The sequence below is a fragment of the Camelus bactrianus genome, chromosome 11, assembly GCF_048773025.1.
Source record: "Camelus bactrianus isolate YW-2024 breed Bactrian camel chromosome 11, ASM4877302v1, whole genome shotgun sequence".
Classification (NCBI taxonomy): Eukaryota; Metazoa; Chordata; class Mammalia; order Artiodactyla; family Camelidae; genus Camelus; species Camelus bactrianus.
Window position 1 is genome coordinate 6,153,887 of NC_133549.1, and position 72,089 is coordinate 6,225,975.

At 45.2% G+C, this 72,089-nt stretch overlaps 1 pseudogene; it reads left to right on the forward strand.

Annotated features, from left to right (window-relative positions):
- Positions 1-24,284: 24,284 nt before the first annotated feature.
- Positions 24,285-38,918, forward strand: LOC123611917 (NUT family member 2G-like; annotated as a pseudogene).
- Positions 38,919-72,089: the final 33,171 nt, after the last annotated feature.

Here is a 72,089-nt window from a genome sequence, read left to right on the forward strand (position 1 = left end):
CATGCCTCATTTGTATTAAAACTGAAGTTAAGTTTCTCTTCACCTTCACCCATTTCTCTGCACTCACCTCCTGCCTCTGGAACAACCAATCTGTTCTCTATATCTATGAGCTTGGATCTCTTTCTTAATTCCACATATAAGTGAAATCCTCCAGTATTTGCCTTTCTCTGAGTTATTTCATTGAGCATAATGCTCTTGAGGTCCTTCCATATTGTCACATGGCAAGATTTCATTCTTTTATTTGGCTGAATAATCCATTGTACACCTGTATCACCATTTCTTTATCCACTCATCTGTCATTGAACACGGGTAGTTTTGACATCTTAGGTGTTGTAAATAATGCTGCAGTGAGCATATGGGTGCATATATCTTTTCAAGTATTTTCCTTATATGCATGACCATGACATTGAGCAGTACACCAGCAATTGACCCAACGTTAACTGACTGTACTTCAATTTTTTAAAAAAACTTAAGTGTTTTCCTTTTCTTTGGATACATACCAGAAGTGGGTAGCAGTGTTGTATGGTAGTACTGTTTTGAATTTGTTGAGAAAACTCCATTCTGTATCCATAGTGACTGCACCCATTTACATTCCCAACAATAATGCACAAGGGTTCCCTACTCTCAATATTCTCTCCAATATTTGTAATGTCTTAGGCTTTTTTTTTCCCTTGATAATAGCCATTGTATTCAGTGTGAGGTGATATCTCATTGTGGTTTTCATTAGCACCTCCTTGATGATTAGTGACACTGAGCTTCTGTTCTTGTACCTATTGGCCACCTGTATATCTTTCTTAAAAATTATTTATTTAGATCTTCTATGCATTTTATAATCATAGAACTTGTTTATTTTTTGTTTCCTATTGATTTATATGATTTCTCACATGTTTTGGATATTATCCACATGTCAGTTATGATTTTCAAATACTTTCTCCCATTCAGAGGGAACTTTTTTATTTATTGATGGTTTCCTTTGTTGTGCAGCTTTTGAGGTTCATGTGATCTGACTTGTTTATTTTTGCTTTTGTTTCCTTTGCTCTGGAGGCAGATCAAAAAAAAAAAAAAAATCACCAAAGCTGACATGAAGAAGCTGACTGCCTTTTTTATTTCTAGAAGTTTTATATTTTCAGATCTTACATTTAAGGCTTTAATCCATTTTAAGTTAATTTTTGTGGATGGTGTGAGATGGTGACTCAGTTTCCTTCTTTTGCTTCTGGCTGTCCAGCATTCCCATCAGCATTTACTGAAGAGATTATCCTTTCCCCATTGTATATTCTTAGCCATTTGTTGTAAATTGACTGAAGTAACTGATGATACATGCATAGGTTTATTCCTGAGCTCTGTATTTGGTTCCATTCACTTGTGGGTTTTTGTCTATGCCAATGCCATCCTGTTTTGATCACTATAGCTTTTTAATAATAGTTTGACATGAGGGAATGTGATGCCTCCAGCTTTGTTCTTCCTTCTCAAGGTTGCTTTTGCTATTGGGTGTCTCTTGTGTTTCCATACAATTTTTAGGATTGTCCTATTTCTGTGAAGAATGCCATTGGATTATATTAAAGATTGCAGTACGTCTGGAGACTTTGGGTATATGGACATTTTAACAATATTAACTTTTTCAATCCATGTGGATGGAATATCTTTTCATTTATTCCTGTTGTCTTCAATTTCTCTCATTGAAGTCTTACACGGTATTATGGATATTATTCATCTGAACTTGAGTGTGCATCAATTGAGGTGAAACAAATGACTAGTTGGATATTCTAATTCAATTATTCCCTGTGCCTTTGAGAATCACATTTGCCAGTGAGGAAGAAAGGAGAAACAGATGTTCCAGAAGAGGTTAAGTAAAAATCTCACAGTTCTCAATTTGAATTGGATGCATCTGTATAAACAACAGAGAATTTTCTCAAATATGTAATATCTAGCACTTCCTAGGGAAAAGACCTAGAAACAATGATCAAGCCAGAAGCAGGGGGGATACCAGTGTCAAATATTTAGTATTCAATATTATTTCCCACTAAAAGAAACTAAGGTTTCTTGGAGAAATTACTGATTCTAGTCCTGGGCAGGAAGCATACAAGATAAGCTTGAAACATTTTGCCAAACCAGATGTCAAGGAAGCTTTCAGACTACAAGGATCACATCAAAAGGACTTAAGATCTAACCTGAAGGGGTTCTAACTGGTGACAAGATCAGACAGGTTGAACAGCAGCAAATACAATAACTGCAGTGCATTGTAATCTGTCAAATAGGTTTTAATCCTTGACTTCACTTTGGTTTTTAAAATACATCATCTTTGCAAGATGACAGGGTAGCAATTCATTGTTTTGATAATGGATAAGTGAATGAAAACAAAGAAGCATCTAACCTGCCTTTCCTCTATGAACTGGTTCAATGGGTGACCCAACAGTAGATGAAGGGAAGTGTCTCTTTACAAAATTAAACCAGCTGATAAGTGAAGAAGAAATGATGTAATTAAAATATCATCCTTCTTCACCCCCAAATGGATTAACCAATCTAAGCATTGAACGTCATTGCTGCTAACACCTCAAAATAGACAGACAACTTGACTTTTTGTCATTTGATGCAACAGCACATCAATACCTAGGGTCTCATCAAACATCTTGAACGTTAGTCTGATCAAGCCTCTGAATACCCACCTAAAGACCCAGCTCAGGAGTCACTTCTTCCAGAATGCCTCCCATGGTTGCTCCCAAACTAGATTAGGCACCCCATCTGTGCGCCCAGGGCCCCTGGGCTGGCTACACTCTCCTGTAGCACAGATCATACTCTTAGCCCACTTGTCTGTCCCTGCCACACCCAGCAGGAAGGATGGGCAGCCTCCCAGAGCTCTCCCCGAGAGTGGCCTTGGCCCAGCTGGAAACCATCTCATCAGCCCTGCCCAGCCTCATGGCCCTAAGGAGGGTCCCATTTCTTTCTCCCCCACTGCCTGCTTTCTCCAGATGAAATTAACTTTAAAGTAATTAAGCCCAGCAAAACATAACTGACTGAGTAAGAACTGTTGGTGCCTGGCAGAGCTGTGAAGCACCACTTCTGCCTAAGCCTGTGTTTGGAGGGCAGTGGGGTAGGGGCCTGATCCCAGGTCCACACTCTTGGGGCCTAACCACCCTGTGGCAGAGATAAACCTCTCTGAGCATCCAGCCACCTACTGAGACTGTCAGGAGACTTCTTAATGAGATTAGGCAGAGCCTGAGAGAGCTCTGTCTCATGTGTGGAGGATTTCTATTCAATTATTCAGAGCAGGACAGAACCTGCCCAGGAGGATGTGGAACCCCTTGTCAATAAGGCAGCTCACTCCTGCCCTAATTCTGCCATGGTCAGTCCAGCCCCCCAGGGTCCATGGTAGCCTGGGGCAGAGTCCCCACCAGACGGATGATCAGAGCTGGCCTGGGGTATGGGGCAAAGCCAGGTCTCTTGCTGCCAACCTGGGATTTCTCACCCTCCTTTGGAACCTAGGTGAGCTCTCAGGGGTGACCACAAATGAGCCATCCCTAAGGAAGCAGAGAGCCCTGCCCACAACAGGGTGTGGTGATAGGAAAGACTTTCCCAAGTGGAAAACACTGAGTCTGGAGCCAAGGTTATGGGTTGTGGCTACATAAAAAGTGGGGGCACGGTGTGTAAGGCCAAGACCCACCACCCACCCCCCTCCTGGGAATAAGATGGTGACATCACACACATTGAGGGGAAGGACACAGACACCCCAGGACCTGGAGGAGGCCACAGAGCAGTGTGCTCCACCTCCTGGCCATCAGGTCCTCCTCCCTTCAGGACTTAAGGGTGTGAAGAGAGGTCCCGGTCACATCACATCCACAGGGACCCTCAGGACACCTGGGGGGAGGGGCTCAGACCCAGCATCCTCTCCCTTCTTTACCCCTCCCAGCCCCTGCCCCACCAGGCTGGTCCCCACCCTTCCCTCACTGCCCAGCTCAGCTCAATCTTTCCTATGAGCCTGAAACACTCATATCTTATACTCAAAGCCTCATGACCTTTGGGCCAGTGCAAGTGTCTCTCCCCCCAAAAGCCTTCCCGCACTGCCCAGCCACCATCTGGTCTTCTACCTGCCCCCATGAGCACAGAACAGAGCTCAAAGCCTGCCTCTTTCCCTCCTAATGCTGCCTGCCCCCAGAGAGCTTTCAAGTCCTCGAAGTCTGAGGTCTGGAATCCACTGTGCAGAAAGGTTTCATCACCAGTGTGGCCGCACAGCCTCCAGTCCAATCCCGACCCCCAGAGCACCCGGTGGGCAGAGAAGCCCCATGCAGCACGGCTGCTCTCACCTCCAGGGGGCAGCAAAGAGGAGGCGGAGGGCAAGCTCATGTTGGGTGGACCCAGCCTCCTTTCTCTTCTTCAGATGACACCGCCCACATCCATTCTGCCCCTTGCACTCTCAGCTCAGGGACTGGCATCCCACTCCCCTGGCACCAGGACTGGTCTGGGAGTAGACTGTCTCCATGCCGGGCCCATGAGCAGCAATCCTGGGACACTTGGGAGGCTCTTGTTAAACAGTCTCCCTCTTCCCGTGGGGCAGGCCCAGGGGGCTGGGCTGATTAGACATGAGCCTGCAACAGCCTGGGGGCTCTGAATGGGTAAGGCTGGCTGGGAGGGAGGCCCACCCCCAGGTAGGCAGGGACAGGGTGAGGAAAAGGAGGCAATGTCCCAAGGATACCATTTGGGCCCCTGGATCCAGCCACGCCTGAAGTTACACAGCCTGAGGCCTTTTCCATTATATGGCCTGATAAATATCCCTATTTGCTTAGGCCGGTACAGGTGTTCCTGACACCCACATGACTAACATAACTAACATGGAGAGTGACTTCAGGCCCTCGGCAGGATTCCCTGATGTGAGGCTGGGGGGTGGTATTCTCAGGTGGTCCAACTTAGCAGTCCCACAAGCACACATGGGGACAACAGCTTCCTCTCAGACATGTGAGGCAGAAACTCTCCACATCACTCAGGGCACCATAGCCCTGCCTCCTTGTCACAGAAGTGGGGTCCTGACAGGAAGGGGCTCTCTTAAGCAGATGATCCTTGGACCCTCCCACCACCAGGGTCTCAGCCCATCTGCAGGTGTTATGCCTGGGAGCTCACTAGGGCACACAGGCAACACTCCTGTGTGTTTGCAGGCCCACACGTGTACATGCCACAGGTACAGTCACACAGCCACTCAAACACTTGCTCTGGCCCTGCATTGCTGGGAGTCCTGAGATGCATAAAAAATGGTACCTGTGCTCCCAGACCCCACAGGTGATCCCTAAGACATGTGGGGAGATGGGCAGGATGGCATGGTCGCAAAGAGAATGTCCGAGCCCCCTCAGGGAACAGAGCAGCCAGGGAGGGCTTCCTAAAGAATGCCCCAGAGGCAAGGCTGGAGCAGAGCTGACACACAGTCCCTGTCCGGCTGCACCCCGCCATCTAGAAGCTCCCCTGGAGCACTCACCAGCACTGCTCAGTGGGTGCTGATACTCATCAGAGACCCATTCTGTCCTCCTCTTAACCAAGTTCCAAGAGCTAAGCAGCCTGACACAGCTGGAGTCCCAAGCTGTGGTCCCCAGGATGCTCCTGATGAGGACTCCATCATCAACAACACAGAACTTCAAAGCCCCTTCAGCCCTGGCTCACCAGGAGGGTTCTAATTCCTGCTTCCTCAGAGGCCAACGTGACACAGTTGGCGGCTACATCCTTGTAAATAGGCACCACTCACCACCTGCTGCAGGGGTACGGGGGTAAGCGGGTCTGCAGCTTGAGCACCTCCAGTTGCTCCTCTCTCTCCCTCCCCCTTCCCCTTCCTAAGTCATCATCCCCATTTCACACATGTGGAGACTGAGGCCAGAATTGGCGGGCTCCTGAGCCCACCAGAGCATTCCCAGGTGGAAGATAAGAATGGAAACCCAGATGCAAATGAACGTCTTTACAAAACAGAAAGAGACTCACAAACACAGAAAACAAACTTATGATTACTGGGGGAAAGCAGAGGGAAGTGATAAATTGGGTGTGGGATGAACAGATACAAACTACTACATACAGAACAGATAAACAAGGTCCTGCTGCAGAGCACAGGGAGCTGTACTCACTAACTTGTAGTAACCTATGATGAAAAAGAATATCTACGTGCATAACTGAATCACAATGCTGCAAAAAATAAACCAATGCAACATTGTAAATCAACTATAGTTTAATTAAAAAAAAAAAAAACAGATCTGAAAGAACCCAGATCCTGGCTTATACCCAATACCCAGACAGCTATCAGGCCACACAGACCCCAAGGCCAGTACCTGGAGCCCAGTGTGAGATTCTACTTCCCCTGGGTAACCTCCCTTCCTTCATCACCTACTCCCAGCCCCACAGGCACAGCTCAGAGGGGATGGACAGACCAGTGGCCCTGAGCCCCTGATAGAACAGCTTAGGAGGGGAAACACCTTCCAGAAATGAGTCCCCCAAAACTATTCCCTGCTCCAGACAGTGAGCATGGCAAAACCCCTCAGTGTGACTGTAGCCTTTGTGCTGGACCTCAGCATCCCCCGTGGAAGTGGCCCCTGCCCGGGAGAGGCTGTGCCATCAACTCCTATCATTTCTTGCCAGGAGAGGCCTTCAAATCCAGAAGCTGACCAGGAGGGAAAGGCCAGCAAGAGGTGGCAGGACACGGCAGCTATAAATGCAACAAGCCCCACATGCCGTGGGACCCTGAGTGGTTCTGAGCATGACCCCGAGCTTGAGGGGGTCTCAGAGAACAGAGGTCCCATGTGTCCATCTGCCCTGTTATCCATCCAGGGGCTTTTACTGAGCACCCATGACCGATGCACCAGGCTCCGCTCTAGGAACTGAGCAGTGAATGAGACAGACTAGTCCCCACCCTCACAGACCTGATGCTCCTCACAAATAAACTAATAACATAATTGCAGGTGGGGAAGCTAGCAAAGGAAAAGAAGGCTTTGTCAGGGAATGAGAGGGGCCCTTCTTGGAGCCAAGAGGAGCCTCTCTGAGGAGGTGAGATCTGAGGAAGAGCTGAGCCTGAGGAGGAGCCTGTCATGTGAAGAGCCTTCCAGATAGGTGTGGATAGCATGCGCTAAGGCGCCGTGGTGGGAGCCTGCTTCACCTATTGGAGAAACAGGAATAAAGTCAAGATCGCTGAAGCTGAGATGTCAAGAGGAGTGGCGGCAGTGAAACAGGGGAGCTCAGCCCTTGTGGGGGTACTTGGGGGCTTTCAGGCCATGATAAGGGGGTCTAGATTTTATTCTCAGTACTGAAAAAAACCATTGAAGGGTTTCAACAGGAGAGGGAGGTGATTGGACTGATTTTTCAGGTAATTCTGGCTGCTGCATGGACAGAGTCCTGGAAGGGAGAGCAGAGGCAGGGAACATTAAGTGAACACAAGGATCCAGGCTGAGGCTGGGGACATGGCGGTGGAGGTGGTGAGAACTGGACAAAGGCCTGAGATAGGGTGAGGGTCATGTGCATAGTGGGAAGGCAGGCAAGGAACAAGGAGAATGCTGGCTTGCTATCAATCCTTCACGTTTCCCACATCCAATTACTGACCCTAACCAGGCCCGACCCTGCTTAGCTTCCAAGGTGCCTTCACATTTCTGAAGCAATCCCTGCTTCACTCTGCTCTCTGTATAATCCCCCATGCTCCCCAGGGCTATCTGAGATGATGCTCACACAGCCCTGGGCACAGGGGTCCATAGACACTGGGTATTGAGAGATGCCTCTGCTTTTTAACAGGCCATCACCAGGAGCCTGTACTAGACCACAGCTGCCAAGCACACCACATTCCTCCCCTTGGTGAGGTTCCTGGGCTGGCTCCCAGGGCCATTCAGATGACTCCCCACAGACTTCTACACTGAAGGAAGGAGGAACGGAAAGTCTGGGGTCCAGGCCCTAGAAGACCCCATGTGCTGTGACTCTGTAAAGTCCATATATAAAGAGTGTACAGAAACAGAATACAAGATGGAGTCTGGGGCAGAAATGCAGCCATTAGTGGTACATCAGTGATTCCCACCAGATAAGATCCCGTGTCCCATGCACACTGGCCAGTGACCCCATGTGGAGCCACGGAGTAAGCTAGGGAGCTCGAGCAGCAGGATTGGGCCAGGTCTGGCCTACTGAGCATTTTGGAGGTGGGTAAGAGTGACACAGACACCCTGTGGGCTGGCTCAGGGCTGGGTAGGAGAGGAAACCCTCTGGAAGGCATGAGTGAGTCTGACAAGCTCTGAGCAGGCTGGACTTTAAAGGAGCAGTTGTAAAGTCACACACTAGAGTCAGTCACCTGCACAGGCTCCAGGAGGGGTTCTGTGACACATCACCCTTTCTTGGGCAAAAGCCCTGCACTTGAGGACCAGAGACTCAACCAGAGCCATAGCGGGAGGAGAGGCTGAGGGTCAACAATCACCAAGGCTTCATTAATATCAGCAGAGCATCCAGAACCAGCAGTGACCATGCTTCTCCCCCTGCACCAGTCAGACATCATGAGGACAGTGACTGTGGCTCCTGTTTCCTGAGCACCACTTTAGTGCCAGGCACCAGCTTAGTTCTCCACTGTCATTACCTCATTTGGCTCTGGAGACAACCTGTTAAGGGAGGGACCACTGTCCCCATCTTATAGGCAGGAAAGCTGAGGTCAGCAAATTAAGTCCCCTATCAAGAGACATTAGGGATGCTGTGTGTTAAGAGGGGCAAGGATAAAATGAACAAATCCAAAAGAACCAAGTGAGAAATATTCAGGCTGCAGGATGTGAAGCCTGAAAAAGTCTGAGGGCACAGTGGCTGTCTTTAAACATTTAAAGGGCTGTGGGGTGGAAAGAGCCTCAGGTTAGTGTATCCCAGCGTAAGGGCCCTCGGAGCTGCAGGGATCTCATCCCACACATATGGGCCCTGAGGCCCTGGGGGCCAACTCCAGTAAAAGCCTGGGAGGGAGGGAGAGGTGAGTGCGGGCAGGGGCCCTGGGACCACCGAGGACTGAGGAGGAGCAGCAACTGATGTCTGCAGCCATGACAGGGAAGGCAGCAAGGACCCTGGGGCCAAGCCAGGTCAGGGCCCCTCAGCACCTGGCACTGGCCTCCCAAGTTGGGCACCACTGTGACAAGCTCCAGGAGCCCAGACCAGTGCCGAGTTCAGGTCTCAGAGCTTTAGGCCCCAGTCCAGGAGCAGAGCTAAGGCAAGAGCTAATGCCTCTGCCTTTGCACCAAGCAGGAGGTCTGCATGGGGAGGAGAGAGCACCGAGACCGCCTCCCAGGCCAGGCCCAGGCTGAGCCTGCAGGGGCTCAGGCCACGTCAGGGCCGGCACAGGGACAGACTGAGCCAAGAGCTCTAGCCAAGGGCCCAAGGAGGATGGTGTCTAGCCAGTGGGGTCCATGTCTCTGCCCTGAACTGGGGGTTGGTAGACCTAGGCAGGGCCCAGAGACCAAGGGGTGTCATGTACTCTTGTCCAGGGAACAGGAGAACAGAGCGAACGGTAGCCAGGACACAGAGAGAACCAAGGCTAAGGGTACAATGTGCCACCGCCCAAATCCTTAACTACAGCACGGGGCTCAGTATGCCTCTGCTGGGCTCCCCAAGGATGGCTGCTTGCCAACAGCCTTCTTCCTGCTATACACACATCACCTGTCTAGATCCACCACCACAACGCTGAGGTAACCCCACATCACAGACACTGAAACTGAGGCTTGGACAGGGCGAGTGGCCTTTTAAGATCACACAGCAGATCAGTCACAGCTGGGATTTGAAACTGGCTCTGCCTGACCCCTTCCCACCAAATAGAGAAAGTTATGGGCTCTACAGCCAGCTGCTCAGGGGCTGGCCAGGTTGGCTGGGTTCTGGCCCTGATGCGCACTCAGAACAGTAAGGCTGCAGTAAGACTGCGGTTCCGTGCAGTGGCAGCCACGGGTTCACAGAGCCTGGCCCACACCGGTGGCTGCAGGCAGCCTCTCTGTGAGTCAGGTCATCAATATCAACCTGCTTCCCTGTGGCCTGGCCCGGCCCAACTCCATTCCTTCCGTGGTCCAACAGCGCCCACCTCCGGCCCAGGCAGGGAAGGCAAGAGAGCTTGGCTTCTCCAAAACCAGAGAAGGGCAGCCAAGAAAAGCAGGCCAGGGCACAGAGGGGCCATGAAATCCTGCGCCTCCAGGCTTGTGCTCCTGAGAGGGGAGACCACGGGCTTGGGTGCCAGAGGCTCCTCTGTAGGCAGTGAAGAGGACACCACCCCACCCAGGTCAGGGGAGGGGCACCACCCCAGACACATGCCTCACAGACACACCCACCCACAAACACTCACAACAATGAGGGACCTGAGCCACAAACACCTGTGCCACCAGGACTGGGTGCACACACTGGCCCATGGAGATGGAAATGAGCCTCACACGCCTGTGACATGGCCCACAAGGAGCCCAGCCCACCTGCTCACAAGCTCTCCACTCTTGCCCTGCAGGGCAGAGCACAACCTGTGCCATGGCTTTGGTGGGCCAGGGAAAGCCTGCACCTTGCGTAGCATGGTGACTGCCCAGGCACACAGGGGGCCCTGCGCAGCCCAGCTGGTAACAACCCCGCTGGTCTCCAGTGCTGTGCACAGGGGCCAGACACTCACCTTCCTGCAGGGCCTGAAAAGGGTTGTTGACCTTGATGACCTTGAAGGAGCAGGTTATCTTCTAGCTCTGCCGGATGTCATCGCTGAGGCTCAGGTCTGGTGCGGCCAGCTAGAAATGCCCTGTCGTCCTTGGCCACATTCTCCTGGAAGATGGCACCTGGAGGAGAGGAGAGGTCATGACCAGGCCTAGAGAGGGGGTCTCCTTCCCCATCCCAACCCCTCCCTTGGCCCTCAGGTAATGGTGCTGGCAGGACTGCAGGTTGCCAGGTGGTGGGAGTTCTGGGCTGGAGTTTCAGCTGGATAGGAGAGTTTAAGGCTCTCCTTGGTCCACCAGCACAGAAATACACCAGCCCCCATAGGCCAACACACTTGACATGAGTTACACATGCACATGGCACATGCTGCCACCAGGTCACACAAGTCTCTCACAACCAAGCTACTTCAATTATGAGCCATGACCCACATAATGGACTGAGCCAAGCTGGCATGACCTCAGGCAGCACATAAAGGCCCTGACATGGTCACAGGAGTGTCATCCCAGAAGCCAGAAAATTTCCCCACAGACCAATGGCCCCGGCCCCAATCCCAAAAATGGATCGATGACTTCCTTCTGCCCTGCTGGCCTAGAGCAGAGCAAGCAGGTCCGCGGTGGCTTTCCTGTGCCAGGGGGCTTTGTTATGCAGGGGCTTTTGGTGACTGATGACAGGCAGCTCAGTGCCAGTCTGGCTGCCTGGGCTCTGCCTCCTGTTCTCCATCCTTCCCCACTTTTTCTTCTTCCGATTACACTGGGGGTCTCTGGAAGAGGGTATTGGAGAAAGTTCCTAGACTCCTTGCCTCCTGACACAGGAAGGCTGAGCCCAGAAGGGGCCATTCTTAAACCATGAACAGCTCCTCCAGGGTGGCCTCCAGCTGGACCTTTGCATCCTTGCCTTGCCCAACTCTGTGCACTTACACCTGAGATCAGTCAGACTCGCCAGAGCCGGGCTCTGTAGCCTGGACAGCTCTGGAGTCCTCCCTCCTCTCCAGGATCTGGGGGTCATCACAGTCCCAGGGTTGGCCCCAATGATTCCCCCCGAGTTGGGGGCTGGGCAGGAGGATGGAGGTCCCCTTCCATGCTATACCCAGAGCTGCAACGCTGACCTCAAGACCCAAGCCCCACGGACACCACCACCCACCACTGGGAAGCAGGCTTGGCCCGGGTCTCTGCCTGGGGATTGCAGCGCACCAAGCCCAGGCCTAGTCCCTCACCAACCCTCACACCCCTGCCTGGCCTGGCCCATCATTCCTCAGTTCTCACCCCTCCCAACTCCCAGTTTCTCTCAGCTCCCTGGTCTTTCCCAACTCCCAAAAAGCAACCCCTGTCAGTCCCCCAAACCTGCCCAACTTTCTGGGATTTCCCCATGCTGCTATCAACTCCTACACACTCCCCATCCACAGGCCCCCTCCTCCTCTCCTCTGTCTCATCTTTTCTCTCCTGGTTTTCCCTCCATTGGTCGCATCCTGCTCATCTTGCACACACACACTCCCCCAATACACTACTGCCCAGGCTTCTCCCCTGGCTCTCTCCCCCCAGACCATCTGCCAGCACCCAAACTTGGGCCTTGAGAAATTCTGGGGCTGTCCAGGATTGGGTTTCCATCGCCACAATCAGATACACACTCACACCCACATCCACACTGGGAGATACAGACACACACCAGGGAAACAGGCAAACACTGTGTCTACTCTAACTAGCTGAGAGACAATCATGTACACACCAACACAAGCTACAATGGCCCCACACACCCCAATGCTCTCTTACAGTGACATCAACGTGGTGCCAGGCCCATACACAGCCACACATGCTGACAACACCCACCCACCCACAGTTCAGGTTGGGCCTCTTTGATCCTGCCCTGCCAACTTGGTGAGACCAGGGCCCTGTCTGACCCAACTCCCACTGCTCTGAGATGAGAATAAAGGCTAGTGCTACCCCACCTGAGGCCCAGCCAGGGTCTAGATGTGCCTCTAGCCCAGGGTTCCCCAAAGCCAAGTCCCTAAGTGTCCACAGAGGCCACAAGGCCCCACAGGGGTACTGGAAACTCAGGAAGCAGCGGGAGCCCTCGGGAGCAAGGGGCTGCCCATGCACTCCCCCATGGGGTGGCACAGCCTGGCATTTCTTGGTAGCAGCACCCACCAAGCCCCTCAGCTCAGGGAACAGCCAAGTCTGGACACTGCATGGCTGGGGTCCCCCTGCTCAGCCTCGGTCCCGCAGCCCACTGCACCTACCGATGTGGATGTTGGAGTCAGCCTACACCGACATGCATTGGCATACCCAGCAGAGAAGTCACAGTGTCAGTGCTTCCATGTCCCCTGGTATGCGGTTCATCTGTGGGCAGAGCAAGGCTGAGGGCAGCATGAAGCTAGGAGGCACCAGTCTGGGTGCAGTCCTGGTGAGCTGAGCACGGTGCATCTTCCCAGGCCTGCCTGCCCCAGCCCAGCCCAGCCCAGCCCATCGCGGTCAGGCCGCTGCTCCGAATCTGATGGTGGCTGTGGTGACGCGACAGCTCAAGCCCAGGCTGGCGCAGCGGTGGAGTTGGTGGTGCTTCCCGTGGCTCATGAGGCTTCAGAGGCAGCAGAGGCAGTGGCAGTGACAGCCAGGACCACACAGTGGCCTGTGGCTCACAGTGTGTCTGGGCCCCCATGAGGAGTGAACTGCAGAAGAAGACCCCCCTTCCCTGCCCCCCTCCACCCTCCTCTTGTCCAGGTGACCGCACAGTCTCAGCCTTGCCCTGCGCTGCTCTTCACTTGCAGCTCAGAGAGGGTGCAGGATGCTCCTTGCTCCCAGCCAGAGGGACTTTCAGAGGCCAGGATGGTGGGGGGAACCACCAGGGCTGCAGTGTGCAGATGTGAAGGAAAAGCCGAGCTGGGCTGAACTCGTAAATCTAAGTTTAACAAGTGTCTGATTACTGATCTGAGTTCTGCTGGGTTCACTCATAAATCTAAGTTAATAAGTTTTGGTATGCTGATTCCCTGCTCATGTATTTTTTGATAGCCAGCTAAATTTTCAGAGAGACATATCTGGCCTTGGAATGTCAGTTTGCTGCCTCCCTGCCTCTGCTTTTGTGATAATGATGCTCCTAAAGCTGTTCCATGCCTACTGGTGGAATACCCCAACCTTATAATTAACCCTATAAAACCTTATGCATACGTTCTGGAGGTGCTCAGAGCTTCGGAGCAGAAGCCCTTCCAAGCCCGCCGGTTTAATAAATCTGAGTACTCCAACTCTCCCACTGGTGTTTGTTTCTTGGCTGGCCTATCGTTTCCATACACACAGACTTGGTAGCCCGGGGCCTCGTGCCCCTTGTTCGCCAATGATGTGAAGATGAAGAAGGGTAGGACTTGCACTGCTCTCTGGGGTTCCTGGAACCCCCTGGTGCCTGCCAACCTCAGCCACTAACTGCCTCACTCCACGACCCTCGCTCTGGGCAGAAAGACCCTCATGGAGCCAGGACAAGGATAGCCAGGAGAAAGATGGGGAAGGATGCTGAGCCAGGCCCCGGGATGCAAGGGGACACACCATGGCCAAATATCTGGAGCAGAGCTGTGGCCATGGGCTGGACCCTAGATGGCCCCAGGGACCTTGGTGGATGCCCATCCACTGCCCTACAACTTGGGGCTCAGCAGCAAGTCAGGCAGGATGCTCGGACTCTGAAGCCCAATTCATGGCCAGAAGCTGGCACATCCCTCACCTCAGTGCCTGGAGGTGAGGAGCTTTGCAAGGGGCTGGCCTGCTCAAAATCTGACTATGCAGGGAGCCTTTTACACGTGAGCCGGGGTTGAGAGTTCCTTTCTCTTAGCTAGTGGAGAGCGGGGTTCTCCACACTGCTAGGTGAATGTTTCTGGCCAGCTACCACCACCAGATGTAGAGTTAAGCTATTTAGGCCCCAGCCTGGGAGGAAGTGGCAAGCCTGAAGGGTAGTCACCACTTCCCACCTTCCGACCCCCTACCAAGTTTCAGACACACTGGGCTCCACATGGCACACTCAAGATTTTGGGGAAACAGCTGAGACTTCCCAGACCAAGATTCCATGGAAGTTTGATCTGGGAGCACCTGATAGAGCCTCCTACTGGAGTCCACTCCTGGGAGCCCAGGAGCACCCCTTAGCCCTGTTGTTGGCCTAGCCCCAAGGCCTCTACCTTGATCAGGATCAGGTGCTGGGCATGAGAGATTCAGAGATGCTTTCCTGGAACTCCTCACTCAGAGGAGAGACAGACAGTTAAACAGATTATTAAAAGATGTGGCAAGGACCCCGAGTGCCATGTATGCACAGGCACATCCTGGGCTGTGATCTAGCCTGGGAGGAAGAGCCAGAGGATGGCTGCCTGGATGAGGCGACAGCTCTAAAGGCTGAGTGAGGACTACCAAGGGAGAAGGAAGGGAGGCTTTCAGGCATTGAATGCTGGTTAGCCAGCCAAAGCAAGAAGAAAAATAATTTAGTGTGAGTGACAGACTGTGTGTGTGTGTGTGTCCCCAGTGAGGCAGCCACTGCAGTGGCTGATGGGATTTAGTTGGGCAGGGGCAGCCTAGGGGAGAGAAGCTGGTTTGAAGAAACAGTAGGGAGCCACATGGACTGGCAAGGTGACTTCCGGGATGAGGGGCCAATGAGCAGAAACAGAAAATTGACCATGTATGCAGAAGGCCGAGCTGTCCAGTTGAGTGTGGTGCTCACACAAAGGCACTTCCTCAAGGAATCCATCTTGGCCTTGAATTGTAAAACATGCCCCACTCAGGCTCTACAAACTCTCCATGTCTCCCTTCTCATTCCCTGGAAATTCTACTGTGCACTGGCTGAACAGCTGTAGACAGAAGAAAAACAAATAAAGGATGGATTTTATTATATAACAGTTTGGTTCCTATGGGGACTGTCTCCACCTCGGAAGCATGGTAGTATACTCACCCTCTAGGGGCTCAAACTTGAGATCAAGAGCCACAGGGTCAGGGATTCTGCAAACACACTTGTTTGGACCCCTGCAGTATGGCAGTAAAGTAGGCATGTGATAATTCTAACCCAGTCAGAAGTTTTTCTTGATATTATACTAGGCAGAGGTAGCATGATTGCAATGAGACCAATCTCAAGACCCCCTTCCAAATACTAAGATGTCAACTGACAAGCACACAGTTTTGAGGAGGCTTCTGTCAGTTTGTAGTCTGGATGATGAGATCCCTCTACTTTGAAACCTGAGGGCTATGACTCAGGCTGGCTTTCCCCTGGAAGTTCTTGGCCAGAGTATCTTCGTCCTCTCCACCTCCCACAGTGTGGGGTCCTTCCCCATCCCAAGATGCTCAGCTCCTAATGCTCATCCTCCTGCACTCCCAAGGCAAGCCAGTTTTCCCTGCTAGACTGGAATGGCCTGGGGAGCCCTTCACTAACCAGGAGGGGCACTCTGCACAGGTCCCATTTCTCCTTGAGCTGGGAGGCTGGCCCAGAGATGACTGGGGCACTATGCCCCCTACCTCTATGCAAGATTCTGTGAATCCTGTCTGCCACCTGAAGTTGGGATTACCAGTTTCTAAGGACATTGGCTATTACTGGGGCTTTATCAGGCTCATCAAATCCTTAATTACTTATTGATCCTGGCCAGCCCAGTCCCTTTAAGACCTAATAACCTCTGAGACTGCAAAAGCTGTCTCCCCCAAACCAGACTCCTGGGGCAGCAACTCTCCTTGATGAACAAGTTCACCCCAACTCTAATAACCTGGCTGGAGAAAGATTAGCAATCTCTGAGTCATATGATGTAAATCCATTTCACAGAGGGGAAAACTGAGGCCAAGAGGAGTAACTTGCTGAAGGCACCTGGTGAGTTGCTGGTAGACCCAGGACTCAATCCTCTTGGTTTGCTCCTCACTACACAAAGATGTATTCACAGAAATTAAAAGTGGGTCAAAAAATCCTTCATTTGAACATTGTTTAGCCAACACAAGTGATCACTTTTTCTAAAAAGATCTTCAGCTATACCAATTCTAGCTATATTTATTCAATATTTACCGTAGGTAGGCACTGGGCTCAGAACCTACATCTTACTAGAAGATGGTATTCCCACTTCCCACTTGGGAAAGGAGGTGCAAAGCGATACCCTGAGCCCATCAGGAGTCTTAATGGGAACACTACTGCAAGCCTGTAGTTTGCCACCAAACCTGCAGATGAAATGTCAAGAAAAAGAAAACATGGTGGCTGCTAGGAAACCACAATCATCGTCACTTAAAGTACTGTCATCCCATAAAGCAGACCTCTCCTTTCTCTGCCATCTCGTTTCTCATCCCAGCCAATAACTGGACTTAGGGAGCACCAGCTGGAATCCTGATCTTCCCAGGAGCCTGTGGCCCTGGCATATTCCCTGTGGGGCTGTCTGCTGCACGTAGAACCACCACTGCCCAATCCCTGAAGAGGTAGCCCCTCCCCAATCATGCTCCTTTAAGTAAGCCCCCAAACCAGACAAGATACTGTACCATGAAATACTGCCTTCCTCCCCCCCTCCCCAGCATAGAGCCCTGACCCAGGATTTCTAAGCTAGTTCAGCCCAGACCTGCGTGAAGGTGACCACTTGCAAGAGAGAGCAAGACCCAGCTTGGGGGATTCTCTGCAGGCTTTGGCACAGAAGACCAGTGCCCCTGAGAACACAAGGAGGAAGCCAACCACCGTACTGGGATCAACCTCCCCCAGGGAGGGGTCAGCATCTTAGAAAGAGCCAAGCTCTATGCCCTGTATCTTCAGTTCCAAGCTGAGCTCTACCCAGTGGCTCCAAAGAACCCGCATCTGCCAGAATCTGAGCTCAGAAAATCCCACTGCTATTTTCCTCTCTCAACCCACTGGGTTTTTCTTTAAAAGAAAAAAAGACAAACCAACAACAACAACAAAAGCATGTATTTATTCCTTATTTCATGCTTTCCCTCAGTCACTGCCTTTGGTCTTCTGTTGTACATTAACTGTCCATCTCTACTCGACTTCCTTACCCCTTCCTCCCAACCTCTTTCATCTCATTTTTACTTTTCTTAGCATATGTTTATTTGATTTCATCTTCTTTGTATTACTGTACTTTTTACTTTATTTTTACTCTGGTTAGCCTCATGGGTTTTTACTTTTCAATTTTCCAGGCCAGCAATCTTCTGCAGCCATCATTTCTCATTCCATTATTTGAGGCTTCTATTCATTTAGCTTTGATTTTCTCCACCTTGGGGGCTGGGCAAGTGAAACTAACTGAAGGTGCCCTCCAGGCACCTGCCTTGCTGCAGCCTCCAAGGCAGGACCCACTGGTAGGCCCCAACCCCCTGGCCACACCCCGCCTCCCCAGGTACTCTTTCTACTTCATTGACAATGTAACAGAGGACAACAAATCTGACTCTATGTTGGATCTGTTCCTTTAGTTTTAACCACTGTGCTCTGCTATCTAGGCTCAGTCAACAATGTTGCCTTTAGCCTGAAATAGACATGAGAGCCTATCTTGGGGCTCTGACCTTTAAGGATTTTAGCCCTTCTGCACTTATGTGGAAACAGCAAGTTGAAAAATAGAGAGAAACTTTGTTTTTGTTGGAAATTTACAGGGACACCATGATCTGGCACACGTGGATGGCTGCAAGAACAAAGAATGCCTGCAGCAAGAAGTTTGCAACAACCAACCATACCCCTCGTTTGTAGTGTGTGTGTGTGTGTGTGTGTGTGTAAAAGGAACTTGTACTCTGACTAGAGTAGGATGGTTCTCCAAGACATTGTTCGGCCATCCTCTCAATCGGCTGGCTTTCAAATAAAGTCGCTATTCCTTGCCCCAACATCTCATCTTCCAATTTATTGGCCTGTCGTGTGGCTAGCAGAGTGAGTTTGGACTTGGCAATACCAGTGGCACAGTGCAGGGACCCATGTCTGGCAGCCCAGGTGAAGAGGCTTCCATTTGTTGGAGCCACGACCCACAGGCCAGCAAGGAGGAAGGAAATCCCATAGTGTATCCTCCTTAGACAGCAGCACCTCCTGTCTGTCTGCAGGGCAGGGGCCTCTCTATCCCCATTCTATGGTTAGGAAACTGGAGCCCATTTAGAGTATGCAGTGTGCTTAAAACCAGGATAATCTGAAATGTTACCTGCGTGAGAAGTTGCCTCCTCTGCAAAAAAAAATCTAGAACCTCAGAGATCTGGCCCCTGAACCCAGGCTTCCCTGACATGGTAGATGGTAGGACCAAATGCTTGTGGCTGTCATGCTGACATCTAGGGCTCCCACTGGCCACAAGGAGTCCAGCAAGGTCCATCCTTTCCATAGGCTCCTCCTCAAAAGGGCAGAAAAGGCAGGCCTGAGTTTGCAGAGAGCCATTATCAAATACCAAAGGCGAGCAAAAAGAAGGAGGGTTCGGTTACCAGGAAGAACCTGAGCTGTCATCTCAGTCCCAGGCCTCCTGGGGCAGCCTGTGTCCCAACTTCCTCCTAGAGCAGTGGTCCTCCAGGTATGTGTGTGCCCCCAGCCTGGATCCAGGGTGTTCCTCAGAGGAGGTCCTGGCTTCCAGGGATCTAGCCCCACCCCACTTCCCTCAGGCTTGAACTTGTGTGCTCCAAGTCCGCTGTCTTCAAGGGAAGGGCTCTGCAGCTGAGAGTCTAAAGTTTGAAAACCTCTGCCCTGATGAATCAATCTCTCCGGAGTCCAAAGGCTGCCCCAGGCCCTTCCCTGGCTGCAGACAGGGATCCCTGCTTCCCCACTACAAGGCCTGAGGAGGCTTCTCCTTTCCCTGGCTCCTGGGCCCTGCGACTCTGGCCATTTTGCACTTGCAGGAGCTCCCAATCCCCCCAGGAAAGACAAGAAGCAGGGAACCAAACCCCAGGCTATCTTCCTCCAGAGAAAAACTCGGGTCTTTACACCCTGATCAGTCACTGCCAAGGCTCTACACCCAGGATGTGGAGCAGCACAGAGGCCTCCTGTCCTTCCCACCACTGCCCAGAGGCCTTCCCGCCCCTGCCATCTGCTGCAGTAGGTCCCTGCAGTGGGCTCCACACGGGCTGAGATGAGCCCATGAGCTGAGTCAAGGAAGAAAGTGCACATCCCAAACTGAGAAAACAGAAAAAGGTAAAGTGTGGAGGTAGAAGCACACATAGAAACACAGAGGGGAGGGCAGCAAGATGTGAAGGAGGAGTTGGTGGAGGGGCCAGGATGGAATTTGCCAGAAGGGTCCTGGTGGGAGAATGCTGAGGCCAGTTCACTACTTTTCAGACATGTCTCTACAAAGCAGGGGCCTAGGGTGGCCCTGGGCAGCCAGAGACATGTAAGCCATTATGTCTTCAGCAGGCATCACAGGTTAGCCAGAGGGCCACTGATGCTCAATAGAGAGTCAAGACTGAAGGGTGAACCCCTTGTCCCCTTGGCCACCAGGGAGCTCACAGGAGGCTTACCCACCCTGACTCTGCACATCACACTCTGTGCCAGTTGTATGTCTTCTGCCCTCATGAGGGATGGGGCTGCAGGTGTCCACAAGTGAGGTGCGGTCCCTGGTCTCATTGGACCCGACTCACATCTGCTCCTCATTGGTGATGGGATACCCAACTGTCACCATTCTTCCTGTGCTAAGAGCTAGAATGGAGGCTCCAGACACTCTGTGAAATGAATGTGAGAGGCTCAGCCCTTCCCAACTCATCCCATCCTACATCAGTTACAGCCTGGCCTGCAACCTCTCAGAGCTGAACCCCCACTTTCCAAAGAGGCAGGGATTAGGGGACCTGCATCTGCCTGTAGCCTTGGCTCACCTGGAAGATAACTCCTTCCCCAGGCTCAGGCATCCAGCTAGACACAACCCCTAATGAATCAGATCACCCTGTTCATGGACACACTCATTTCCATGAGCAGTTTTTCTTGACTAATCACCTCTTATTTTACGTGGCAATGAAATGAAATTTTGATTGATTTACTCTGTCTGGGTAAAACAGCATTTTAGCAGTGTGTAAACCCACAGGACGAAGGTGCTACCTCCTGGGCATGCTTCTGAGGACTTGTCCAGGATTGGGGCTTTTCCCCAAAGTGCCTCTGAGAGATTTCTGTGTGCTAGCAGAGTGACAGGAACAGATTTGTCTTTTAAACATCTGCTCCTTGGGTAAGAGGGAGTGAGAAAAGGAAGCAAAGAGCATGAATCCAGGACAGTGTCAGTGGTGGCCTGGACAGGGAGGGGAGGGAGATACAGAGAGGTGATGAACGCACTTGGAGTTGGGACCCAGGGACAGGGGAGGACTGACAGAGCCCCAGGTTCTGGTTTGAGAAGTGGGGAGATGAAGCTGCAGCATGGACAGGGGAATGGGTGGGAAGATAGTTTCAGAAGGCAGCTTGGGGCCAACTGAAACTTAGACACTTAGGAGATTAGATCAAATCTAATACACTTTCCTTATGAAATCACTGGGAGAAGCTGATTAGCAGGGAATTTCCACTGAGACTGAGGGTCTTCTTACTCCAGCGGATAAAAATCCTACTGTTCCTGGGGAAGGTGACTGTTTATACTGGGGTTGGAATTTGGGGAGAAGCATGTGAGGACAGGAACATAGAGGTAGAAACAAATGAGACTGTGAAATCTCTCTGGTGACAGCAACCCTTCAACTGCCCATCAGTCACTGGACCACTGTGTGTCCAGCCAGAGATGACCCTGCCAGGCTGTGTGCCCATGAAGGGGACAGTCTCCCTGTCCCCAGCACTGTGGTGCTGAGTGTGGAGAGTGGAACCAGACTGTGTGAGTCTGGGATCCCAGCTCCAGCCCCTGCTGCCTGCATGGCCTGGGGTCACGGGGCTCTGACCTGCTGGCCAAGGCTTGAACCCCTTTCATCAGGTTTGCTTTGGAAATCAGAAACCCTCAGATGTCAGGAAGCTCTTGCCCAACCCTCCCACATGGGGGCAGTTTTCTGCTGGCCACACAGAGAGTGAGCACTGGCTTGCACGTGTGCACAAGCACACACACACAAACACACATGCACAGTGACATTAAATAAGGACTATGGGGCGGGATCAGGAGAGGAACAGATGTGCAGGTGGTAATAAGACAAAAAATCATGGGGTCGGAGGCATCACCTACAAGTGACACAACCCCCACACTTTTCAGGTCTTATCCCACATGCGCCTGAGGACGTCCCTATAAGTATGAGCTAGAATCAGCCCCACTGTGCAGGTGGGGAGACTGTCCTGGAGAAACACCAGGATAAATCCAAGATGGACAACAGGTAAGAATGAGGAGTTGAGTCTGGAAGCCAGGTCGTCTCCTCACAGCTACACACAGAGCCTCCCCGGGAGCCGTGGAGAGGGCACGGCTGCTGTAACTGCGGAAGAGGTGGGTTTGTGACAAGAAGGGGGTGAGCAGGCAGCAGCCCAGAGGGCAGTGTGTGGAGGTGTTGTCTGAGGAGGGGGTTCAAGGAAGTGGACCCCAGGAAGTGACATCACTTCCTTTACCACAGACCCCAACAGAAATGGAACCTGGTTACCAGGCACCCACATTCTAGGGACAGCCCCAGAGCAACCTCACTTGGCTGGAGACAGTTCACAGAGAAACAAGTTCTTTCTGTTTCACAAACTCCTGGGGCTTCTCCTCCAGGAAACCCTGGAGTGAGAGGTTTCTGAGAGGCCGTAGGTGTTGGTTGAACCCTCAACCCCAACATCTCTGCTCTATTATGAGGCGATCACTTAAGGTAACACCGAGCAGCCTGGAGCAGGCCAATCTGGGACCAGCCTCCTCTGGGAGCCCTCCCTGGGCAGGCCCACTTCCCCTCATCTCCATGTGGGGGAAGGGGGACATGAGGGGAGGTGTCCCATCTGGGCAGGAACCAGTCATTGAACATGTGGTAACCTGGTGGTCCTGTCATGGCCATACCTGAGGACAGGGCTGGCAGGGGGGAAAGAGGACTCCTGAGGGGCCACTTCTCTGTGCCAGTGGGAATCCAAGCCCCTCAGGTTGTCAGCTTTTTTGTCCCTGATGGAGGTCTGTGCAGAGTGGTGTGTGTGTGTGTGTGTCGAGACTGGAGCTGTCTTATGGGTCTGAGAATCAGTCAGGACAACCAGACAGGGCTCTGAGGTTTCTGCCTGGCTGCTGGGCACTGTGTTTGCAGGACTCCTCACAGGACCTGGTCCATAGACTACCCCATGCCATGTCCCTGCAGGAAAGGCAGGTGACCCACAACACCAACAGAGTCCAGGACAGGCTCAGGGTGAGTGTGAGCGAGGAGACTCCACACCCAGGAAGCCCGGGTCCCCGAGCTGCCCTGCTGCTCCCCTGGGCTCCCTCTTATACACCTGCTGGCAAAGGAATCTGATTCCCCATCTCTCCCACCCGCCCTCACAGCCCAGGCCGTGCCTTGGCCAGATGCAAAGTCAATGCCCACTTATAAGTCAGAATCTGAGAAAGAGACTGACAGAATCTCAGTTCATGTTAAGTCAAGAGTGTTTCTGCATTTTTCTACAGACTGTCCTGTTTCTCCTCCATCCCCACATGTCCACGTTGGCCTAACAATCCTGATCCCTCCCACCCAGGGATCAGCCTCTGTGTTCTCATCTCTAGAATGGGATGTTGTGGCAGCAGCCACAGGGATGAGGTCATTCATGCAGGGAGGTGCTGTCACTGCTGTGCTGACACAATGATCTGAGACACTGATGCATTTAATCATCGCCCTCCGCCCCTTGTACTGGTGATGCTGAGAACCTTGAATCTGCTCAGGGCTCCCCTCTTCCACCTCTGGCACAAGAACTTGAGGGTTTAGGATTTGGGCTGAGCTCCAGCCCCAACCCACTGGGGGTCCCCAGTGCCACTGCTGACTCATGTCTCTCCTCTTTCCACCCCAGGGGAGAGATGGACCATCAGGAAGCAGGGCTGAGACCTACAGAGTGTGGAGCCTTCAGTGACACAGGCTGGAGAAGCTGGTGCTGAACCTGGTGCCTGCCATCCTGGGTGGCCACCCCTCCTACCTGAACACATTCCTGGGCAACTATAGAGGCTTCACCAATGTCCAGCAGGTGCTGGACCTTCCGTTCCAAAGGTGAGCACTCTGTCCTCTTGGGACATTGATAACTCAACCACTTACTAGCAGTCACATGTGGGATTGTCACTCTACCTCTCTGAGCCTCAGTTTGCCCATCTGCACACTGGGGTCAACAGAGGATCAGGCCCTAGGAGGGCAGGAACAGAGGGGGCCCTTCATGGAAAGTGCTTTCTGGGGCCCTGGCCCCTGGAAAGGTCAGCTGGAGGTGCTGTGGTTGTGCTAATTTGTCATTGTCCTCCTGACCATGAGGAAGCCTCTGCCTCCTGAATCACTGGGACTTTGGCCTTGGGTGAAACTGTTTTTCCATTTCAAAGGAGACTTGTGATTCCATTAGCGGTCCCTGTCCTAGGAGAGTGAGGGCAGGGATCCCTGGGTGGGAGAAGTGGGGTCCCAGGCCCACTCAGATCTGTGTGATGGGGCTTGTTGGGCTCATTTATTCTTCAAATATGAAGGTCCACTAGGGACAGGTGCTTTCCTAGAAACAACCATCATTTGATAGATAACAGCCCTGTCCTCCAGGGCTTCCATTCTCCCAGGAGTGACACTGTCACACAAGATGTCACATCCAGGTAGTGTTCTCAGTACAGTCCATGTGACTCCATCCTTGTCTCCTCTGTGGGCCTTCCATGCAGGCCTGTTTCAATTCAGTGACCTGGGTGTATGCTATTGAACGCCATCCAGTGCTGGGAGGCAGGGGTGGCCCCAGACCTGGTATCTGCCCCAGGAGCAGCTCCCTGGTGGGGACAGTACCTCACAGGCCTTGACTGTCCCCAGCACAACCTCTTCTGATTCATCCATCTCTGCTCCCTTGGTGGGCTCCAGAGCCCAGGCCTTTTTCTCAGCATGGCCTGTGCCTCCCTTACCTTCAGGTTCATGGAGTTTGAGGCAAAGGAGGAGATGCAGTTTCAGCAGGTGCAGTGGATGCAGAGGGTGCAGGGCCTGCCTCCTCCAGTCCCACCAAAGCTGGAACCTCAGGGTCCCAGCTCAAAAAATGGGCCCTCAGCCAGGTACCCATGTGCCCAGTGGAGCTGAACACAATGGTAACAGGGGCTTAGGGACAGCCACTGTGCCTCCATCAGTCCTCTTCCCTCAAGGGGGTCACCTCAACAGCCACTGAGGGAGTCTAAGCTGCCCTTTTTCACCCTGGGGTACTGATTTGGTCAGTTACAAAACTCCCATCTCCCTGTCTAAGGACACCACATACAGCCTGCCTGAGAAGTGGGCTGGATGGGGAGACACTTGGAAAATTGGAGGTTCCACACTTGCTCATATGTGACTCTTTTAGAAGCTCCCCCTTACCTCTCCCTCCTCATTCCCCATCACTGTGAGTGAAGATGCAGGTGGTCTTGACTCCCAACCACACCCACATCTATGTCTTCAAAACACTGTCTGAACCTACATGTGCGCTGTGTGGTCAGGAGCTGGACGCAGGGGCCCCTCACCTTTATTTCCTCCTCCCGCTCTGTCCCAGTGTGTGTGCCCAGGAAGCTACACACATCCCAGTGTCCCTGGGAGACCATGGCACCTAAGGAGATTCTCCCTGAGGCTGTGAAACAGTATGTGGACACCATGGATGAGCTGGTGGGGCCTGTCCCCTTAGCCACTGGGGGGCTAGATGCAGAATTCCAAGAGGACAGAAATGAACTGAAGCAGGAAGAGAACGGGACCTACACAGACCCAGATCTCCTGAGCTACACTGACAAGCTGTGCTCCCAGGAAGCCTGCGTCACCAAGGTGGGCTGGGCCTGGAGCCTGGGGGCTGCAAGATTCCAGGGACTGGCACTCTCAGCACCAGGACTGGGGTTCTACCCGGGCATTTGGGACTTAAGTTCTGAACCTTGTCTCTGAGCTCTGTGTGTGTGCGTGTGAGCGTGTGTGTGTGTGTGTGAGCGTGTGTGTGTGTGTGTGTGTGTAGCTGACTGCCTCGGTGGTTTAAAACATGCTACCTAATGGAGGACAATGGGGTAGGTCTCTTTTTCACTTTCCCTCCTGGTATTCATGGCTCACAAATTACCCCAGGACAAGGATACTCACAGCCTCTTCCTTCCTTCTTAGGGAGAGGCAGTCATTCACCCTCGATTCCTGGCAGACTTGCTTTCCCCAGAACCACAGCTGGACCTCTTGGCCCTAGCTGAGGAGTTGGAACAGGAGGAAGGACTCACCCTTGAAGAGGTGAGCCAGAGGAGAGAGGGACACTCAGGGAGACAAGGGAGGGATGGACCCCAGGTAGAAGAGGGAAGGCGAGAGACACCCAGGTAACCAAGGGAGGAAAGGACCCAGGTCAGCCGGGGGAGGGATGGGAATGCAGAACAGGAGGCCCACCTGGCTCTGTTCATCCCTCCCCTGCCTGGAAGGCCTGGCCTTGTGGAGGGCCTGCTAGGGACTCGGTGCGATGCAGGACCATAGGAAGGAGAGGATGGGGGCCCAGAGGGAAAGGAAGGACACACAGCTGGGAATAAGGCCCAGGAGGACAGCAGGAGTGCTCTAGTGTCTGTACTTTGACTGGAGTCCTGGTGACATCCCCCCTCTTGCTCCCCAATGCCATCATCCCCCTGCCCAGCCCTCCTTCTCCCCTCACCATGTATGCGGGGCCAGTCACTGTATGCCTCCCTCCTACCAGCTGGTGCAGAAAGGACTCCTGGATCTGAAGGAGGAGTTGGGTGTGCGGGCACCCACCAGTCACAGTGCACCCCATTAGGACTCAAGTCCTCGTGAGTCTGATGTTGGCCTAGATGCCCAGACACATGACTAAGGCCCCCAGCTAGGGGTCGGTGATGAAGACAGCCCAGCAGACGTTCATTTTGAGGAACTTCTAAGGTGCTGCCGAGCAGACAGTGGCCTGTTCAGCACCAAATGCTTTATTCTCTCCAGGACATCAGGGTTTCCCTCCATTCCAGGCTGGACAGCCCCTCTCCCCTTCCCAGGGTCAAAAGCGCACTGCAAGGAGCCTGGGACCCAGGGATGCCTCAGTTCTCAGAGAGACATCTCCTATAAGGGAGGACCCAGGGCCAGGGGATGGGTCCAGTGAAGACAAGGGGCAGCTCCCCAGCCTGGCCTTCCTCTTGGCCTCTCAGTCCAGCCTGTGGCCCTGGGAGATGTCCCACAGCTCTGCCCCAGGGCCCTTGAGATTTGTCTGCCCTGGAGGTGGGGGGCCCCCCAGGCCCCCTCCCCTCAGAGAAATGGTCTCAGCCCAGCACCTCCACCAGCTGCCAAGTCAAGGAAGCGACCTCTAGTGGAGGCCCAGTACCTGCTGGGAAGCTGTCCCTGCCCAAGCCTGACCTCGGGGTCTCTGGGAGGCCAGCCTTAACTCTGGGGCTGGCTCACCCCTCACTGGGAAAAAAGAGGTGTGACCTGTTTGTCACAGGGAGGAGGAGGAGAAAGAGGCACTGCAGCCAGTAGGGAACAGCAGGCCAGCCCTCCACTGCCAGCCCCCAGGGGGTCCCCCGGGGACCTTAGGGCTTCTTCTCATTCAGTGCTGACCCCAGCTGATGTGGGGGTTAGGGAGGAAGGACAAGGAAGGAGGGGGGACCATCAGGGCCCGGGTGGTGTAGGGTGGAGGGGAGTTAAGAGGCTGGGGGGTGGATCTGGATGGCTGTGGGTGGGAGCAGCACCTTGGGGTGATGTATGTAAAATGTGAATGATGACAGTTTTGTTTGGAAATGATCTCAGACCACTGTAGTCTTATTCATGTCTGTGCTGCTCTACAGAGAGGGGTCCAGAGAAGGAGGCTGAGGAGGTCCCAGGAGCTACGGATCCACAGGGGGCTGACTAGATCTTCCTCCACATTGACACAGGGTCCTCAGACTGGTCCTGGGAGCCTGCAGCTCCCACTTACCCCAGGGACCCCTGCATTGTCATTTTCCCTCGAGCCTGATTGGCCACGGGCCTGTGGGGCATTCCCTCATCATCTGCACCCCTGAGCAAACTAGGGATGGAGAGCTGTTTTCATGCCTTTCAGCCCTCTGAACACTATCCAGTTTTCTAGAATGGAGCCAAGAGACAGCCCTTGTCTTTGGGGAGCTTCAGTCTGCTTCCCTGAGGTGGCCAGATGATAGGCCAGGGTGTCCTGACCAGAGAGGAAGTCTTGGCCTGAGAGACAGGGCTTTTTGCCTCTCTGCTCCATTGTAGAGGGAGCCTCCTGGGATTATTGCAATGTGGGGAGTGGTGGAGGCAGCTCCCTCTTAATCCCAAGGACACAAGGGGAATGGGCTGAGAGGAAGTTCACGGGGCACCTGTTAAAGGTGTGTGAAAAGGGAATGACAGTCAGTGTCGTGGGATTTGTGGGATTTATGGGATTTCTGTGCGGAGCATCTTGTCCAGCTGAGGGAGGAGGACTCATCTTGCTGTGGCCTTAGGGGCTAACGAGTCTGCAGAGGTGCCTCACAATTACTATTCTTTCCCTTCCCACCCACAGCTGGCTGGACCTGTGTGTGGACTGGTGGCAACAGAAATTTGTATTTGCATATAAAACAGTTCCTCCTATAAGGGAACCCCACTACACTGTTGATGGGAATGCAGTTTGGTGCAGCCATTATGGAAAACAGTACGGAGATTCCTCAAACAACTTAAAAGACTTACCCTATGATCCAGCAATTCCATTCTTGTGCATATATCTGGAGAAAACTCTAACTGGAAAAGATATATGCACCCCAATGTTCACAGCAGCACTACTTACAATAGCCAAGACATAGAAACAACCTAAATGTCCAATGACAGATGACTGGATAAAGTAAGTTGTGGTACATTTACACAATGGAATACTACTCAGTCATAAACAAGAATAAAATAATGCCATTTGCAACACTTAGGTAGACTTGGAGATGGTCATTCTAAGTGAAGTTCACTAGAAAGTGAAATATAAATACCATATGATATCACTTACATGTGGAATCTAAAGGAGAAGACACAAATGGACTTATCTGCAAAACAGAAACAGACTCACAGACAGAGAAAACAAACTTATGGTTATCAGAGGGGAAGGGAGAGGGAACGGGTAAATTGAGAGTTTGAGATTTGCAGATACTAACTACAATATATAAAATAGATAAACAACAGGTTTATACTGTATAGCACAGGGAACTATATTCAACATCTTGCAGTAACCTTTAATGAAATAGAATATGAAAGCAAATATATGTATGCTCATGGGGTATGACTAAAGCATTACACTGTACACCAGAAATTGACACAAAATTGCAAACCAACTACACTTCAAAATATATATATATACACACACACACACACACACACATGCACACACACACAGGGAAAAGAGACATGAAACGGGAAAATTTCTTGAAAACCACAAACTACCAAAACTTAACTCTGATGAACTAGATGACCTAATACATATTAAAACTCTTAAAGTCATTCAATTCATAGGTAGAGTCCTTCCAAAGAAGAAATCTCCTGATCCATGTATTCACTGGCGATTTCCACCAAACGTTTCAAAAGAATAATATGAATTCCACAAAACCTGTTCCACCAAGTAGAAGCAAAGCGATTATGTCCCAACTTATTTTATGAGGCCAGCATAACATAACACTAAACCCTGATAATGACAGCTCAAAAATGTAAATTTCTGACAAATACTCCCAGGAATATGGATACATACCTACACAAATTCTCAACAAAATATAAGTTGTGTTCATTTTCTCTGGCTGTTATGACAAATTATTATAAAGTATTACAAATTACAAACTGTATCATTAAATTACAAATTACTATTTACTAGCTTAAAATACCTCAAATTTATTATAGTAATGTTTTGCAGGTCAGTAGTCTGATGTCAGTCAAGGTGTCAGCAGGGCTGATTCCTTTTGAGGCCTTACAGGAGAATCTGTTCCCTTTCCCTTTCTGGCTTCCAGAGGATGCCTGTCATCCTTGGAAGAAGTTGGTCCCTTCTTCCATCTTCAAAGTGCATCACATTAGTCTCTGCTTCTATCATCTCATGGTCTCTCTGACTCAGTTCCTGTGTCCCTCCTTTTATATTAAGTAAACCCAGAAAATGTATGATAAACTCAAAATTTTTAACTTAGTTACTTCTGCAAAATCCTTTTTGCATACAAGGTAACAATCACACATTGCTATAGAAGTGATTAGACACGGATCTCTTTGGGGAACTGTAATTTAGCCTACAGCAAGAAATCCACGAGAATACCTACCTTAAGCATCCACATGAATATCACCAAGTGGAATTTATTCCAAGAATGCAAGCCTGGTTCAATAGCCAAAAATCAACACTGTAATTTAACCTATGAAGAGTCTAAAGAAGAGAACCCATGTAGTCACATCAATTAATACAGAAAAAAACATTAAACAAAATTCAACACCCGTTCATATTAAAAATGCTCAGAAACTAGGAATAGAAGGGTACTACTTCAACCTAACAAAGAACATCTGCAAAACACTCACATCTCACATCATAATGGTGAAAGAATGAACGCTTTTCCCAAGTTCGAAAACGTTAGAATGTCTGCTGTCTTCTGTCAGTTTGCAACTTTACTACAGGTTCTAGTTAGTGCAGTACAGCAAGAAAGGAAATAAAGGCATATCGACTAGAAAAGAAGAAATATAATTGTCATTTACAGATGACATCATTGTCTATGGAGAAAACTCCAAGGAATCTATAAGAAAACTCATAATATATTATAATAAATAGATTTAGCAAGATCCCAGAATATAAGATTCATACATAAACATGAATACACAGCATTAATCATACTTCCATATACTAGCAGTGACCTGAGCACTTGAAAACCAAAGTTTAAAACATATACAATAGGTTTCAGTTCAATGTGGCGCCATGGAAACATCCTGAACTCACCTGCACCCACAAACACACCAAATGTACAGCTACATGTGGAACAATTTCCTCTGGAAAAGCCTGAGAAATGGTGGAGCAACCCCTTCACATCAGGCAAACCAGAGGGAAACCATATCAAAGCAGGTGGGAAAGGCTGAGACACAATTTCACCATAAACCCCACCCCTGAACAGACACACTCAGGAGGGAACTCAAAACACGGAACTTCTCCCTGAGGTATGAACGGTGTGTACCCCCACACTGGGGACTCAAAATTTGAAGACTGACAACTGAGAGAGAAACCCCCAAAACATCTGACTTGGAAGACCCTCAAGGATACATGACTGTGAGACCCACTGAGTTGTGGTGAATTCAGGAACGCCTCTTAAAAGGCCTGTGCTTTTGGTCCAGGGCCAAGTGCAGAAGTGGCTCTTTGAAAAGCACCCACACTTTATGTGAAAGAGACTCATTTCCAAAATTTAAAGCATTGGTCTGAGGGGCAGGGGCTGCTGGGATACTCTACAGGGGCTGAGGCTGGTGGTGGTGCCATCCTCCTGCTCTCCCTCTGCCTTAATAAAACTGGCAGGTACCATCTTTTTTTCCCCTTCCTTTTGGGTGCCAGCTTTATGCTCCAGCCAGCTGGTGCCATCTTCCCCGCTCTCCCTCTGTCTTGATATATTTCTTACTTCATCTTTTCCCATTTCTTCTGCTCCCCTTTATTCAGAAGGTGCCGTCTTTGCACCCTCCCACTGCTTCACTCCAGCCATCTTCACACTCTCCCTCTGATGGGCTTCAGAGAGCCAGTATCTCCAAGCGGGGAATGTCTACACACCGGTGACCCAGGTTTTGTGGCTTCCACTCAGGGGATGCTCCTTGATCACCTACCTCTGGAGGCCAGGACCGATTGCATGTCTCGGTCCAATGGGACTGTAACAGTTGGAGAGGCACTTCTTGGCAAGCTATGACTTTCAGGGCACTGAGACACACCCCCAGCCTTTATGTGAAAAAAAGGCCTTCTTTCTAGTCTTAGAGCTTTCGACTTGGAGGCAGGCTTCAGGTTTGGCACACATCATGAGACTACTGAGGTGCTCTCAGGGAAGGTAGGCTATGGGTGCCATCATTACACTCTCAGTCTGCCTTGTTACATACAGCTCACTGACATTTTCCAGAAAGGAGCTTGTATACTTATCTGAAGCCCTGTTCACTGTGACTGTTCTCCAGGAGACATCTCCAGAATTCCTAGCTCTAGGGGCCAGCAGGGCCTATATTTGCAGTCCCAAGCCGCAGGATATTTGTATTCTTTAAAAGTTGTTACTGGGCGGTTTGGATTCCAATCAGCCTGAATCTTGGTGTTGATTGAGAGCCTACCCTTTAGGATACTGACTGGTCTTGGCACACCCTCAACTGCTAGGAGCTGTTAAAATAAAACAAGCTGCTTGGATAATCAGTTTCACTGACAACCAAGGGTAGGCAGGGTTAATTGACAAAGTTCTTCTCCCACACAACTCTTCAAGACTGGGAGAGGTGGCTGTTTTACTTAATGCATAGAAACCAACACAGAAAGTCAAGTGAAATGAAGAAACAGAAGACTCTGGACAACATTCCAAATGAAAGAACAAGATAAAACCCCAGAAAAAAAAAAAACTTAATGAAATGAAGAAAAGTAATTTGCCTGATGAAAAATTCAAAGTACACTCATAAGAAAAGCCCACTGAACTCAGAAGAATAATGGATGAACACAGTGAGAACTTCAACAAAGAGCTAGAAAATAAAAGAAAGTTCCTAACAGAAGTCACAGAACTAAAGAATACAATAATTAAACTTAAAAATGCACTAGATGAAGCACACACACACACAAAAATCAGTGAACTCAAGGACAGGTGAGGGGAACTCCCTCAAACATAGAAGCAAAAATGGAAAGGAAGGAAAAAAAAAAGTGAAGGCAGCTTACAAGATTAATGGCAAAACATCAAGCAGAGTAACATTCTCATTATAGGAGCTCCAGAAGAAGAGAAAAGGGGCAGAGAACATATTTGAATAAACAAGGTCTGAAAACTTTTCCTAACCTGGGAAAGGAAACAGACACCCAGTTACAGGAAGCCCAGTGAGCTCCAAAGCAGACTGAAAACTAGCAAGGAGTTTTATTAAATCAGTAAATTTTAAAACTTCCTACAAAACAAATCCAGGACCACCAATATCATAGAAATACAAAATATCATACAAGGATACTATGAACAACTACATAGAAACAAAATGAATAACCTAGATGAAATGGACAAGTTTCTGGAAATATACAGTCCATCAAGACTGAATCAAGAAACTGACCACTTGAACAAACTTATCACTAGAAATGAAATTGAATTAGCAATAAAAAAACCTCCCTACAAATAAAAATCCAAGACCAGATGGCTTCACTGGGGAATTCTACTGAACATACAAAGAACTCATACCAGTCCTTCTCAAAATCTTCCAGAAGACTGAAAAAGAGGGAGTACTCCCAAACTCGTTCTATAAAGCCACCATCACCCTGATACCAAAACCAGGCAAAGACACTACCAAGAAAGAGAATTATAGGCCAGTATCACTGATTAAAATAGATGCAAAAATCCTCAACAAAATATTAGCAAACAGAATCCAGCAGCACATAAAAAAGTTCACAAACCATGATCAAGTTGGACTCATCCCAGGAACACAAGGAAGGTTCAACATAAGCAAATCAATCAATATATTACACCACATCAACCAGAGAAAGGACAAAAAACACATGATCATCTCAATCAATGCAGGATAAGCATTTGATAAAATTCAACACCCATTTATGATAAAAACTCTCACCACAGTGGGTATAGAGGGAACATATATGAACATAATAAAAACTATTTATGACAAACCTATAGCCAGCTTAGTACTCAAAGGTGAAAAACTAAAAACTTTCCCACTAAAATCTGGGGCCATCAAAGTTGTCCACTCTCACCACTCCTATTCAACATAGTCTTGAAAGTCCTAGCCACAGTAATCAGGCAAGGAAAAAGAAATAAAAGGGATCCAAATTGGAAAACAAGAGGTAAAATTGTCACTATATGCAGATGGCATGATACTATAGATAGAAAAACCTAAAAGTTTCATATAAAAACTACTAGAACTAATCAAATAACTCAGCAAGGTAGCAGGATACAAGATTAATGTACAAAAATCAGTTGCATTTATTTACACTAACAATGAATCAATAGGAAAAGAAAGTAAAGAAACAGTCCCTTTTTGAACAGTACTGAAAGTAATAAAATACCTAGGAATAAATCTAACCAAGGAGGTGAAAGACTTATACACGGAGAACTAGAAAACACTGATTAAGGAAATTAAAGAAGACTTAACAAAATGACAAGATATCCCATGCTCCTGGATTGGAAGAATCAATAGTGTTAAAGTGGTCATACTGCCCAAGGCAACATACAGATTTAATGTAACCTCTATTAAATTACCCAGGGCATATTTCACAGAACTAGAACAAATCATAATAAAATTTATATGGAATCACAAAAGACCCAGAATTGCCATAGCACTGCTGAAGAAAAAGAATGAGGCTGGAGGAATAATGCTCCCAGACTTCAGACAATACTATAGAGTTACAGTCATCAAAACAGCATGGCATTGGTACAAAAACAGACCTGTGGACCAATGGAACAGGATAGAGCCCAGAAATGAACCCACAAACTTTTGGTCAATTAATCTTTGACAAAGGAGGCAAGAACATACAATGGAATAAAGACAGTCTCTTCAGCAAACGGTTTTGGGAAAACTGAACAGCAGCAATGTTAATCAATGAAGCAAGAATACTCCCTCACATCGTATACAAAAATACACTCAAAATTGATTAAAGACTTAAACATAAGACAAGACACAATAAACCTCCTAGAAGAAAACATAGGAGAAACATTATCTCACATCTATCTCGGTAATGTTCTCCTAGTGCAGTCTACTCAAGAAACAGAAATAAAAGCAAAAACAAATGAATGGGATCTAATTAAACTTACAAGCTTTTGCACAGCAAGGGAAAACATAAGCAAAACCAAACAACAACCTATGGAATGGGCTCACTCTAAGCCAGGCATACACTGTCCATGAGCCTCCCGGGGACTAGGTGTTTTATTCACTGAAGTAGCTTAACAACTAGTACGTGTCCTAATGCATACCGACACCACTTGCTGAATTAATTACAAACTGGGAAACCCAGGTGGAGTTAGCGGTTCTGTCCAGAATTATCTCGTATCAGTGTTTTCACCAACTGACACAGTAATCTATTTCCTTATCAGTCTGTCTCCTACACCACCTGCAGCTCTCCTCAGGGTGGGCAGGAACATGGACCAGGGCCAGGCAGAGAAGATGCTCTAAGTGATAAATCTCACCAGGAGAGGATGTTGCCCTAGCCCACATAACACTGTGACACAAGTCTGACAGTCTCACTTCCACAGACTCTGCTTCACACTCCAGGATGATGTCCAAGAGACTGAGGGGAGGGAGGACACTGGTCTCACCAGGCCTGCTCACTTCCAGGGAGTAACAACTAGAGCACTAACCCGAGGCCAAGGGCTCAGAGCTCACCGATGTGTTTCATTCAATCCTCCCAACCCTGAGGTGGGTATCGCTACCCCCTCTCTACAGGAGAGAAAAACAAGCTCAGGTCACATACAGGTGTCCAGAACCCACAGTATTCCCTGCTCTACTATACAGACTCCCAGCCAGAGATCAGAACATGGGCCTCCGACAATCTGGTGTGAAGTCAGTCAGTGGGTGGTGGGTTCTTGGGTGTTTATTGTTAGGCTGCATAACTCACATGTTAGATATGTATCAAATATTAAATACATTGTAAAGAACACCATCCAGTTTGGCTGCCACCCCCATACTGCCAGAGACAGGAAAGCAGAAGCACCATAAAAGCAACCCAAAGACCCTCTCCTGCCTAAACGACTTTGCTGTCCCCTCTTCTCCTACCCCCAGCCCCCATCAGCAGGCCTCGGCCCAGCACAAGAGTAAGGGAAGCAGCATCAAGAGCTACCCTGGTAAGTGTCAGAGGTCAGCAGCAGACATCTCATGACCACCCACACCTCACTGTGCCACCTTAAAGAAGTTCAGCCTTATCAGATGACTCCACCTGGGCCTCAGATGCCCAGACCAGTGGTGGACACTAGCCCAGGCTGCATTAGAATCTCTCCCCCAGGAGCTGGAGTGCTCTGAAGACACATACCTCTGGGAAGCTAGGGTCAGCTCTCTTCTGCCAAGTGCATGGGAATGTAGTAAAATTGAAACAAGAAGAAACAACAACAACAAAAAAAAAACCAAACAGCTGTGCAGAGATGCAGCATGCAAGAAGATTTTGTAAATGTACAGAGAGTGGGGAGTAGATGCCTTGATCTAGTTTTCAGTTCCTACCTTCCTATCTTCTTTTAGTTCCTATGATCTAGTTTTACATCCATACCTGAAGCTTTAACTGCTCTTCCTGTCTGTGCAACACCATGAGAAATATCCCTGGATCATAATCACAAACTCCCCGATTTCTACAACCCATTTGCTACACATAGTGCCTGAAATGCTTTAGCACCCTTCCCTATCTTTCACTCTGCTAGCTGCAAGTCATTCTCCAGATTCTGGCTTAAACAGCACTTCCTCCAGGAAACCCTCCCAGACTACTCCTCAAACCTTTGCTCAACTTTTTATTCGTATAAACGGTAGCACTCTGCATTCATCATATTGAGTAAATGTGATTACTTTCCTGTTAGACTGCAAACACCAAAAAGTAAAAAACCACTTTGATCATACTGCTTAGCACACAGGACAGGTACATGCTCAGTATCATTACTAAATGAATGAAAATCAAGAAACTGGTGGAGGTACATAGGAGGAGTCAGAAGGATCAACACTGATAAACACCCTTCTGATAAAAATGAAGCTGCTTTGACCCTACCTTCCTCACCCCTTCCAAGTTTCTCATTCCTCCCTCTTCCATCTACACAACAGGCCCAAGTGGGCCGTGACAATCATCATGTTATATTCTGGTGCCAACATATTCAGGAATCCAGGATGCAAGAAGCACATTTCCAGGTAACTCACTGTAACAGAGGAAAGTCTACAGTAGTTTAGGGAAAAAAATAATAATTACAGGTTTTGAGGTCTAGACAAATCCCAGTTCTGCTATACATTTACTGGCTGTGAACCCTGGACAAGTCACCTGAGGCCTGGTTTCCTCATCTGTACAGTGAAAAAAATAATAACTCAGAGGTGAGGATGAAAATGACTTTGCAACCACAGCAACTAAGGCAAGCTTGCAACTAATGTTAGCCAGCTGGTCATGGTGAAGTACCGCAGACCTCACCCCTACACCCCACCCCCAGCTCCTACAAGCCATGGATGGGTTCAGAGACCAGAGCTTACCTAAGACTGAGCATCTGAGACAGACCTTGGAGAACATCTATCCTGTTGGCTTTCCAAAGCATGGGAGCCCCAAGAAGTGAAAGAGAAAAGAGAAGCAAAGAGGAAGAAACAGCATGCCAGAATCAGGCAGGTGGGTGGGCAGAGCAGGCTGGATGTGTGGTGGGGTCGCCTGAGATTTTTTGGGGGAATCATTTGTTTTTTATTTAGTAGGTACATTACTGCGAGCAAGGTGAGGAATAAACTATACATAATTCCTGGAAAACTCAACTAGGATGCTTTTCATTAAAGTATTTTTATTAATACTTGAGAATTGAGAACACACAAATTCAATTCACCAGAATGACATATATATTATAGCTAACCACCAGAAGCACATTAGGGATGTAACTAATATCAAAATGAATTTTGTTTGCATTTTACTTGCACTCAAAACTGTTCAGAAACTCTGGATTTTCTGTTGCTCATGTAAGACGGTCTCCTCCCATCTTTGAGCTCCAAAAACCAAACAAGGGACTTCTTTATTAAAAGTCAAATTAACAGCTAAACCAGCACAACTAGGAATCTGGCCTGGAGCCTCTGTACATGATTTATACCACTGCTGGTCCTGCCTTTGAAACAGGTGGTACCAATACCCAGCAAAGTCCCGGGGAGGGATGGAGGGAGGGCTAGAGGTGAAAGTAATAAGGATACATTGTTGGAGGAGATGAATGTCAGAGGAAGGCAGGACCTGAATAGGGCCCAGCACCTCTGTAGGATGGGCTGGAGGGAAACACCACGGGCATCTAAACAGGACATTCCTCTGGTGCAGGGACTGAATGTGCTGCGCACAAACTGCATGCAGGTCATTTGGCAGAACCGCCTCCACCACATACACACCAGAGGCCAATAACACTTCCAATCAATGCAACAACAAAAAGCAAAACAAAACCCATATACATTTCAAAATTCCTGTGGAGACTGGATAAAAATCACACCCACTGAGTAGCCGTAAATAAGTAGACGGAAGAGACAAGTGCACCGGTTAGAAAGTCAAAGAGAGACAAAGAAGGAAACACAAAATTGGATGAGGAACCAGCAGAAAAAGGCCATCCTTCGAGGACCTTCCCCTACCAAATCAAGTCCCAACTCCTTAGAAAACAAAGCCCCTCAGAACTCGGCCCCACCCATCACAGTTGCCTCCACTCCAGCTTTCTCCCCAAGGCACCCACCCACAGCCTCACTTCTCAGACAACTCCTGGTTTTCCTGACCTAAGGTACCGTGTTCAGACTGCTGTGCCTCGGCGTGTGCACTCTCCTCTACCCAGAGTGAACTTCTCACGGCAAACTCCCAGTCAGACACCAACACCCAGTGCGAAGGTTTGCGAAGTCAGACATGGACATCCACACACCACTCAGGCCTTTGTCACCCACTGCACTCTACAGGGGCTTCTGTGTTCCTGCTCAACTGCACCCCATTGTCTGGAACAAGAGCTACTGAAGGGCAGGTGCCACGTGAGTCCTTGCAGAGAACTGATGCTCAATGAATTCTAAGTGAATGACCTTGCATAAAAGGTTTTTAAAAGGCTAAAAAGCAAACCATGCAAAAAGCAGACAATAGATATTTTCTGTTATTGAAAGCATGCATTTTCTCAACTCCAATCTTTGGCTGAGTATCACTTAGGAAGCAGACACAGATGCTCTACCACTTCCTAGTTGGGTATCTGTGGGCAAATTAAGTAACCTCGCTGTGTCTCAGACTTCCACTTACTGAAAGGAACCACCCCTGCAGTGTGGTTAAGAGGACTAATGAATATATGCTTAAAAAAATAACAGAAAACATTGACTAAATGGTAGTTCTTACCAGCCTGCTGTGATCACAGAAACATTAACAGGACCAGATACTGCACCATCAGGAATATGAGCACGACAAAATTTTTGTTAAAACTATGTTTTTTTTGAGGACAGCTGAAAGTCAACAAATCCAACAGCCTGTCTTCCAGCTGCACCCTGCTCTCTACATCCTCAGTACTGATCCCTAGTGACCACTATGTCCCCGGCTCCTCCGACAATGTGGACTCCCAGGTCTCTGGCCTCTGACCACACCTCCTCCTCCTCTTCTGTAGCTTGTACACTAAGGACACCTAAAGTCAGGCATTCCTTCAGCTCAGCTCACACTTTTTTCTCAACTTGTCCCCTCTCAAACCTTCAATTATCAGATCTATGGAGATGACCCCACAACCTCTCAGTTACATTCAGAAAATGTTTCAAGCTGGATTTATACAACATAGATGGTTACCTTAATTAGATGATGAAGCATACAGCTTCAACTTCTCTCTTTCATACCATTTTTTTCCCTTTTCTCCTGAGTCATACACCTCACCAGTCTTAGGCATCCTCTTCCTTTAACCACCTCTTAAAACTACTTGCTTGCCAAGGCTTCTTCTTTGGTCTTTCTGTTCTGTCTCACTGGTTCTTAACTTCTCTGGGATAATGAACCCTTTGAAAATCTACAAATGATATGGATTGTTTACTAAAAAGATAAACACACAGCATATATGTATGCAATTTCACCTAACCAATGATCTCAAATAAGAATCTGTGTTCCTGTACACCAGACTACCACTTACACAAATTTTCATCTCCAGATTCTATGTCCCTCTTATTTCCAGGATACCTTGTGGATACAACCCAAAGGACCTACTGGCATCATAAACTTAACAAGTCCAACCAGAACTCACTAATTCTCCTTAACAAACTTCCTCTGCCTACAGTATTCCTCCTCTAATAATGGCACCACCATGTCCCTAAGCTAGAAGCCTTGCAATTAACAAACTTCCCCATACCACATCACCAGGTCCTGTCTCAGAATCTCTCCCAAATCCATATCCCACCTCTTAAGCCTCTTACCCTGTAAGACCTCATCATCCTTTGCATCCCATACCTGCCATGATGAAAAGTCCACCACTCCTCTGACAAGAGCCCATTATTGACTCTAACATCTCCATCCTCCACACCGCTACCTCACTTCACCTTTAGAAGGTCACTAGCCTAGCTGATTCCCCACCTCAGTTTCCTCCTGTCATTTCCACCTGTGTCAACCTAGATGTTCCCAGAATTTCAAAACTGATCATGTGCCTGCCTCTCTTCAAAAACTCTGATGCTTCTCCATTGCACAAACATAAAATCAAACTCCTTTCTGCCTACAGAGTCCTCCACAATTTGCCACCTAAGTCCTTTTGCAGGATTGGATCCCATAGCTTAGATTGTCACTTGCACCTATTATCTTTCTATCAAAATCACACCACTAAGAAAGGCTCAGTTCAAACTCCACTCTTTATATTCCCTACATAATGTTAAGGAAAGGACTTTTCATAGAAAAGACAAAATTCCTGATGAACAGATTAAGAAAATAAAATAAAATAAATTTCTTCCTTAAAATTTAAGTCCTTCTGGAAACATTAAGCTTCTCAAAACATCAGTTCTTCAAATATTATTAATAATTCAATCAAGAAATCCTTCAAAAACCCAGCATCATTAACCAACATTTACTAAATACTAATAATGCACAATGTAAATTAAACTCTTATATGAAATACCATCAACCTGAAGATAAAAAGTCATAATCTGGGCCCAGGATTCTAATTCCAGTAATATTAGTAATTGAATTTTACTTAAGAAAGGAAAAAAATATATAGTAAGTGGACTTCACATTTTACCTAATAGAGACTTAAGTCACGTAAGTCCACAGTCGAGATAGAATGTTACCAGATATAAATCGTCTTCAGACTAGGAAAAATTCTCATCAGATTAAAAAAAAAACTTAACTGAAATGTCACAAAATTAGACTTTTTCAGTACATATTTAAGCGTTAATTTTTTCTAAGGGCCCAAGGCTGTGATGGGCAATTCCAAGCCCCTCACAATGAGACCTGGTGACTAGCACACATACCAGCAGGTGCACAGCAATCAGACCTACTCCAGGTAAGCGAAGTTGTGGGCAGTACCGTCTTTCTGTTACCTTCTAGGACCTTGTTTCTTTTAGGCCTGACCTAACTTAATTCCTCTTATGGCTCCTAGCCTACTGAGTTCACATGAATCTTCACAGCTGTGTACTGTGAAGCACTCTGCTCCTGAAGAGAATGCAAATATTCAAGCATTTTTTAAAAGGATTGTAACTAGTCTTTATACCTAGCTAGCATACGTGGTAAAATATTCCTTCTATGTATTTCTAAAATTATGACCATTCAAATTTGAATACGTTTCTGAAATAAATTTGCTTTAAGAGTAAAATATACTAAAATTCCAAAATTATTAATAACACTAATTAAGGAAAATAGGGAGTAATGAAAAGAGCTCTGGCAACCAAAACAGGATCTCACTCTACAATCTCAAGTTTGACTTTTTAGTTGTGTGACCTTAGGAACTGGCTTCACCTCAAAACACTTTCTCATCTGAAATAGAGCTAGCACTGCCCTTCCCTCTCTGCTGGTGACTGTTCAGATAACATGAGATAAGGTACCTAGCAGAGTACCTGACACGAAGTGTTCATAAGTAGCCTGCTTCCTTCATTCAATACAAAAGGCACACTCACATGAAAGTTTAGGTGTAAGGAAGCCTACACCTCCACAAGTCTCCATCAGCACAAAATACCACAGGTAGTTGGTTCCAATAAAAAAAAAAAAAAAAAAAAAACAAAAAAAAAACAGCATAACCCCCATCCCACGAACAATTCTGAGGGATCTGGAGCCAGACAAGGGAGCCTGCATGTGGTTCTGCAAGAACTCCATCAGGGCGGCATACGCACTGGCCACTAAAGCTTCAACAGGAAAAGTCCACAGTCATTGTGCTAAAATCTCTGGAAGTCTTTATGCCAGCACGAGAACTCACACAGGGTAAAAGAGGGAACAAAAGTCAAATTAGGCCCAACTCCAAAAGACTCCTTAAATAAATCACAACAGCGATGCTGACTTATCCTTCCTGAAAAGCGAACAGTACCATGCCCAAACCCATTTAAACACTTCAAGATGGAGACATTCCACACCCTAACTGATGCCACTTCATGCCTTTTAGAGAGCCTGCTCAGGACAGCACCCCTGGCACCATGGAAGGTTCTGAACCAAAGCCGACCACGGAAAAGGCAGGGGAGGAGGGAAAACAAGACGATGACTTCAGGGTTGTGCACACCGGCCTCTGAGGCCCGCTGTCCGGACCACAGCCGCCTCCTCAAGCATCTGAAGTAATTCGCGGCTTCACTATGGAGACATCAGGGAAAAGCCGCGAGGCGAGCACCCTGGGGCAGGGGGCCGTTCCTGTCCCGGGGATCCCGGGGTCCCCTGGTCCCGGCCTCTGCCCCCGGGCCCCTCCCCCAGTCTGCGAGCCCAGCGAGGGCCGCCCAGGAAGCGCCGCGAGTAACGCCCCGGCCAAGCGGCCCGGCCCTACCCGAGACCCCCTGCTGCGGTCCGGCCAGGGTCGGTGTCGCGGGTCGGGGCCAGCGCAACGGCCGCATTAGGCGAGACCAAGCTGGAAGCCGGGCGGGCGCGGCCGGCACGCGGGACGCGGACACTCACCACACCACGCGGTAGGAGCCCTCGCGGATGAGGCTGCTGGAGCGCGGCCCCACGTGGAACACCTGCCAGCGGACCATTTAGGGACCGCGCCAGTGCCGCCGCCTCAGCAGCCGCCTCGGAAGAGCTGCGGGACTTCGGAACCGCCAGCTGCTAAGCCCAACTGCCAACTGCCGCTTGCCTGCCTGACCAACCGGCGGGCCGGTAGGCAGAGGGAGGGGCGCAGCTAAGGAGGGGCTCTGGGGCGGGGCCGGGCAGCGAGCACGCGGATTGGCTCCTGTAGCCTGGGGGCGGGGCTGCGCATCAGGATGGAGACACGTATGTGAACTCGTGTCCACACAATTTGTATTCTTTTTTTTTCTAGTAGCAATAATTTTGCTGTGAACATTTGAATACCAGTTTTTTGGGGATCTATGTTTTCATTTCTCACAGCTGCATACCTGAGATTGTCATGGCTGGGTTATAAGGAAACTCTATGGTTGGCCTTTTTAGAAACTCCAGACTGTTTCCAAAGTGGCTGGACCATGTTACATATTTCCACTAGTAGACTATGAGGGTTCCAATTTAGCTCTACAATATAGGCAACAGCTGTTATTGTCTGTCTTTTTGATGATAGTCATCCTCATGGTTCTGAAGTGGCATCTCCTTGTGGTTTTGGATTGCGCTTCCCTGATATTGAGCTTCTTTCATATGCTTTTTGGCCATTTGTATATCTTCTTTAGAGCAGTATGTATTAGCAATTATGTATTCTAGATAAAAGGCTCTTTTCAGAAATGTAATTTGTAAAAAATAGTCTCTCATTCTGTGGCTTGTCCATTACTTTCTCGAGAATGTCCTGCCCCAGGGCCTGGCATTAGCTCTTCCCTCTGCCTTGAATCCTCCCTGGACACGTACGTGGTGGTCTCCCTCCTTCCTTCAGGTCTTGGCTCAAATGCCTGCTTGTCAGTAAGATCTCCCCGGATCCCTTGCAGTGATCACCCAGTAAGAAGAGTGATGACAGCCCCATGCTTCACCATCTGTCCCACCTCCCTGCCTCATTTCCCTTCAAGCTTTTATTATCATTTCCATGTAAAGAACAGTCTTTTGTGAGTTGTATAATTCTTAACTGAAATGAAAATTTCATAAAGGATTTTTTTAACCAATTTGTTACTGCTGTATCCCAAATGTTATTCACTTTTTGTAATGCACTATGAATGCAAATGAAAGAATGAATGAATTGCATGAGAAACAGTAATATATTTCACTTTATTTTAATAAATCTATGACTTTTTCCAAATCTGCGTGTGAATGTATATGCCAGCATAGTTCAGCCATTCTTTAGTCAGCTGATATAAAACTAATTTCTTCATTTTTCTTGGAAAGTAACCTTTGGCTTTGGAAGATTTAATAGAAAATAATAGAGGAAAAGCTAAAATAATTAACTACTTAATAAAGACTTAAATGTGGCTACCAGTGGTACAACTTGAGTTGATTGAAGCTTGAAGATGGGTAGCTCCTGGGAAGGGTCATCATCTGCCACTGTGTCTCCCCTCTGAGTGTGAGGGAGTTTGCATGTCCATGGATGCATGTGTGACCAGTCTGGGAGGTCACAGGTCTCGAAGGCTTGTCAGTACCAGCTTCTGCTCTATCCTGGCCTGGCCTTGTGTACATTGACAATCAGGTTCAGTCCTTGGGAGTTTTCTGGGAGTGTCTGTCTTTCCCTGGGACACAACTAAATAATTACAGCCTAATGTGATAAGTGCTAGGCTAGAGTTCTATGGAAAGAACAGGATAGTTGCTGTAGAGGCCACAATTTATTTTGGGGGACCTGGGGTAATCTTCATGGTGAGGCAATATTTGGGGCTGTTCTTAAATGTTCTTATAAACTTAAGAGAAGAGATGAGAGACTTTCACAGTACATGGAGCAGTTTGATCAAAGGCATAGATGTGGAAAGCTGTAATGTATTTGGGGTGAGGAATTCTGAGTTGGAGGAGGGTAATACACAGCAGAATTGGAATGGGATTTGGGTAGGGGTTGAGACTTGCAGAGATGGATGTGGTCATAGCATTCTGGAGTGGCAGTGAGATTGGAGAGGGAGAAATCTGCTTCTGAGACTTTTTTTGGGGCTGACCTAGATAGGAAGTGTTGCCTAACTGGATGTGGAGGGGAGAGACTGGAAGAAGACTTCTTGCTTGGTTGTTTGGACTGGATTGGCATAAGCCAAGGTTGGATATTCAGAGGATGGACACTGGGGACATAAAGGAACAGAGGATCAACTGGTCACATTGATTTCTTTTAAGTTTTTATTTTGAAATAATTATAGCATAACTAGTACACTGAGATCCTAGGTAGCCTTCACCCAGTTTTCCTGAATGATAACACTTACAAAAGTGTTAAAATCTGGAAATTGACATTGGTATGATCCATAGAACTTTTTGTGATTTCGCCGGTTTCCCATGCACCCGTGTATGTGTGTGTGCATGTATGCCTCTTTGTATCTGTGCAGTTTTATTACATGTTGATTTCTGTAACCATCACTACAATCAAGATATAGAATTGTTCCACCTCTGCAAAATCTCTCACACTCTTTCCCTTTTCCTTTTCCTGACCCCTTGCAGTCACGAATGTGTTTTCCATCTCTGTAATTCTTGTCATTTTTGAGAGTGTTAAATAAATGGAGTCATATAGTATGTAACCTTTGATATTGGCTTTTTATCACTCAGTACAATTAATTCCCTTGAGATCCATCCAATTGTTGAGTGTATCAAAAGTTCAGTTCTTTCCATTGTTGAGTAGTAGTATTCTGTGGTATGAATGCATCAAAATTTGTTTCATACATTGAGGGACATTTGGGTTGTGTTGAAGTTTTGGCTATTACAAAGAAAACTGTTATGAATATTCATATATATTAACTTTTGTGTGTGGATATGTTTTCATAACTTTGTGAAAAGTGACCAGCATTGCATCTGCTGTGTTGCATATTAAATGTATATTTAGGATGTATTTTTAAGAAGCTGCCAAACTATTTTCCACAATGGCTGTACCATTTTAACATTCTCAGAAGCAATATATGAGATATCTAATTTTGCCACATCCTTGGTATTGCCTCCATTTTAAACAATTTTAGCTGTTCTAATAGATAGGTATAGACTAATATCTCATTGTGATTTTAATTTGCAGTTTCCTAATAGCAAATGATCATCTTTTCATGTGTTTGTCTTCTGTGTATTCTCTTTGATAAAAAAGATCTATGTCTTTTGCCCATGTTCTAGTTGTATTGAAGTGCTCAGCATCACCACTCTGTGCCACCTCGTCCTGCCTCGTTGCTCCTGAAGGGGAGGAAGCAACTACTGGCCCCACAGACTCTGCTGGGAGGGGCTGGGGAGGCAGATTTCTGAGTAGCACTCCTCCCACTAACCACCTTTACCTCAGGGCTGTCAGGTCAGGCTGCAGGTCCAGTTCTACACTTGGCCACACTGATTCCACAAGGGGTCAGGTTTTTTTTTGTTTTTTTTTTTTTTTTTGGTTTTTTTTTTTTGGTTTTTAGCTGGAGTAGGGCCAGTATTAAGAACAAGGTTTTTTTCTGCCAGACGTCCTTTCCCTGTCCCTGGGCAAGAGGTGGGCAGAGGCTTTATTTACAACCCTTATGTTCTGATGGTTCCAAGTCTAGGCTTTTCCAGCACCTCATCAGGGATGAAGGGGGAAAGAAAACCCAGGGAGCTTCACCACTCTTCACATTGTCAGCTTCCTGGCCAAGTCAGACTTCCCTCCATTTATCATAGCTTTCCTGTGTTTGTTTGTGGTCTTAATGCCAGGATTTTTAGTCACAAGAAGGACTGGCAGCAATGGAGTGACTTCATCTTGACCCCATGTTGGTTTTTAAGGACCTGGGCCACTTCAGGAGATGGTCTAGACTCAGTAGAGCTTTGTGAAGAGACCTCAGCGTAGGGCCATTGACACCAGGAGATGATGGATGAGGGCTTGGGAGCCACTCCAACTGTGTCTGAACCTTGGCACCTGTGCTTACTGTTTGGGACTTAAGGCTCAGCTTTCTCATCGTACAAATGGGGGTGATGCTGTTGCTGCTAATAATGCCTGTGTCTGTGACATTAAACATTTAGAGCAAGTTGCAGGGTACCTGACCGTTCTAAGGGCCCAGTAAAATTGAGCTCTTGCTTTATCTGTAGGTGAGATTCTTGGCTCTAAGAAGATCATTTTTGGGCTTAGTGAGAGTGATCTAAGTGAGAACAAAAGCCAGATTACAGGGATTCAAAAACCAAGCAAAAGATGAGAAAAGAAGTCAGTGTACCTTCAAGGTAATTTGCTGGACAAGTAGAGAGAGGGTTGTGAAGGGATACAGGGAAGTGACTGGGGGAGAAACGAGTGTGAAGTTTAGATAGGAAAGAATAAAGGACTGAAGAGGGAGATATAAACAGGTAAATTACAGAAAGAGCCAGGTTGCTGCTGATCCTGCATTTAATACCCGGGTATAAAGGAAAGAAAACTATTCCCTGAGACCAGGCGCACTCTGCCCTGAACTCCTGTCCAGCACAGAGCCCAGTTCCTGGCTGTCATCACTGATGCCACCAAGTATGTTGACCTTTACCACTTCCAAATCAGACACACACTGAAACTGTCACCCACCACTTCAGCCGCTGGTAGTATGCAGCTCCTGTTGCAGAAAGGAGAGAAACAGAGGAAAGGTGAGACTGAATGAGGAGCTGGGGCATCAGGAATTTTTATATAATAAACTCCAGTCATTTATTATTATACCATCAGACATTTATTAAGCATCTGCTTTATTTCAGGCATGTGCTCTGGTTATGATGATGACAAAATAGACATTATCCTTGTGCTTACGGAGCTTTCCTTCTAATGTGGGAGTCAAGCCTTACGTATTCATGCACAGTTGTGACACGTGCTGTGAGGGGAAGGGAACTTGTACAGTGGGGTTATATTACCAGGAGGAATCTGCATACATGTAGAAGGTAAGGAAGGCCATCTCAAGGTAGAGAGATTGGAGCTGAAATGAGGTAGTGGGTACTGTGGAAGCTGAGAAGTGTGGGGAAAGTTCTAGACACAGGACACAGCATTTATGAAAGATAAATGCGAAATGTTTGTGGAACTGAATGAAAGCCACCAAGAACAATGTGTTCAGCAAGTAGAGGCAAGACCTGAGATGGGAGGTGGAGGAAGGTGAGCCATGCAGACATCGTAGGCACCCAAGGTCTAGGGTGTTATTCTAAGAATGGTGGTTTCCTGTTACAGAGTCATAAGTAGAGTGACATAGAGTACATGTTCTGGTCCACATCTTTAAGAAATGACACTGTGTGCCCTGTAGGACTTATATTAGAGAGAGCCATGGATGGGTATGAGGAGACTAAGCCCAGTATCAAAGGGGGAAAATTGAGAGAGGAGGCAGTTTGGACAAGGGTTATGGCCATGGAAATGGAGGGAAGTAAGTGAACTGGAGACTTAGTGATGCAACAGATGTGGAGGCAAAGTAGAGAGAGATGTTCAGACGACTCTCAGCTTTGTGGCTGGGTGACTAGTTTCCAGTTTCCAGTAATCAGGATCACTGGATATTTGGGGGAAGTAAATATGTTTATTTTTAGACTTTTATTTGATCCAAGATGCTTCTTGGAAATGTTGAAAAAGAAGTTGCCTGTGTGGATATGAAGGGAAAACAAAGGCTTATAATGGAAACAGGGGCTTCAGACTGGGCAGTGAAGACTGAGGAGGTCTGCAGAGGGGTGGGAGGAATTCCAGGAAAGATGATATAATACTGTCATCAAAGGGAACAGTATTAGGAGGCAAGCCTAAGAGTGAGAGGCATGGCGGTGTCTGAGGAGAGAGGCAAAGATTTAAAGATTAGATTTAGAATAGAAATTGTATGAACATTGTAGAAACTGAATGAAGGAACTGGTGAAAGTCTGGCCTGGCACAATGTTTTCATCCATATCCCTTAGAGCACTGGGTCCTTGGGAGTGTTACTGTCATGTTCTCTCTCTGTCTTTCTCTTTTTCTCTCTCTCACGCACAATCATGTTTCATAATGGAGTAAGTATGGGGATCACTCTTAAGATGAAACAGTTTGTCAACAACATAACTTCTAAGAGTATTTGTCTAGGATTGTGAGTTCTAAAGGTGTATGGCCCATTTAAAAATTCGTACTACTCTCAGGGATCCAAGTTAGCGTTCTCTGGAACAGCACTGGAGAGACACCTGCTGGGTGTCATTAACAGACTCGGCCACAGAACTGTGCATCAGCCCCTCTCAACATCCTCCTTACCCTCTTGACCCCTGCTCCCCAACCCCCTCTCTGGTAAAGGTACAGTTTTTCTCAGGTGTTGAAATAGCCGGTTTCACTGTCAGGGTGCTGTGGGTTTAGGGCAGCGGAGGTCAAAATATTTGGTGAAATCAGAGATGACAGCCAGGAATCTGGATCCATTCCAGCCAGTGGTTGGGTGAATAGTGTGACTGGGTGTTGGGTGGGATGAATCTTTGGTAACCAGTGAAAGCCTCCAACTTAGCAGCAGGGGTCTAGTTCATTTACAGGCAAACAGGAAACCTTTTGAAAAGGATATTCTGGAAGAAACCTTCTGCAGATAATCGCCGTGGGGATGGGAAGGGATGAACAGTAAAAGAAAGGAAGTAACTGAAAGATAGCCCCTGTCCTGGAGACTGTAATGATTTAATCTTAGAACGTTTGTGAGTGACATTTGGAGAGTGAAAGTTTGTTATTTAAATGTTTAGAACTTGGAAGTTCTTTTATGTTGGTAATCGATGTGTTAGTGTATAGCTACTTTGCACATAGCTTTGGCCATAAGGAAAAATGGACCTATTTCAATAAGTAACTCTCATCACCACTGGTATGGTAGTGAGATCACCAACATCCTCTTCATAGAGGGTTATATACAGTTTTAAAAAGCAGAGGAAGAAGATCACTATAGAAGGTTTGAGCAAATAAGAGTGATATTATGAGTAACTGGGTGTTTTGTGAGGTGGGATTTTGCTGGAATCGGAAGCCCAGCATTTATCTTGTCATCTCCAGTGCCTAGTGCAATACCTGGTAAACAGTCAGCTTTTGATTGAATGGTTGGATGAATAAATAATCCCTAAAATACATTTTTTTAAAAGAAGAACCAGAGCAGAACACTTGAGACTATATTTACTTTGGAGGTCAGACAAAGCCAAAAGTATCCAGATGACCTCTAAGTTCTGGCATGAATTTGTAGCACTAGTTTTACATAGTTGATGGTTGCTGATAAGAGTGAGAAATTGGGGATTTTAACAGGTAGAAAACTACTGACTTTTGCTTGGTCCCACATGTTTTGCAAGGAGAAAGCCAAGATGTCAGGCAAGAAGAAACAGTTGGTCTTGCTATAGCAATGAATAGCAGAATATTGCAGATTTGATTAACATTAAGTTTTAGTTCTATTTTTGTAACTTCCTACACATAAGTATTCCTGCATAAAAGATGAATGATATGCACATGAGAGTGTTGTGTTGAGTGAATGTATAGATGAGTGAATTCACATGTACCTTTGCTGGACGCAGCCTTCTTATTTCTTAATCTATTTGTATCCTAGTGTTTGACATGACCAGTTCTGTCTCAAGCATGCATAGGTATCTATTTAAGATTCAAATTACCTCATAAGGACCCTCATTTTACCCTAGGATGATGGTAAACAATTGGCATTATCTGTATATCATTATGTCCTCTATATTTCTTATTTTGATTGTCTTGTCATTAATTTCCTCATTTTACCTCTTTCTTCTCCCAGGACATGGAGGCTTTATTTTTCTCTGTTCAATTACTGATTTAATTTTTCTATGTTTAAAAAAAAATTACTGACTTGTAACTACAGTCATCCCTCGTTATCTGCAGGGGATTGCTACCTAAATCCCCAGATGCTCAATCCCTTAAGTAAAATTGTTCGTAGTTTGCATATAACCCACACAAATCCTGCTGTATACTTGAAATCACCTCTTGATTACTTATAATTTCTAATACAACATAAATGCTATGTAAGTTGTTACTGGAGCACAGCAAATTCAAGTTTGCTTTTTGGAACTTTATGGAATTTTACACTCAGTATTTTGGATCTGTGGTTGGTTGAATCCACAAATGCAGACCTCATGGATACAGAGTGCTGACTGTAACATGAACCATACTTGTCATTAGGACCACAGAGATACACAGGACATAGCCCTTCTCTCCAATAAGCTCCAGTCAGTAGAAGAAGTAAACATACATGTGTAGCACCAGTAAGACATTGTAGTAAGCACAGAACAGAACAAATATAAGGTTCTGTGTTATTGTGGACAGAGACTTGTTATAATGAGGATCAAGGTGGGCAAGGCAGGCTTTTTAGTGGAGGTTATGCTGCAGCCAAACCATCTCCTTTACTTCTCTGTCTCTTTTGCTGCATTACATTCCAAAAGCCAAATGGATCAAACCCTCAGAAGATAGTGTTGATCTGTCATCAAATTTTCTTTCCCTGCTGAAAGAAGCTTCCTTTGAGGAGCTAGTCTTTGCTAGGTAATCCCATTAACAGAAAACCCTGTATTTCAAATCAATCAGTGAATACAAAACACAAAATAGCTTTGTTAGAAATCTCTCAGGTTCTATCATTTACAGCAGTTTATGGCTGAACTGCCTTTATCTTTAAACAACAAAAAATGTTGAAGGGATTTTAATTTCTGAGGACTCAACTCAAACCCAAGATATGGTGGTCGACTCAGACTTCTTAATGCACTTAGAAAATGTAGGATTTTGACTGTTTTGAAACATCTTTGTGAATTACAGAGATAAGACTGAAAATAAAAATCATCTAAATTCTCTATTAAGAATAAATTTTGTGTTTTTTGAAACCTAAAAAATATTCTGGCTTATGTTAAAATGCAGAGGATCCTCTCCTATAAAGAACCAAACTTAGAGCAACAAATTTTTAGCTTGGGTTTTAAAGGGTGAAAGAGGACAGTTAGAAAGAAAAGAAGCCTAGAGCCAGTTTTGTGTCAAAAAAAAATTGAAAGAATCAAAATCTTTTATTTTTGCTCCATGACTTAATAATTAAATTGAACTTTTCTTTTTCCAAAACAAACAGTCAGAAACGATGATTGCAATAGTTAAATAAGTAATTTTTTCTTTCAAAATGTTATAACACCTTTAGGATCAAATTACTTTCAAAATTAACTTGATTTCTTTCTGAATGAGAAGTACCACTTGAAAATGAAAATCTTGCATTCTAGAGGCATTATAAACAAGGGAGAAAAACTGTACTGTTTTAAAGCATGCTGGAATAAATAACAATATTTCTTTATTTGGGCACATCACTAATAGCCAATAACATTTGGAAGATTTGGAGGCGATCTAGTTTGTATTAAACATATTTAAACACTTTAAAATGCATCATGAATTAAGTCAAGCTTTACCTCAAATAGATGCTAAAAATATCAAAATTTATAGAGTTTTCCTGTATTTAAGTTCATGATTATCTAACAACCACTTGGCTTTTGTTTTTCCGCAGAGCACAGTGAGATGAACTAGAAAAAATGGAGAAGCATGGCCGGTCCTCGAAAGACAAGTAAAATGCCAAGTCTCCGGACAAACCTGAGCGGTGAGCACATCATAGGAGCCTGTAGATGGCATCCAGGCTATGCGTGGGTGCTTTCCATTCGGAAAATGCAGTATCTTCTGTGCACACATGTCACAAATAATGTGAGGATAAATGTGTTTTGTACATTGTGTTTTACCTCTTAACTTGGTTTCATCAGGCTTCTATGAAATGCCACACACTGTGCTTTCCCAAAATTGGGGAAAGCATCATCCTTGCTTAGAACACCAACAGCATGTAATTTTTGTGATTTTTTATGGTTATATTTATTCAAATGCTGTTTATTTGTATGATACACATTTTCATAGGAACTTCCACTTTGTCAACCTGATAAATCACATTTCTTCAAAAAAAAAAAAAAACCAACTTTCTTCTAAACATATGCTAGCTTTTGAATAGTTTTTAACAACTGATTTTTGGATTGAAACAAGTAGTTTTTGTAAATATTACTTATAAAAATGGATCTGAAACAGAGTCTGAGAATCATAACTGTATATGAATAAGGGATATGAATAAGGGATTTTTTTTGTATTGGTAAATATATCTTATTCAATCCTCCAATAAGCTAAATTTCATTAATTTAAATAATTAAGAAGTAATCTGATTAAAAGTAATGAGGCAAGAAACAAGATTTTTTATAATATCACAAGAGCTATGCAAAATCTGCCTGATTTCATTCATTCTCTATAAAACACACGTAACTATATTTATATAGTTATATATGTATATAGTTAGTACTATTTGTATACCCACGTGGATGGAGCTGTTACTCCAATCACTCGGAATTAATTTTTGCTCAGCATGCCTATCAGCAGGCATTTACTACGTGTTTTGTTAATTGATTCAGGTATTGCTAATCAGTTCACTGATTTGCAAGTTAGGAAAGACAAAGTCAAGTTGCTTAAATCATTTTACAAACAATCCTGTTTCTTAAAAATATATCACTTTTATTATCATAGCTGTACATATACTGTATAAAGATATGTTAGTAGTATAGAATCTATTACTATATGGGTAATCTAATAGATATATTATCATGTCATCATGTCATGTCAAAGTTGATTATAAAGCGATGTTGCTCTTTTTATCAATGGGGGAAAAAGTCCTGGCTGAATATTGTAGAAAACAAAGCTTGTATTACAGAGTGCATTTTAAAAATATGTATTAGGTTTCACACATCCAGATTTTGAGCAATGAAAAAGAATAAAAATTAATGTCTCTAAATGTGCCAGAAAGAAAATGAGCATCTTTGTTAGATATGAAACAATTTTGCATTTTTTCTTTAGAACTACACACATTTTGCATTATTTATAGCTGCCTGTAAGTTAATTTCTACATCTCAATTGCTAATGTTATTTATAATATGTATTTGCTTTTTTCTAACATTTTTTACTGATTTATAATCATTTTACAATGTTGTGTCAAATTCCAGTGTAGAACCCAATTTTTCAATTATACATGAACATATATATATTGTCACTTTTTTCTCTGTGAGCTACCATAAGATCTTGCATATATTTCCCTGTGCTATACAATATAATCTTGTTTGTCTATTCTACAATTTTGAAATCCCGTCTATCCCTTCCCACTCTCCCCCCCTTGGCAACCACAAGTTTGTATTCTGTATCTATGAGTCTGTTTCTGTTTTGTATTTATGCTTTGTTTGATTCTTTGTTTGTTTGTTTGTTTTAGATTCCACATATAAGCAATCTCATATGGTATTTTTCTTTCTCTTTCTGGCTTACTTCACTTAGAATGACATTCTCCAGGAGCATCCATGTTGCTGCAAATGGTGGTGTTGTTTGTTTTTATGGCTGAGTAGTATTCCATTGTATAAATGTACCACCTCTTCTTTATCCAGTCATCTGTTGATGGACATTTAGGCTGTCTCCATGTCTTTGCTATTGTAAATAGTGCTGCTATGAACATTGGGGTGCAGGTGTCATCTTGAAGTAGGGTTCCTTCTGGATATATGCCCAGGAGCGGGATTCCTGGGTCATATGGTGAGTCTATTCTTAGTCTTTTGAGGAATCTCCATACTGTTTTCCACAGTGGCTGTACCAAACTGCATTCCCACCAGCAGTGTGGAGGGTTCCCCTTTCTCCACAGCCTCTCCAGCATTTGTCATTTGTGGACTTTTGAATGATGGCCATTCTGACTGGTGTGAGGTGATACCTCATTGTAGTTTTGATTTGCATTTCTCTGATAATTAGTGATATTGAGCATTTTTTCATGTGCCTATTGATCATTTGTATTTCTTCCTTGGAGAATTGCTTGTTTAGGTCTTTTGCCCATTTTTGTATATGCATTTTTTAAAAGCTCCAGCTTACTTGAAATAATACTTAACTTTTAAATTTTCTTCATGTACATACTAACAAGCCTCAGTCTGACTCACTGTTGCAGTGGTACCTATTGGTCCAGCTGTGTAGAAATGCTGGCGATAGTTTGCCTTTTCAGTTTAGATGGTAGTTATACTTTTAATAATAAAACATAAAAATTAATAAGCTAATTTCTGATCAAGGAGGGTGAAAACAGGAAAGTGCACACAGTTGAGACTCCACCCTGAAACAGCTGTGCTTCCACTTGGAGATTAGGTTGGAACAGTGGGGAACACAAGGTCTTCTGTGCTATTAAGCTAAAGTAACGTGAAACACAGAATTTCACCTTTCATTCTAAATATTCTCATCTAAATATGTGGATTTACTGGAATTAATTTTATTTGACACTGTATATGTAATAATTTGCAAAATCTATTTCTACTTACTTTGGTCTTTCTGCCTAGGACAATAGCAGAAGCCTTTTGTCATATATTGTTTCCTATTATCTGCACAATTTTGATGAGGTCAGACAGTTTTACATAGAGTCGTGTTGTTCTTCACTGGTGAGCGATTTGACAGTGTGTGTCATTGTTTTGTCACTGCTGCTGTTGTATTCTTCTCAATTATTTGAATATCCTGTGCTTCTCACTGATTAGGACACTGGAAAGGAGCAGTGTGTGTTTCTACTGCCTGAACACCAGGACCTCCTTCAGACCTCACAGATGAAGTTTGAAGATTTTCCAAAAGACCTCAGAAAACTAAAGAAAGACATGAGAGGTAATGTACAGTCTTAAAGAAACTCATGATTGTTATTTATGCTTTTTCAGTGAGGGGACATACTTCTGTCACGTCGTTGTTAAAAGATAAATATTCCCCCCTGCCCTGCCCTTGGTGCACCTGCCCAAGATTTTGTGGCTTGTGAACTTGCCTGGGAAGAAAATATTTTCTTTCACATATTTGATCAAAAAACACATGCATGTGTAATGCTTTATTGTTAGTTGAGAAGCCTTATAACAAACCATTTTGAAGAGAGTTTGAAATTCTTTGAATTTGTAAATTCAAAGTAATATATAAAAGCAAATTATTTATGATTTTTTTGTGTGTGAAAAAATCTCTCATCCCCTCCCCCCTTTTGATGAAGTACAGCTGGCTTACAATATTTTATTAGTTTCAGGTGCACAACTTAGTGATTCAGTTTTTTCACATATAACAGACCGTACAAAGTTATTAGAGTGTTACTGACTATATTCCCTATGCTGTGCCTTACATCCCTGTGACTTACTTATTTTATAACTGGCAGTTTGTACCTCCTAATTTCCTTCATTTTTTTTACTCATCCTTTTAATGTTCTTTTCATGAGACTTCTTGTTATTGAGTTGAGACACCTCACCTACCTATTTAATTCTCTTTCTAACTATTTAAGTACAGAAAGGAAGTGAGTAAGTTTATGTGAGGTTTTCATTTCATGTCTCACTTGATGAGAAGAAGAGGCTTGGTTACTGCTGCCCAGAAACAAAAACAAAAAAAATGATAAAAAATTTTAAGAGAGTCAGTCTCAGTGCTAAAGTGTTTATTCAAAGATATTGCTCTATACTCAAATTTACAGAGTTGTTATACTCCAGTTAGAGATGTCTTTATATGGATTAAAATCAAAATAGTAACATTATATAGTCTGCTTGTAGTTTGTAAACACTCAGCATTTATTATAGGCCTGATGCAGGATAGGTATTTGCTAGGTGCTGTGGGTACCCAAGGATACAGCCATAGCTGTCCAGGGAGGGTGAAGACTTGTCATCAAGATGCTCCGCCTTAGAGCCTCTAATATGAGTGCTCATTGAGCCCTAAAATGACTGCCTTGTTTTTTAAAAAATAATAATTAAAACTACGTTATGTTTATGTAATGCTATGTTACTATGCATTTAAGTATGATTTCTTAAAGCAATACAAAACCCAAACCCAAATGCTATGTTACTATGCATTTAAGTATGATTTCTTAAAGCAATACAAAACCCATGTATAATATTTATCATACCTCAAAATTTTGCCAGTTATCTTGATTTGCTTATGAAATTCCTCTCTCTCTCCCTGTTTTCCAACCCCTGCTTCAGATGTAGTGCTGGACATTTCAGGGCTATCTGGAAAATATTTAACACTTAATCAGTTCAGTCTTGAAAAGCAGGATTTTATAGTTCACAAATGATTTTATAAACAAGTGTCATGGTGAGCTCATTAACAGGGGATTTATGTTTACTTTGGTTGGTGCTGCACTTTGGAATGTTACCTCATTTACTTTTCATATCTACATGCTTTCTTGCTATAGTTACATGAGGTCATGAAAATGCTCACATTTCTAACTCACAAGACTCAGAGCTAAAAAGGGAGAACTAACAGCCACTGGGAAATGGATTTGAAAAGGATGGGTAGGCAGCAGCGATGAGAGCTATTTCCTCCTGCATGTCTGTCTTCTCAAGCAATGATCACTTATTGAAGGAGCATCTTAGCAATTTCTGAGTGCCTCAGAGGGTTAAGAAGGTGATGATCTTAGCCCCGAGGGTTTATACTTTATATTGGGATAAGAAGAACTTTTCTGAATGGTCTGTTCCCTCAACTAGCACCTGTTATATGTACCCAGCACCACATTTCTCAAGTTTGTCCATAGGCTGTTACAATTTGGTGCCCTAGAAATGGGGGACTTCATGGCTAAATGAGTATGAGAACTGCTGGGCTAAGATAAGCTTGAAGGCATTTCCAGGGCCCTCTGGACAAAGGGCGGCAGCAGTTCCCAGCTCACTTGACCACAGGGCACTTTTCCCACAGTGTGTCTGGTAGGTGCTGTACTCGGAGGAACTCACTTCAAGAAATGCAGGCCTGCTGCCCTGTTAGTAACAGAAGTATGGCGTGTGCCTCAGAGGGGCTTACAGTAAAGGTGGGGAAATGAAACTAGGTCATGAAATAGTCTCATTACATGTTACTGTTCTTGTAAAATGAGATCAGCTTGAATGGCTGTTGACAAGGCTGTCAAACTCTGAGTGATCTTTTAAAAACTGACAAAATTCAGAACAAATTATGCCTTTTATTTTTTGCTTTTCCAAATTTTTTTTTCATAAAAATAAGATGTTTTGTGACACAAGGAAGGAAATCTTGTGATCTGGAATTTAAATTCTATTTCTAGGAAGGATCTAGCATGAAGGCAGCATTCCATATCAACAAGGTGTAGAATAAAACTGCCTCATGTCCCTTTATGGAATGAGATGGGTATAAATATACATTGATTTGACTAAATAGGAGTCAAATAGGAGGTTATTTTGGATACAATTACTTTAAATTAATATCTACCTTGATAAATGTACCCTAATAATGATCCCTTTTGAGTGATCAATTTAGGTAATTCATTTCAGAAGATTCAAATAGCCTGTACACTTTTTTCTTCAGAAGCAACATTTTTAAAGAAGACTTAGAGAATTAGATGATATATATAAAGAACTTATCCCAATACTTTCCATATAATAAATATCTCAAAAACATTGGCTATTTATAATAAGGAAAATAGAATAAAGAGTGTAATTAGTTTGATAAAGACAGATAAGCTGTCAGCCCCAAGTCACCCATCTTCTGGCTCTGTCACTATTTTTGCTTCCAGTCTTAATTTTTATTTCTAAGGAAAGATTGAGAAATAATGTGTCATGGCTCAGACATTTTAATAAGACAACTGAATCTCATTTTAGCATTTTATAAGAGCATCCACTGTGTTTGGAAAGATTGAGAAATAATGTGTCATGGCTCAGACATTTTAATAAGACAACTGAATCTCATTTTAGCATTTTATAAGAGCATCCACTGTGTTTGGTATGTATATTGTTGCCACGCTATCTCCAGCTCCTCAGGGAGCTCCCTGGCTTTCCAAGCTCAGTGACATGTAGTTGGTTTACCAGCCTAGTCAGCTTGTGCCTCTTCTGACTGTGAGCAGCTCTTCTTGATGCCATCGTGCCCCATGATGCCTTCTGTTCCCGTTCCTTTCTTGGGTAGACATCATTCCATTTGCCACATGACTTAATATGAACAGAGCATTGAGTAATTAAGTTACTAGAACTGGACATAAATGTTCTCATGCACATTCTTCCCTGTATCCTCTGCCCTCCCCCACCTTCAGTATCTGACTTGAAAATATTTAAAATTCATTACCTATATCTTCAAGTTGAAATAATGTCTTTGTCCAGACATACACAGGAAAAATCAGCCCATAGACTTATTTGTATTGATTTGTATTTGTTTGGAACACTTACATTTATAATTGTAGATTTCTGATTTTATTTATTTTTGTTTGAGAAAAGAAAAAAATGATGTTATAAACTTAATTCCAATACAACCAGTAGCTTTTTTTGAAATAACTTTATTATGAGTAGCTTGAATTGAGTCCCCCAAGCAGAGGAGGGGGGCTTGGAGGGAGCCCTCCTGGAGTCCAGGGTCCCGAATGCCTGCTCAGGGCCAGCCTGACAATTCATATATATTGGATATTTTATCTCTAGTTTCCTACATACCAAGGTAATAAAAACAACTTACTGGCCTTATTTTTAAGTGGTGAAAATTCAACAGTATATATTTATATAAATTCAATATATTTAAATTAGTATTTAATATATTTAAATTATTGTTTAAATAGATTAAATTTATATGAATATATAAATACATTTATATTGATATGTTTAAATTAGCATATATTAGTATACACTATATATTAGTTTTATATATTTTACCATAGCTTTATATATGTATATATATATACACACAGAGTAAATTACCTGAGGATGAGAAGGCCTTCTATACCCAGGGCTTTACATCTTGGGACGTTTGCCAAAGCCTTAGACAGAAGCAGAATGGGGACAGCACACCAATGTCTACTTGTCTTGTCATCCTCTGAATAAACTTTAACAGGAAACTACCTAAAGGAAAAAGTTTTAAGGAATCACTGTTGCCAATAAGCACATGAAAGGATGCTCAACACCATCAGATATCATGTGGGGAAATGCAAATCAAACCCATAATGATGTAACTGCTCACCCACTAGGACAGCTCTAATCCAAAGGACAGACAGTAACCACTGTTCACAAGGACGTGGAGAAACTAAACTCATCTACTGCCGGTGGGAATGCAAAACAGGGCAGCTACTGTGGAAAACAGGCAGCTTCTCTAAAAACTAAACACAGAGTTATGATACGATCCAACAATTCCACTCCTAGGTATATAACTAAGAGAAGTGAAAGATTGTGTTCATATAAAAACTTGTTCAGTGAACATTCAAAGTAGTTATTCATAACAGTTAAAAGTGGAAACAATTCAAACATCTACCAACCAATGAGTGGATAAATAGAATGTGAAGTATCTCTGCAGTGGAATATTATTCAGCCACAAAAAGGAATGAAATATGGACACGTTACAGCACAGATGAATCTTAAACACATTATACTATGTGAAAGAAGATGGACATAAAACAAAGGGCCACATATTATATGATTCCTTTTATATGAAATGTTTGGACTATGCAAATACACAAATCTTTTTATATGAAAAATTTAGAATACAGACAGAAAATAAATTAGCTGACAGCAGCTGGGGACATGGAAAATGAGTTCTGACTGTTTATGGGCACAGAGTTTCCTTCTCTAGATGATGAAAATACTCTGGAATTAGTGGTGATGGGTGTACAACTTTGTAATTATACTAAAAACCACTGAATTGAACAATTTAAAAGAATAAATTTTGTGGTATGTGAATTGTATCTTAAAAAGGCTGTTGTAAAAAGAATCAGCATTATTTCAATTTCATTCCTTTTAGTAAGATAAGTATTCTTCTATATTGTAGAGTTTCTGATAACCATGCAGCTATATATATATTTTTTTTTTTAAGTTAAGGTAAAAGATACTTTTTTTTTTTACTGTTGGAAGCCGTTCTTCTGTTGTAGATGTTAAAAAGAAAAAAAAAGAAGAAAAAAACAGAAACAACAACAACAAAAAAAACAGGATAAATACCAAGGGTAACTGGCCTCCAGTATCTGCAAACAATAATATTAGATCATTCTCATAGGCTATTTCTTCCCTACCATGGATCTAATCACTATAATTATACTATTTTGAGATAACAAAGGGGTGGTGCTTTATTGTGCATTCTCTGCTAATGTGTGGTATCTTAAGGAACTTGAAGCCATGTAGTTAATGAAAATCTGACTGCTTCCTCAGATCATCACTATAGAACGATTTTTAGGAAATCCTTGGGAGCTCCTGGAAGGGTATTACCCGTATTTTATATCTCCCAAAGTGCCTAGCACAGAACTGCATATGCTTACGATATTCACTGGAAATTGTTGACTGAAAAAACTACAAAGTAAAAAGTGTAAGTAGACGTCTCACTTGCCCTCCCTTCTGGTGGCCTAACACCTCACTCATGACACGGGGAACATGGTAACAGCCAAGCTTCCATTTCACTGTTCACGTGGACCAGGGTCTACCAGGTGCCTGGCACCACCACAGACACCAGGCCCGCAACTTCTAAGGGGCGCTGACTACTATCCTCTCACTCACTGTGCTACGGGCAACGGGATCAGCAAACTCATCCCCAGACTGTAAACTTCCAAGCTCTAGCAAGCTACAGAATAGCTCTTCTCATTATCAACCTTGACAAAGGGTAAAGGTGGGAAACAAATGCTGTGTTCCGTAGAATGGCCGCCCCATCAGATATGGAAAAGGGGAAGTTAGAATGGGCCGTTGGTGCTGCTCTGGAAGTGGGTGCATTAACGGATGGTTTTTAACATGGATGGATGAACGATGGACAGACACTGAGATACATATGAGTACGTCTGCTCGGGGACAGAACTAAGAAACAGATGTACACACATACCACATACACACACAGAGGGAGAGAGGTGATGATTAAACAAATGTGATAAAACATTATCAGGTAGGGAAGTGGGTAAAAGGTAAATGAGCATCTTTATATTATTCTCACAACTTTTCTATGAGTTGAAATCAAAAGAAGGAGGAGAAAATAAAGTGTCAAGCGTTGGTCAGCCAAAACCACTATGATTTTCAGGAGGGCGGAAACCAGGCAGGAGTGAGGGAAAGGAAGCTCTGTGAGATGCCCTTTCCGGAAGCCCAGAATGGAAGGGCTCCAAGTAGGAAAGAAAAGAAAAAGAGGAACACCTGGTATAACTAAAAGAAAGGCAAAAGGAGCAACAAATGCAGAAGGGATGACATGGTAGGAAAGAGCTGGATGTCTGTGAGGCAACGTGTACTTATGCACCAAACACATTAAACAGCCTGGTCCCTGTCATACTCATGTTACCCTTGTCTATGAAGTGCATATCACTGCACAGCTGCTTGGTAACAATGCGTGTTTACCTGCAATACGGAGAGCTCTCTGAAAGTGCGTCCATCAACGGTCTGATGATAAACTAATAAAAAAAAAAAAAGGAAAACAGTATTTGGTGTTGAGTTGTAACTATAATTTTGAAAAGTCAGCCTGCCCCACCTGCACATCCTACACAGCCTACAGAAGAGCCGTTATAAGCAAAGCTCATCTCTTCTGCTGGAGGTTAGTTTACGACAGCCTTGGAGGACACCTAAATTCCACCAGAATGACAAAATACTGAATTTCCCCACCTGATAAAAACCTACGGAACACTGAGAAGACAATACACATTAAGAAGGAAGGAAGGAATCCAAAGGAGAAACACATGGTGGAAAATGTGGAAGTCTATCCTCAAAAATATCACTAGACAAAGGCAAGCTCACAGGAGAGCAAGAGGTGGGGAATGGAGGGAACGGTGCCTAGTCCAGCACTATCCACGCAGTGGGACAATGAGGGAAGTTTACTCAGGCTCCCTCTAAAGGGGGGCTCAATTACCATCCCCAAGTCAGTGAACGAATGACTCACAGGCACCATAATATAAAACGTGAAAGCACATCTGTGATCGTCACAATTGCTTTGCTTTGGGTGCTTTCTGACAAATGGAAGTGTAGACGCTAATAACACAGCTCAAAAGGCCACGTATGCTCAATACAGTGGATAACAATTCACTGACTCAGAACTGGGGGAGCTGCATCACTAGACAGGCAGCAAGACTTCAGAGACTCAGGACCGTGGAACAGGACCGCCGACAAGCTTCTGGCGCAGTCTTCATGCTGCTGACTTCTGCTCAGAACACTGACACCGAACAGCTGCTTTTTCACACTGGTCATGAGGCCGGCAGCCTGTCGACAAACTACATTACAGGAAGTCTTTCCAAGTACGATAGCTGAGTTTAGAGAAACAGGATTTGATGTACACAAATCTGTAAAATGTTACTTGTAATGTTAGACCCCTAGTATTTATTTGTGAAGATCTCGTATGCTACAATGTATGGCTTCGCCTTTCATCCTTTGACAGAGGCAACACAGGAATGGAAAGACTGTCATTACCTCAGAAAATTCTGGTGAAAATGGGAGAACCCTTGTTTCATACAGCTCCAAAAAATGGGTAACGCCTTCTTTGGTCAGGATTTTGTTTCCACTTTCAAACATTCTTTTATAAATACACAGGTGCCAGGATGGGTGGAAGAGCCAGCATCCTGTGGAAATAAACATGCAGCACTGACATTTGCTTCTCACTCTGTTTACTTCCACAGTGGACGATATATTCATAAACAATCACATGCACAAATGTTAATTTCCCCACACCGCTACAAACTTGAGTTTCTTTTTAATCACATCCAAGAGTGTCTAATTACTGAGGAACCAAAATAACCTCAGTATTCCATTTTCAGATCGTTTTATTTAGAAAGACTGCAAGCAAATGCTACGGCAGCTACAGGGTACAAGAATTAAATGTTACCCCACACATGGGGGCTGGAACCTTAGATCTGGGGTGGTTTCAGTCCACTTTTCTCTCACCTTACTTCCATTTGTTTCTCATACACAGACCTGACACTCTCCTTTGCTGAACACCCTTGAGTGGCTTCTCAAAACCTGTAACAGAATCAGAACAAGGCAGGAACTGACCCTGACAATTGTCCCAGCCTTACACCCCCCACCCCACACCACTATCCTGTCCCTCCCTGGTCTGCTCCCCTGGTCCTGTCTCAGGGGTCCTGCACCCAGAGCCCCCTCCTCAACTTCCACATCATTCCTCAGGCAGGCCCTTCCTGCCTGCCCTCTCCAGGGCGTGGCCTCGCTCCCTGGACAGTCCATTTCAGCCCCTTGTATGGGACTTATGATCAAAACTATTGGTTCATGGAAAACAAATCAAGTGCAGAACAGCACGTCTGCCTCACGACTTTAGCCCAGTGCTTAGGATGTTCTGGACACTAAAGTAAATATCTATTAAACAAATACATAAATGAGTGAGGAACAAAAAATGAAATCAATATGCACTTTAGAGATACTTTAATTATTGTGAAATATTCTTTAATTCTGTTTTTGAAAATATAGCAGTTTTCTCCAGCTCTCGTATTCTATAAATAAATCAATCCATTTGTGTGTGTGTAATTTACAGCAAGGTGCCTGTTCAGTTCTTTGGCAATGGTTAATTTTTCAAAATCTGTCACTGCTATTTGATTTGGTTTGCCAAGAGTTGAGGGCAAAACATGGTAATAAGAGAATCGTTTTAATAGTAAATGTATAAGTGAAGTCACAACAGGATTGAATTAAATTCTAGCCCCAGGTGGGGCTGTAGATTCTTACGGTCTGAGAAAAATCCCAGTGTATCAGAAAACAAGCACAGCAATCAGCTAGTAAAGCTCAGTCCCTAATGGGCTCAAACCGTTAAAGCTGTAATTACCTAAAGCAGGCCCTACAACTCACTTACCTAGGTTAATCTCATGTGTAAACACGGTAATGAAGCACTTTATCATTCATGTGAATACAAGACACCGTTAGCCTGCATTTAGCTGTTCCACTGACCTAAACTTAATTTCATAAAATAATTTTATGAAGCTCTCTGGGCTTCATTTTATTTCTCCTATAATGCTCACATAATACTATACTGATTAAGGACCTAAAACCAAATTTAAAACAATACCTTGGAATTTTCTCTTCCTAAGAAGTCCAACCTACAGAGCAGTAACTGAAACCCCAAGAAAGCAACTCAAACAATGAGAGAATAAGAATGGAAAGCAGTTAAAATATAAAATTAAAAATGCATAATATGCCATCATTAAAACATTACCAAAGAGTCCTTATCCCTTAAGGCCATATACTGAAATAATTTCAGATGAAATGATGTGCTGTCTAGGAATGTGCCTCAGAATCATTCGAGACAGGTTACGTGTAAAGCAGAGGCTAGCCACAAGCCGCTCACTGTGGAAGCTGGGTGATGAGGGTTCATCATATCAACTCGTTTTCTATAAATGTCTGAAATTTTTCATAATCAAAAGCTTATTAAATTACCATACCTCTAAATTATAGAAAACTCTGCAGCCACTTGGTATTAAATTCTCAAGGACTATTTAAGGATATAGGTAAATGCATTTGGATACTCCGCTGAGTGAGAAAGAAATACTACAATCAACCCACAAGGTATGTATCTGGAATGTCAACAGCTGGCTCTTGGTGGCGGCAAATTCATATATTCATACAACATTCTCCACAATGAACGGGATTAGTTATAAAATCAAGGGGGAAAACTGGAAATGCTAGAAAAAATCAAAATGAAAGTATTACCATTTTCCTCTGACACTGCATATTCAAACAGATTGTTTAGCTTTGATAAAACTGGCTTTATAACATGTATCTGAAAACAAAAGCAAAAAGCCGTAAGAAATGAAAACTCACCTTTAAAAACTCAAAATAATTTTTCATCTATTTATGTAACAGTAGCCCGTCTGTTTCCCACCCCCCCCACCTCCCCACTATGCATAAAAAATATGCAGAAAGTGCCTGATTGCCCAGTTTTTCAACTGTATAAATTCAGGTCTGTAAGACAGAGTATGGCAAAACTAACAAATATGACCCAGAACACAGTTACAGTCATGTCACAAATATGGCCTGAGCATAAAGGACATCATGTAGTCCTCAATGGTCCCGGGAAACAGGCAGGGCTGATAATACCACTGTACCACAAGGAGGAAAAAATACTGAAACACTTAAGTCACTCAAGTCATTCACGGTCACACATTTAGAAGCAAAGCCAGTTCAGAGTTCAGTGCTCCTTATTTTTAGACTGCGCTGTAGATGCCAGAGGCTAATTTATATGTCCTTCCAACTAAAGGTAAATCGGAATTTCTGAACAGTGAGATCTTAACAGATCTACGGATTAAGGAAAACCGTAAAATTCTCTACGACTTTAGCAATGCTTTCTCTACTCCTCATCCAAGCATCTGCATATATATTTAGCACATGAGAGTAATTTCTTATTCCAGTCCACACAGTGCTCAGTGTGCATTTGGACTGACACCTGACAATGACTCCATAGACGGCTGGCCCCAGAGTGGCCTTCAGCTTACAGACTGGGAACCCCTACACCAGGGCTTCCCCTGGGAACACGTAAAATATTCAAGTTCTCAGGTCCCGTCCCAGACCTACTGAATCAGAAACTTGGGGTACCAGATCCAGCAATTTATACTTAAGCCACCTGGGAGACTTTAAGGACTGTTACAGTTTGAGAACCACTGCACTGCATTAGGTAATCTTAAGAGATTCCTCTCAATGAAAAAACTCCATGATGCTAAAAAAATGAACTCAAAGTCAACTGAAAATGATTTTTCAAGTTTCCATCCTCAGGATCAGGTATGCAAAGACAAAAAGAAACAAAAAAACAAAACAAAAAACTAAAAAGCAAAGCAAAGGAAAAACAAAATCAAAGGGCTATTAATTAATTAATAACAATTTACCTCTGACTTTAAGTATTATTTTCCTAAGTGTGTATTTCTTTGGAGATTACTCATAACATCAAGAAACTAAAAATTAACAAACACTTAAGTAAATGTCAGGAAGATCGAATACAACAAATTCTCTGAATGATAATTAAAGTCAACTGAAAGTATTCTTTAATTTCCTGAGCTTATATTCAATTTTAAATTGTATCTATGCCAGGAAACAAAGTACACTTATATTCTATTATGCTATATCCAAGCTGGTCTTTTTGTCTTTTTTAATTTTACAGAATGTTTGAAGAAAAGAAAATAAAAAACCTGTATCTACATAGGATTCTTAATATAGGAAAACACTTACCTGATTTCCTTCAAGAGTTTCCATAATTAAAATATAGTTTTCCCAAAACTTTAGAAGCTCATCTTTTTCCTTCTCAGACCACCAACACAGACTTGGGCCTAATGTGGTTTAAAAAATTAGTTCCAGGATTTAGTTCCTAAAGTAGGAAACTTCATTAAGTTTCTAAATGACAGTAGTTCTAAAAATTACGCCACTATTACCAAACATTGCATTCTCTAACAATGGGGAGCTTTAAACATGACTTTTGGTTCTACGTTCTTAAATGTGAGCAAGTATCTAAGGGTCACCAGACATCCAGAGAAGCCTCCAAAGATTGAGACTAAAACAAACAAACAAGGAAATCCAGAAAAAACAAAACTACGCAGGAAAAAGAAAACCTAAACAAGAAAAAAACTTTCACTAGTATTTTAAGGGGAGATAAAACAGTGTTAGTTATGATATAAGAACAAGATACTATTAAAAAGAGGAGAATCCAAAAATGAAAAAGATCTCATGAGAACACAAACTGATAGCAAAAACAAGAAACTCAAATAAAGGACTGGAAATAAAGTTGAGGCAATCACCCAGGAAGTGGAGCAAAAAGACAAAACCATAGAAAGTCAGAGAGAAAAGATGCCTTGCAGACCAGTCCAGGCAGTCCAATATTCAAAAAGAGAACAGAAAGTGAACAGGGAGGAAGGAAAGCAAAGTCACTTGGGAAAAGTTCCCAGAACCAAAGGACATGATTTCCAGATGGAAGAGGCCCACCAAGTGCCCAGCACAAGGATGTAAACAGGCCCATGCCAAAACTGGGACTGCAGGACCCCGGGGACACAGCCTCCACGATCTTCCATGGAGAAAACATCACATCTAAACAAACATGATTCAGGATGGTTCCAGACTTCTACCCAGTAACAACGGAAGCTCTAGCTTCTAAGACAACAGATCAACGCCTTTAAAATCTTGAACAGCAATGTTTTCCAAGCTAGACCTCTACTCCAATCAAACCTTCGATCAAATGATCAAATGTGAGAGCAAAACAAAGGCTCTAGACATGCTTGGTCTTGGCTCCCACTTGGGACATAAAAAGCCACATGAGAACAGGACTGCCATACCAACGAAGAGAAAAGGCTGGATAATCTACAGAAGCATAAGCTTTTGGGGGTGCCCATCAGAGAGCTGAGGTTGCAGTGCAACCAGGTGTTGTGAATTCCAAAGGGCAGGATGTGATGGTCGTTCAAAAAAAAAAGCAGTTAAGAAATAAAATAAAATTTTGACAAGTTTTAAACAGTCAAGTGGTCCCAATGCCAAGAGATAAAATAGAAAACAAAACCTGGCTTAGCAATGGTCCAGGTATAGAACTTGTACATAATCATAATGATAATTAGTATGTTAAAGAATCTAGCAGAAAAGAAAGACAACATGCACGAACAGATGGGGACTTTCAGGAGATGAAAACTATTTTTAAAAATTGTCAGGTGGAAAGGAGAGAAATAAAAACATCAGAAATTAAGGATCCTTTGACAAAATTATCAGATAAGCAACGTCTTAAAAAATTTTATCTCAGGAAACTACTGGAAAATGAACTACACCAAAACAGATAAGTAAACCAAAAAAGAAGAGATGAACTCCAGGAAACAAGAGCTCCAACACAGGACTCAGGTAAAGGGAATCCCCTGGATGATGGTGAAGGCAGATCTAAGAATGTCAGCTGTGCACCAGGCTGAGCTTGTAAGAGGACACCAGGAGAGACTTCTTTGGGAAAGTTTATAATGCCGGATGATCTGACTTTGTACAGGAAAGATTTAGACAACTAAGAATTTGGGGCTGAATTAGTGATAAGGATGGAGATAACCAAACAAATTTTAAAATGACACAAATCTAGGAAAAACCTGCAGGAAGGAAAAAAATCATCATAGTTTACTATATACATCACCTGTGAACAGTATTTTCTTGGTCATAATTTTCTAAATGTTGAACCCACACTTAACCAAAATGAGAAGTATGACAAAGGATTTTATGATATAACTAGATTATTCAAGATAGAGGGCAAATACCAAAATAATCAACTAAAAGAGTAAAAGTGGTTGATCTCTCTGAAAGGAAGGAAACTAGGGGGGAGGGGCAAGCATGGAAAGACCATTATCTTTAAATGTGTAGAATGATTGACTCTTTAAAATAAATGCAAGTTTAACTCTGGTAATTTTAAAAATGTTTTCCAGTGACAACTCTCATTAGATGATTACCAACTTATGGTCTATTAAAATACTACTATCTCATGTTTTAACTTACATAAAAATCTAATCTCACAACTTCAATCAAGCAAAAATCCTTTACCAGTATAAATAATTACATAGCTACAGGTGAAAGACTAGAAAATTTGCATCTACTGAGGCAGTTTTGAATCACTCAATCCACTTTGGATTTTGACAGCTCAAAATGAACTTAAGATGACTTTCACAAATTTCAGCGAAGAAACCAAACTGAAGGGCCTTGCTATTTCATCTGCTCTTGTTCTGCAATAAAGCGGTAGGAATTTACTCATACACAGGATCAAAATGTTAGAAAAAAATTAAAACTTCATTCTTTTCTTTTAAATGAATTGCAAAAATACCCTCAAAATATCTACTTAAGGCACATATGCTGAACAAACACTGTTTAGAGAACTACCAAGGGAAATTTCAAGAGTGTGATGGTTTCCAGGACAAAATCCTCCTAACAGTCAAGAGTCAATTCATTGATCAGTACTTGCAAATAGTTTTCCTACCCCTCTGATGGGCTCTAACCCTTCATTAGAACGGACCTACCACGATATAGTAAAAATTTGGTCTGTAAAATCCTGCAGGGGCTCAGTCCCCTTCCTGAATTACTGCGTGGATGCAGTATGTCACTGCTGTGGGTCAGAAAGGTGAGGAAATGCAGACTGCTCTTGGCTGCAGTGATTTGTTATCACTTTAAAGAACAACGTTGAGATGAGGTTCCCCAGGTTTTTCGGACTCTCTGGGTACCATGAGAATAACCAAATTCTGTATGGATCGCGGAGATGACCCCTGGAACTGACTGTCGGAAGCAGAGGACCTCCCTCCCAGAAAGTCAGGCAGGGATGGGCCCTTTGGGGAGGGGGAGGGGCAAGTACCAGTTCCTTCCTGGGGGGCGCACGCGCACTGCGCCCCCAGCTCCGCCGACACCTCCACCGCGCGCTGCAGCAGGTAGCGCGCCCGCTTGCGCGTCAGGGCGTCCTCGGCCTGGGCCAGCCCGGCCTGCACGGTCCTACAGAAGAGCTCCGCGCCGGGCTCGGGCAGCAGCTTCTCGGCCAGGGCGCTGAGCACCAGCAGCTGCGGCCCCACGAGGCCCAACCCTGAGGGCGCCCCGGGCGCGACCAGCCCGCCCCCCACGGCCCGCAGCGCCGCCCCGCCGCACTGGCCCAGGGCCGGCAGCAGCCGCCGGGCCACCAGCGCCGCCGCCTCCTCGGCCGGCCCCGCCTCGTCCCCGCCCAACGCCAGGCCGAGGGCGGCCTGCGCCACCCGCTCCAGCAGCGCCGCGTCTTCGCGGGGCCGCAGGCAGGGCCCCACGGCCGCCAGCACCTCCACAGCCGCCTCGGAGGCCCCCTCGAGGCCGGGCGCCAGCCCCACGGCGACTAAGTCGCGCAGCGCCTCCTGCGGGCCCCCGGCGAGGCGGGCGCACGAGCGCAGGGCCGCGCCCGCCGCCCTCAGCAGGCGCCGGCGCTGGTGGGCCGGGGAGCCGGAGTGCGGGGCGCACGCGCAGGCTCCGCAGCAGCGGCAACAGGTACCTGGCCGCGACCTCGCGCGCCGCCGCCCCCGCTCGCCTCCTGGTCCTCGAGTCGCTGCAGAAGAAAGCGCAGCGTCTCCACGCGCTCCGCGGAAGCGTCCCTGCGGCACAGCGCCCCAAGCAGGACCCGGGGGTCCCGGCTCTGCGCGAGCAGCGTACCCGTGAGCCGCCGAGACCGGGCGCCCAAAGGAAGGCGTGCGCGTGCGCGGCTGGCCCGGGCGCGCGCCGGCAGGTAGGGAGCTTGGCTTCCCGCCTTGGGCCTTGGCGCGCTTCTGACAGATTCCACAGCCAGTTCCTGGAGGCTGATCCGCTCGCTCCTGCCCCCCCGTTTTTTTTTAACTTTAAAAAAATATGTTTTATTTTCAAGGCACAAGTTTACAAAAAGGCAATTTTAAAGTGTTAGCACTTTAATCCAATGCCAGTGTGATACAAGCACTAAATCTGCTATTAGTCATAAATGTTCTCATTGTTCACGGCAGACCGGTAGGCACTATACAGATAAATCAAGTATCATTTATCTTGTTCCACTTCAATTCAGTAATGTTCTGACTCCACAAGTTCTCTTTAAGAAAGATAATTCTGAATTTAAATAAAAATTTTCATTTCCCTATCATGCCAAAATCCTTGAAGTTTTCTTGTGCTAAATGACAGAACATTAATTGTAGAGAATCAAGTACCCCATAAACTCCATTATGCCAACACTAATTAAAATTTCTAATTTAGGGTAAATTCAGATCAACTTCTTCAGAAATAGAGGTGTCTCTTGTTATTCAGCAAAACATGATGGAGACAGAGTAATTGGACCGACATCTAGACATCTAGACCCTTTAAATAACTAACTTTTAGATGCCCCAGTTTCCCACTTTATCATTAAGGAACAATATTCTCCCTCTTGACAAATTTGCAAGTCTGTTTTGAAAATGAACCATTCCCATCAATTGTGAAATTAAAATTCCTCAACTAACAGAGCTTACAAAAGATAAATCTAGTACCATGTATTGGTCACTTAGAAGTCAATGAAATCCACTTTCATTTTGTGCTTGGGGAAAATGCTTTCAATGAAAAAGGAAATATACATGGGGACCAGCAAAAAGAAATAAACCAGTCCACTATTATATTTGGAAACTTCAACATCCCTCTTTCAGTAGGAATAATTTAGGATGGAATGTAGAATTTAACAAAAGAATCTCACTGTATTACAATGCATCAAGCAATCTCACTGAAAGGGGTGGGGGAAAAGATGCTGACCTAAGTAACTTGGGAAATAAACAGAATCTATAAAACTAAAGGCAAACGGAACTGCACATAAGCACTGTACTCCAGTTGATAAAGCTGTTTCCGTGGTATAGTAGTTAATTCTGATACTGCTATACGTGTACACTGGAACTGAACAATTAGGTAAATGAATAGCAGTAGGTAGAAAGAGAGATTTCTCACTATTGGAGTGGAAATTCACAGATAAGCAAAGGAGGAGGCTACAGTGATCCATGTGGTAATGTATTAAAGTTGGAGACATCAATAAGAACTCACATTTTATTGGTTATAGAAAAATATGTGTGTGTGCCTAGGTTACTATACACACATATATTTTACACTCTGTTCTCTGAGAGAGCCTAGAAGCAGTGACATCCCAGTAGCAACAAGAACATCTAAGGCCCAGATCTTGGTTTCAAATACCATTTTTCCAGATAAAAGAACCAGGCTCCTTGAAGAAATGGCTGATTCTAGGGCTAGAGCAGAAAATATACAATGTGAGCTCTTATAGTGACAGAAGGCAAGTACTTAAGGAAGTACTTCTTTTTTTTTTTTTTTTTAGTATTTTT